General features: G+C 28.7%; 5 protein-coding genes and 3 pseudogenes across 7 annotated transcripts; 5 read left to right on the top strand and 3 right to left on the bottom strand.

Moving 5' to 3' along the window:
* Positions 1 to 1140: 1140 nt before the first annotated feature.
* Positions 1141 to 5306, top strand: LOC149882504 (uncharacterized). Its single transcript, XM_090065679.1, has 3 exons — positions 1141 to 1525; positions 4358 to 4573; positions 4779 to 5306. The coding sequence occupies exons 1-3, from the start codon at positions 1372 to 1374 to the stop codon at positions 4802 to 4804; spliced, it is 396 nt and encodes a 131-aa protein (XP_089921805.1). The 5' UTR covers positions 1141 to 1371; the 3' UTR covers positions 4805 to 5306.
* Positions 5307 to 5494: 188 nt separating this feature from the next.
* Positions 5495 to 11746, top strand: LOC145187137 (uncharacterized). 2 transcript variants are annotated; one of them, XM_090065673.1, is made up of 4 exons: positions 5495 to 7493; positions 8330 to 8534; positions 8794 to 8908; positions 9478 to 9600. In XM_090065673.1, the coding sequence occupies exons 1-2, from the start codon at positions 6632 to 6634 to the stop codon at positions 8335 to 8337; spliced, it is 870 nt and encodes a 289-aa protein (XP_089921799.1). In that variant the 5' UTR covers positions 5495 to 6631; the 3' UTR covers positions 8338 to 8534; positions 8794 to 8908; positions 9478 to 9600. The 2 variants fall into 2 exon arrangements, with proteins under 2 accessions (XP_089921799.1, XP_089921800.1); XM_090065674.1 differs by lacking the exon at positions 5495 to 7493 and adding an exon at positions 11369 to 11746 and having other exon boundaries at positions 8329 to 8534; positions 8794 to 8887; positions 9478 to 10081.
* Positions 11747 to 13217: 1471 nt separating this feature from the next.
* On the top strand, positions 13218 to 13940 carry LOC149882503 (uncharacterized). Its single transcript, XM_090100014.1, has one exon. It carries the CDS (start codon positions 13218 to 13220, stop codon positions 13938 to 13940), a length of 723 nt encoding a protein of 240 aa, XP_089956140.1.
* Positions 13941 to 14803: 863 nt separating this feature from the next.
* Positions 14804 to 34141, bottom strand: LOC149882501 (uncharacterized; annotated as a pseudogene).
* LOC149882502 (uncharacterized) lies at positions 18282 to 19015 on the top strand. Its single transcript, XM_090065678.1, has 2 exons — positions 18282 to 18356; positions 18551 to 19015. The coding sequence occupies exons 1-2, from the start codon at positions 18321 to 18323 to the stop codon at positions 19010 to 19012; spliced, it is 498 nt and encodes a 165-aa protein (XP_089921804.1). The 5' UTR covers positions 18282 to 18320; the 3' UTR covers positions 19013 to 19015.
* A 9884-nt stretch (positions 34142 to 44025) lies between the features above and the next one.
* On the bottom strand, positions 44026 to 47561 carry LOC149882500 (uncharacterized; annotated as a pseudogene). The gene is made up of 3 exons (XR_016444654.1): positions 47167 to 47561; positions 46772 to 46941; positions 44026 to 46552 (listed from the first exon to the last, which is right to left on the bottom strand). The product of XR_016444654.1 is annotated as an uncharacterized LOC149882500 (transcript).
* An 8056-nt stretch (positions 47562 to 55617) lies between these two features.
* LOC149882499 (uncharacterized) lies at positions 55618 to 56292 on the top strand. Its single transcript, XM_090100012.1, has one exon. The coding sequence runs from the start codon at positions 55618 to 55620 to the stop codon at positions 56290 to 56292; it is 675 nt and encodes a 224-aa protein (XP_089956138.1).
* A 726-nt stretch (positions 56293 to 57018) lies between these two features.
* On the bottom strand, positions 57019 to 58657 carry LOC149882498 (uncharacterized; annotated as a pseudogene).
* Positions 58658 to 60948: the final 2291 nt, after the last annotated feature.

Below are 60948 nucleotides of genomic sequence, written 5' to 3'. Positions count from 1 at the left end.
AAACTTGACTTTTTACTCTACCCAAAAAAATCAGCTGATTAGGAGCATTACTGTTATAACAGATAAGTGTTTCCTTATAACAATTTAAGAAAAGAAACTTGTGTTGGAGTTGGTCTGTCATTACAATGTTTTTTACAAGTTTTTTTACTTCTGGAAATTAAGGACAAAAAGAATAAAATAAGTAATCATATAGCATATAGCATATAGCAATCTATCAATATATCATATAGCATAATGAAACAATAAAATAATTTTTATTGCCCTTGGCAAAAATTTAATTAAAAGTAAGCTCATATAAAAAGGGTATGTCATCAGACAGACATAAACAACGTAAGTTTATATTTTGGAGTAGGTACAAACGGCGGGGCGGGGCGGATCAGCGGAGCGGATCATTCAAGTGACACGGCACTTTTAATAATTAAATTTCTGCTAACGAATTCAACCTGAACAAACATGTTGCTAAATTTTTGGCGCTACTCGACTTTCTCCCCCCCCCCTAATTTTATGATTGATTCTGATAGAGAATTTTATGCTGATTAAGAATCGTATAAAAACATGGGTCTCAAAATCAATGGAAAGTGCTCTAATTCGAAGTCAAAGTTGTAAAAAATCCCACTAAAAACCCTAATATTCGCCATTTTTTTTCAAAACGCTTTCATTTTTAACGAAAATTAATTACCGTTTTATTGCGCAATAAACAGACCTGGTTTCCATAAGCCTTATAATTATTTTTTTTAAAGTATTGTAACGAAAGTGTTATAACGAAATGAAATTAATAGAAGATTTCAAATAAAGGTTGAACGTAGAATGTGATAATGTAGAAAAATTGATGAATAATTATTATTGTATCGTACGCTGGTTTTTTTTATTAAAAAAAACGGTTTGAAGGTTACGTTTTCTAAACTTTACATGTGATAGAACAACAATGAACTGAGTTTCAAAAGTTCTTCTTTTAGGAAACTAAACTGTTAAATTCTTTTTTAAATTTTATTACAAAAGTACATTACTTGCAATATAGTTTATTCTCTAATAAATCAAAAAACGGTTATTTTCTTTGCCACAAAAAATTGTGCAAGATAAACATACTTTAACGAATTTTTTAACGTAAAAACCATGCTAATAATAATTTGCTTTTGTCAGCTAAAAGATCATTAACTTAATATTTTCAAAATGGCGAATATTAGGGTTTTTAGTGGGATTTTTTACAACTTTGACTTCGAATTAGAGCACTTTCCATTGATTTTGAGACCCATGTTTTTATACGATTCTTAATCAGCATAAAATTCTCTATCAGAATCAATCATAAAATTAGGGGGGGGGGGGGGAGAAAGTCGAGTAGCGCCAAATTTTTTTATGATGACTTTTTAGTAAATGGCTGTGCCTGTTTTGATAGGTAGCATAAAGCACCTTAAAATAGAGGTTATTGCAAATCTTATCGCCAAGAGCAATAATGAAGATAGAACAACTACACTCAACAATCCTAAGGCAGGCGAAGTTTATGTCAAACAAGTGAATCATGAAAAAGGTTAGGCAGCAATATTTCAGTGCACTTGTATAGTATTTGTATTTTTAAAATATATTTGTATACTAAAATAGTATAATGTAGTAAATAGCATAGTTTTTGGATTATACTAGTAAAAATCAATTACGATGCCTAAAGTAAAGTTAGACTTTAAAGAAGTTATACCTGTAATCTACAATGTAGACTGTAGCCTACATGTAGTCTACAAGACTGTATATAGCTTTGTTTCTTTTAATATATTTAAAGTAAAATCTAACATTACTTAGGCATAGTTTATCCTTTACTTAAGGCTATGCTATAGTAAAGCAAGATATCTTATTAATAAATATGTAAGGACTTCTAAATGTCATTTAATATTATATTGAATATTTTCAAGATGTCATTTAATATGCAACATTTTTTTGAAGCTAAAAATTGTCTTTCCTATTATAATTTATTTGAAGATTTATTTATTATTGTAAAATGGCTCCATAACAAACTTACATGCTTGTGTCTATTTTATATTATGTCAGTGTAAGACATGCTATAGAAAATAATCTGCAGGTTTTTAAATGACCTTTTTTATACATGCTGTTTAAAAGTATCTGTGTTATGATTTTAAAATGTGAGCACCAATGTGCTTTCATTGTACTTGCCTAAAAACAATCATAAATTATAACAATATAGTAACTGCTATATTATTAAAAATATTATTGTAATTTAGTAGTAGTATATAAAATGTGTATTATTATTATAATTATAATTATAGTTTATTAGTAGTATATATAGTTTAGTAGTAGTATATAAAATATGATTTAGTAGTAGTATATAAAGTGAGTTTCTAATTCACTCGCTGTTAACACATAGCTATGTGTTAACAGCGAGTGAATTAGAAACTCACTTTGACAACTCACTTTTGATAATATAGGTATATATTAATAAAAAGAATAAAAAATTTAAACAAAAACTTCTTAGAAGACTTAAGACCGAAAGTAATTTTTGTTTAAATTTTTTATACTTTTTATTAGTATTAAAAATTTTTATTACTATTAAAACTCATTAAGTTAATTTTTTTAATGCTAAATATTTGTCTAATTTGTTCTTGAAACTGTTTACATTTGTTGGCAATGTTGGGGTGTTAGCCAGGAATATATTTTATGATAAACAGAAATATATCTATAATCCAGGTTCAAAGCCCTCATGTAACCCAAACTTCTAGCCCTAAAATGGGTGAGACATATTTTCAAAGTTATAACTTTTCAAAACTTTTTTATAAAATTAAACTTATAATTTTGCAATCAAAATGAAATTATAATATTTTTTCTTTTTTTGATAGAGAATTATCTCTAACGCAGATAAGACTAAATTTTTTTCGGGGAATCCTTATCGCAAAAATCTAGATCTTCCTATATTTGTGAACAGTAATGTACTGAATGAGTCATCTACCCTTTGACTTCTAGGATCAAATCTTACTTCTGATCTTAACCATCTGCTAAGGTTGTATCTCTTTACCATGCTTGCTACTTTATTACTCCTGATTCTATTCTTTATCTCTGTAAATCTCTAGTAGTTATAGTACCAAAAAAACATAGAACTTACATCAATGAGGACCTCAAAGGTATTATTAATTAGTATGATTAGTCAACAAAAAGTTCAATAACATTGTTGGTTTAACAATAAACGCAGATTAATTACTACCTAGGTAGCAATAAATTTATGTTTATTGCTGATAATAAAGTTAGATTAAGGTATTAGTTAACTTTATTATCAATCTTAATTAATATATTGTCAATATCATTATTCAATTTATTTTAGATATTATTACATATATGTTCAACATAAATATTATTTATTAATATGTTATCGTTCTAACTATATTATCAATCTAAATTTATTACTATATCAATCTTAATCATTCCACTAATACATCAAACTTTGCCATGTTTAAATTGACTATTTGCTTGCTTAATCTTAAAATAAAAAAGATTTATGATAAATGCCCTGATGTTACTATGTAGCTTAACATGAGTGCAGTTTTTGCCCACATGCTATGCACATTTTGTGACATAAGGGCAGATTTGTAAGATGAGAACATTCTGTGTAACTTAATATTGTTACGCAGGCAAAATATTGTAACATAAGGGCAAAATTTGTAGCGCCAGAGCTAGGCAAATTGTAAAATGAGGCCAACTAAGATTACTACTACTACTATACTACTACTACTACTATTACCACTACCACTACCACTACCACTACCACTACCACTACCACTACTACTACTACTAAAAAAAAAAAAAGAGGTATTGAATTTTGGAAACTTTAAACCCATTGGGAATTCTACAGTATACTCGGTGCCATTTGGCTAATGATTAGGCTAGCTAACACCCTGAATATGTTCCATAAATTTTCTGTTTTGTTTATAAGGAATTTGTACCTTGGTATAAACTTGGTTTGTTCTCAGCTGTATTTTTTATTATTACCTCTGCATGTTTTGAACTTTGTTTGTTTGCTTATATTTTTGCTCTTTTTACTCAACAATTTTGGTTGTCCTGATTACTGTCACTTAATTTATATGATGTGAAGTTGTTCTCCATGTATAAAGCAATTTCAATAATTCCAGCAATTTCCACCTTTTTGCCTGCCATATCTATTTTTATTTTATACTGTGGAACCTACTAACTATACAATTGATGAGTTGTTAAATCATGCTCTTTTTAGTTCACACAAAAGTTTAAATTCTCCTTATTTGTTACCAAGTGATGTTGCATGTAAATATTGTGGTTGTTTATTGTATATGCAATGTATATGTGTGTGTATATATAAATATATATTATTATTATTATTTTTTTTTTTTAGACGATTGGCGGGCAGATGGGTATAGGTGTAAGCAAAATGGTTCCAGTAAAATTCCTCGGGCTTTGCCACTTTACACAAAGATCCATTTTACCACAGTTATACCAACAGGTATTTCAAATGATTTCCAGAAGTTTGTGTACTGTGACCTGAGTCGGACAGATCTTGTTGTTATCCATTACATCGGTAACCACAACCTTGCAGTTTTAGTTCCTCATGGTAAATATATCTTGCATTTTGATAATGGTTTTTGTTTTTCTTTTAAAAGTTTTACGTAAGTTTACTACTAAATAAAACCTACTTTAAATAAAATCTTTTAATAATATATTTAATTAAAATTCATGTTGTGTAGCCCCCTCTCTTTTTCATTCCAAACTTTGCTTTGAGTTTTTTTTACACTGTCAAGTAACATTTTGTTTTTAAGCAATAAACATTCACTCTGGCCGATGACAACAGTAGGCGGATTACCTGATATAAATCGGCGGATCACGTTTTTTTTTTGTAGAACAATCATTAAACTTTACAGAGTTTCACCAACTCTTCACATAAATAAGTGATAAAGCGTTAGAAGAAAAGTTAAATACAACTGAGAAAAGATGTAAACGCGAAGACTCGTAAATGATAAAGCGATAATAAGAAAAGTTAAAAACAACGATCAGAAAAGATACATACAAGATGACTCGTCCACTCTTCACATCAATAAATGATAAAGCAAAAAGAATTAAGTTAAAAACAACAACCGAGAAAAGACGTAAACATGAAGACTCATCAACCTGCCATATAAATAAATGAAAAGATATCGCAACTGGAAAACAAGCAAAAACTATAAAAGCTCAAAAAAAAGAAAGAATCTAGGAAGTTGGAGTTTTTGTTAGAAGAAGAGATTTAAAGAGGATTTTAAGAGAAAAGAATTTTTAAGAGATTTAAAGAGGATTTTTAAAAAGAAAAAGAATTTTGTGATAAGAAGAGTATTTTGATGAATAAGCAGTTTAATAAGCAGTTGAATAAAAGAATTTCAAGTAAGATTTTGTTTTTAAGCAATAAACATTCACTCTGGCCGATGACAACAGTAGGCGGATCACCTGATATAAATCGGCGGATCACGTTTTTTTTTTGTAGAACAATCATTAAGCTTTACAGAATTTCATTTAAACAATAAAAATATTAGGCGAATCACTTAATATAAATTGGCGGATCACTTTGTTTTTTGGTAGAACTATCATTAAAACTTATAGAGTTAAACTTAAGCAATCAAAATATTAGGCGTATCACTTCATAAAGTTTGGCGGATCTCTTGATATTATTTGGCGGATCACCTTGTTTTTTTGTAAAACAATCGTTAAAATTGAAGGAGTTTGATTCAAATAATCAAAATATTAGGCGGATCACTTGATATAAATTGGCGGATCACTTGATATAAATTGGTGGATCACCTTGTTTTTTTGTAAAACAATCGTTAAAATTGAAGGAGTTTGATTCAAATAATCAAAATATTAGGCGGATCACTTGATATAAGTTGGCGGATCACCTTGTTTTTTTGTAAAACAATCGTTAAAATTGAAGGAGTTCAATTCAAACAATCATAATATTAGGCGGATCACTTGATATAAATTGGCGGATCACTTGATACAAATTGGCGGATCACGTTGTTTTTTGAGTTCATAAAATTTATAAAATATTATAATCTTATATACTTTTTTTTGTCGTTTAATAAAATTGTAATATGCAAATTCCTTCTAAATACTATATCGTTAGTGAATTTAAACTATATCTGAATCGTTTTTTTTAATGAAATATAACTCGCTTTAGTACCGTTTAAATGATCCGCCCCGCCGTTTGTACCGTTTAAATGATCCGCCCCGCTGATCCGCTCCGCCCCGCCGTTTGTACCTACTCTCAAATGGAGCCTGTAATTATGATTACATACGCGAAACTGGGTTTTATTTTCCTCAAGCTACTGACACTTTGCCCGAGACAGTCATTCAAACAAATTGCAAAGAATATGCTATTAACAACTCAGATAATGAAGCTTCCAACTCTACTGCTCTGGATGATAACCCCAATATTTCTTATCTAATCGATAATGAAAATAGCGAGTTTGAAGTTTTATCCGATAGTGATTCAGATATAAGTAACAAGCATAATGCAGTAGATGAACTGGAGGGTGATTTAGCTTTTTGGTCTTCTCAACATAACATTACACAACGAGCATTTAGTTATTTAATTTGCATTGTGAGCAAGTTTGTTCCTGGTTTGTCAAAAAGCCCAAAAACAATAATGAGAACAGAAATTGCTAAGCGTGAAGTGAATGAAGGTTTTTGTTATTTTGGTATAAAGCAGGAGATACTCAATAAATTTCCAACTTTGTGTAGTGATAAGGAAATGGAAGTTTCAACAATATCTTTTCAAGTCAATATAGATGGCCTTCCATTATTTAAGAGTTCTAACACACAACTTTGGCCCATTCTTGGACTAATAGAACAGTTTGAAAATAAACTTCAACGAAATAGGGAACCATTTGTTATTGGACTATACTGTGGAAATAGTAAGCCAACGGATGTTAAAAAATTTTTAGAAGATTTTGTTAAAGAAGTAAAAGAGCTTCAGCTTAATGGTCTTATTATTAACAATGTGCATTACAAAGTAGAACTTTCTGCTCTTGTGTGTGACACCCCAGCTAGAGCTTTTGTTAAATGTATAAAGGGGCATAGTGCTTATCATGGGTGTGATAAATGTGAACAGCATGGTGTCTATGTTAGTCGTGTCACCTTTCCAGAAACAGGTGCAGTTCTTAGAACAGATAACTCTTTTGCCAGAATGACAGATCGTCATCATCATATTAGTGAAAGTCCACTTATAAATATTCCAATGAAAATGATATCACAAGTGCCTGCTGATTATATGCATTTAGTTTGTCTTGGGGTTATGCGAAAATTAGTATATTTATTTTTGAAAGTTCCTTTAAAGACTAGACTTGGTCCTCGTGTTGTCTGTGAGTTATCAGAAAAACACCTAAATTTAGGAAATTATATCCCATTTGAATTTGCACGTAAGCCTAGATTGTTCAAAGACTTTGAGCGTTGGAAGGCAACTGAATTTAGACAATTACTGTTGTACACTGGCATGGTCTGTTTTGAAGGTATACTACCAACTGCGTTATATGATAATTTTATGTTACTATCAGTTGGTATGAATATCCTGTTAAGTGAATATTTGTACAAAGAATATGTTGACTATGCTCACAATTTGCTATTGTTGTTTGTTAAACTTATATATATATATATATAATATATATATATATATATATATATATATATATATATATATATATATATATATATATATATATATATATATATATATATATATATATATATATGTATATAAATATATATATATATATATATATATATATATATATATATATATATATAATCAAAAACAAGCTATTTAAATAAAAAATCCATTTACAATTTATTAATAAATAAAATATGATGATCAAATAATACAAGCACACAAATAAATGTGTTACAAAATTTTTATAGGTTTCAAAGTAAGTTATTTATTTTACTTTTCCTTATAAATAATATTACCATTGTTATTACTTTTTCACTATTGATAATAATATTATTAATAACAATATTAATTTTCACTATAAATAATATTGTTATTTAATAACATTATTTGTTAAGTAATAATAATTGTACTATAATATTATTTATAAGAAAAAAGTAAATTTAATTTGAAACCTATAAAGAAAGAAGTTTTTTATATATGTTATTTATGTATCCTATACGATATTATAATTGATTTGTAATGTGGTTATTATTTTTAAGATTAAGAAGAATTGAACTTTAAGTTTTTAATAAATTTAACACATTTAAAATAAGAAAAGTTTAAATTATATATTTAGCTGAGTTGATTACAAAAGGCTTGAAGTTTATTTTGTGTTGGATTTATTGCTCTGCTTTGTAGATGGATAAAAATTGTTTTGCAATTGTTGCATAAGTTGACGAAAATGATGATGTTGCAATTGCACCAGGTGCATGGCTGATCAGTAAGGATATGTGTTATTGGCCTCCTTACACAAGCCAGCAAAGAAGCAATAAAGCTGCCAAAGAGGAAGAAACGCCAACTGATAATTGGAGAAAGCATTTATTCAGAATTTTAGGGACAAAAGGTAATGCACTTATATTGTAATTTAAAAAACAATTATATACTCTCTTTTTTATGATAGGATGTAAAGTTATTGTTTTAGGTTTTCTCTAAAAATGTATAATAAAACAGTATTCTACTTCTTAAATGATGTCTAACTATGTTTATAGTTTATCATTTATCTGATTAATTGTGCTTCCATTAAACTTGTGTCACAAATTTAAATCCAGTTACTTTAATATAGCGGTTTTAAGCTGTGTTATTAATTTTTCTACAATTTTCAGAATCTTATGGGAAGGCTCAATTTTGCCTTTCTAAAGCTACTGTCACATCAGATCTGCAGAGTGACGCTAAAAGTCAATGATTGCGCCCCAAAAAGTAAGCTACTATAATTTATATGTAAGTTTGGTACATACCATATTTTTAAAGTGAAATGTATTGCTTTGCTTGTTGCATAATATAGTGGCCATTGCTTGATGTTGTAGCAGTAAATTAGTTACATGATATTATGCAGGTTGGTTTATAATCCAATAAATATAAAAATTTTATCCATACATTAATTTGTTAGTTAAACAAATTTACTTGTTTGTAGCAAGCTATCAGGTTGATAAAACATAGCCAGGGCCAGGTTTATGACTGGTGCTGCATAAATATTGATGCGTCCTTGAAATATCTTTTTTTTTATTAAAATTCACATTATATAAGTATTTATTCCACCTTTCTTTTATATATATATATTTTTTTATTTGGCCTTAAGTAAAACAAATGTTTTACTATGTTATTATTTGTTGACTATGTATAAACTTATTTACTCAGTCAATGTTTAACCTTGAAATTGTTTTCATTGCAGTGTTATTATATCTTAAGGTATTATATGGCATTTCATAATGTATACTTTAGGGTATTTATAAGATACCATAAGATAGATTTCTTTGAGTCATGTTTTAACATATGACTTTTATGTTTAGAATACAAAAGTATCCTGCTGAAAATTATGATAGTGACTCTCAAGATTATTATGAACAATCACAATTTAAAAAACCTTATCTGCTACCACTTACTCCTATAGTCAATAAAGAATGGAACATGATTGAAAAAAGTGATCGAACAGCAAAAAAAACATTATCTCCTTCTCATGCACCAACACCTCCTCCATTTCCTGATGCCAATCAAACATTTATAAAAGCAGTTGTTTCAAAAGAAGAATTGTTAACTAGCCAGATTCAAAATAATTCCTCAAAGGACAGTAATAATAATGTTGATAGAAAACAGCTTGAGTCTGAGCTTGTTTGCAATGCTGAAACTGTTTCATTAGTTTCATCAACTACTGCCTTTTCATCAATGAATGCCACTTTGAACAAGATTATTCTTCTTCAGGTGGAACTTAAAGCTGCTGTGAATAATCTGCAGAAGCAAGTAAACAACAACACTGCCATGTTACAGACTCTTACACAAGGTGGTAAAGATGATGATTATATATTTGATTCTCTTGATTTACCGGTTTGTGACATCGAACCATTGCTGCAACTTGAGGATGCACTAAAACAGGATAAAATTGTTTTTGTTAAGCTTGTAAGCTTTAGAATTGTTTCAAACATGATTTTAATTATTTTTCCAAATTTAATAGTTTAAGTTTTTTTAATTTATATATAGTTAAAATTAAAGATTAATTTTCAAGCAGACCATTGACTTATGTCTTAACCTAACAACATAATTCAAATAATCATTTGAAAGCGATAATTTTTGTAAGAGGCTATTGATTTGTGTATATATTAGTGATTCTGAAATAGTAAAAATGCTATTTACAATTTTTTTCAAATTGTAAAGCCTAAGGACATAATCTTTGTCAATAAAGAGCCATACTGATTAAGTTGTCTAAAAAATGCTTATGAAAGTTTGAGAACTAATTGTAATGGTTATTAATATATGTAATTACATGAAAATTATCTTTTTACCTAACCAACTGGTAATTGGTTAGGTATTGAACTTTACTTTTTTTTTAAAGGATTTATTGGAAGAGCTAATCAAATATTTCTAAAGTCAAAATATCTTAATCACATCTGGAATTAATTTGTAGTATATTGCAAATGATTTTATAAGTTAATTTAAAAAAAAAACAACAGAATTGTTTTATTAAGAGTAACAGTTTTTTTTTAGGTAAAGGGAGTAGCAGCAAAAAGCGGGCAAAATCTAAAAGAAGCCACAAATTAGTTATTAAATATAAATATTTAAAAGCAATTTTATGCAATTGTTTTCTTTAATTAATTGTCATTTATTTAATTCTAATCGCTGTCATATACTAAAATCTTTAAATATGTTTGACGTTATTCAGAATATTTTGTGAAAATCTTAAAGATTATTTAGCTTCCTTGACTATTTATGGATGTGTTATGTATATTTCAAAAATGATAAATTGTCCTGTTATATATAATATATATATAACATTTATCAATTGAAATGGTAAATTTATATTAGGAAATCGTACATCCCTTCATTACTGCATGATTAGTTTTACTTGCATGAACTTGTTTAGAGTTTTCATTAAATCAGAATGAATATATAATAAAAGCCTATGAAATAGACTATAAATTTGTTTTTCTGTTGTATTTATACTACATTATTACTACATATCTGTTGTTTTTTTAAGTTGTAATTCGACCAAATAGTTGCTATTTGTTCGAAGTTTACTTACAAAAATTATGAAATAAAAATTTAAGCATGCAGAGTGTAAAATACAGCGTGTATAATACATTTTACGTATAGTATAACAAAACTATTAGTACGTACGTAAACAAAGGCTATATTATTTGTAAAATTTTTTGTAAAAACACTTTGTATATGACTGTTTCATGTTTTTAGAAGCAATACGAAGGAATTTGCCAACAAAAGATGCCACAGACAGCGAAATTCAAAAGGCATTTGTGGCCTTCTTGTCTAGAGCTCTCGACAGAAATGGAGGCAGAAAAGAAAGAGCCGAAAGAAAGTCCATTCAGAAAGCCAGTTCAACAGAAAGTCGTGGTAATTAGAACCATACCGTCCAATCATTAACATCGAAGCCTTTACCGCGATTATCATTACCACGATTTGAGCGCTCTAATTCTAACAAATATGACAAAGATTAATGTGCTTAGGGTGTCTTACATTATCTGTTTTATATGTTTGGTATGTTAATTGTATATTTGGCATTATTTTAAGCTTTACAAGTTTTTCTATTATTAATGATATATGAGCATATAATTTTTGTTTCTTTTTTTTTTGGAATTTCTTTAACTTTTAAAATAAAATACCTAAAAAGTACATAATTAGGAAAACATTCATACATTGTTGAATTATTTATTAACTACTTTTAACTATTTTTTATTGTTAACTTACTTTATTAAAAAAAAATTTAAAATAGACATTGTAAATATAAATATAATAATTAGGTAATATTTTTATATAATTTTTTTTATAATTATATATTTAGGTATATATAATTTAAGTAATTAAGTATATATATAATTATGAAAAATTGAATAATTTGGTAAACGCATATTGTGGGCCTTTAATGGACCCACGTTGCAACATGCGCTGGTTGCCAGCCTTGGCCCTGAATTGAACCAGCACTGGCTTACGGATACCGGGCCATTGCAAAACCAATGGGCAACCCGGCGCTGGCACAGCACTGGCGTGCCAGGCCTGGTACAGCGTGGCAGCCAAGCCTGGTTCGCTATTGGACCAAATAGTGTCTGCTTATTGGGTATGAGCTTTTACCTTCCATGAACTTTTGCTTTTACTTTGCAATAAGAAAGTTAAACTTGCTGATTGAGGTTTCGGTGAACCCGCAAGCATGTACTTGAACTTGTTGCTAGTTAATTACATCATGAAACAAATTAATTTTTTTAGGAACGGTCACGGCGATCTTCTATTTGACTTATCAGTAAATTTTTCGAGATCGTCCGTGTTTTATCATTCGGTCTTATTTTTATAAGATTTTTCATTCCGTACTTTCAAGGCCTTCTCAAACAGGCCACAACAGCTCATTTTCCGTAAAATTAGCGAAGGCCGACTTTTTTACGGTTAAAATTACTTTTTTTCTTGCTTTTGTAAACAAACTTCAGAAACAAATAAAGAGCTCTATTAGGACAAAACATTTTGATTGAATTTTGGAAGCAAATATTTGTAGGAGTTTTTTTTACGTTTATAAATAAGTTAATTACAATAAAAACTTAAAGAGTTTAGCTAAAAATGACTAAATCATTTTTATAACTATATGTTTATTTTAGCTGTTTAACACTTGTAATACAAATAATAAATATTTTGATAAAAACAAACAAATATGTTAACTTTATTAAAACTATGTGGCGCTAATTTACTTTTTTACCCCCCCCCCCCGCCTATTTTTATTTTTGGTTATGATAGAGAATTTAATCTTGATTCAGAATCGTATAAAAACCTGAAAACAAAAGGAAAGTTCTCTAATTTGATGTTGAAGTGTCAAAAAAATCAACCAAAAATGCTAATATTCGCCATCTTTTTTTATAACTCTTTAAAATTTCACTATTTAATTACGCCGCCTGGTCTCTGTAGTTTGAAAGTAATTAAAATTCTCATGAAAATTCAGAAAGTATTCATGAAAATTCCGATGCAAAAAATTTGCAAAAAACAAATTGTAATTATAAAAGACTCTCCATAAGAAATGTTTCTTTATTTCTGTTTTATAATTGAAATGGCGAATGCTAGACGACCGACTATTATTGAGTTTGATAGCCTTAATTTACCGGAAATTGGTCGCAGGTTTAAAAACAATAATAACGAGTGTATCCGTTGGTGCAGGGAGTTTGGTTTACTTGCTATCAATATGATCTGTCCTCCATGTAACATCCAGTGCAACGAACAAACTAGTCATAATGTCGATGGAAAGATTTGGAGATGCATGCAAAAACAATGCAAAAAGAAAATAAGTATTCGTGTTGGAAGTTTTTTTGAAAGATCTCAATTGGAACTTTGGCAAATAATAAGGAGCGCCGGAAGCGCCGGAAAAAGTCGTGGCTTTTCATTAGAAGACATTCAAAAGGATTTAGAAATTGGTAGAAATAAAACTGTTGTTGATTGGAATCAATTTTGTAGAGACATTGCCGTTACTTATTTCCTTAACAACCGTGTGCAATTAGGAGGACCAGGTTCAATAGTGGAAATAGATGAATCACTTTTTTCAAGAAGGAAATACAACCGAGGTAGAATTGTAGAAGATCAATGGATTTTTGGTGCGTACAATATAGCGACTAAAGAAGGGTTACTCATTCCAGTAGCGCACCGCGATGCTGCAACCTTACTACCCATCATTGTACAATGCATTCGTCCTGAAACTGAAATATGGAGCGATATGTGGGCTGCATACCGAGGTTTAGCAGCGCAAGGTTTTCAACATGGTATATTAATATATTTTTAAAAAAATCTATATAATCTGAAAATAAAAAAAAAAGTTATTGAAATTCGAAGTTTTTTCAAGGAAAAAATACTAAAATAAAAAGAAAATGCATAACAAATTTCTCCATAAAATGTTTTAGCGAAATAAAAACCGGGCTATAAAGTTTTTTTAATGAATAAATTCATTTTTACGGCATTAATTATTAACTTAGAAGTGTTTCAAAAAAGATGGCGAATATTAGCGTTTTTGGTTGATTTTTTTGACACTTCAACATCAAATTAGAGAGCTTTCCTTTGGTTTTCAGGTGTATGTTTTTATACGATTCTTAATCAGCATAAAATTCTCTATCATAATCAAAAATAAAAATAGGGGGGGTAGAAAAGTAAATTTGCGCCAAACTATGTTGCCTTTTTTTAACTCAAAGTATTTTATTTTGAAGTTGAAAGTTTTGCTTGTTTTATTAAACATTCCTTCCCAAAATCTTCAGTGTGTTTTTTACAATAATGGTTAAAAAAAATGTCTGCTAAAATGCAGCAAACTTTTTTAACACTTCGAACAAGCAATTGAAATTTACTATTGCAGTTAATAAAAATGTCAATTAATCCTCTCTTGCGCAGCAATGGTGAAACTTTGTTCACAAGTGTCACTTCAAATATAAAAAAACAATAAATAACAATGTAGACTAATTTGTCAGAAGGTTCTCTTAGTCTTTCCCTGTTCAAAGAACTAATCAAAGTTCCATATTCTTGAGACATATCAAAGGTGTCTTTTCTTCTAAAATTGAATGTAATTCTGGAAGTTTGTAAGCAATAAAACCTGCAATATATAAAAGCCCTTGTTTGCATTCATTTGGCAACTGAACCTCACAATTTTCACATATCAAACTACACATCAAGTTCACAGTTATCACAATGGTGGTGAGCAGGAAGAAATATTGTAAAATCTGCTTTCTCGTCTATCAAATTACAAGTTTTGTCGATTCTAAATTTTTGAATAACATTTTGCACAATTATCAGATATGTGCCACCTGACCCTTGTTGATATTTCCTAAACTGTTTTTCTAGTGCATCTGTTGCATTTGTCCTAGCAATACATAAGATACACTGCAATTGAACAAATACTTGGCACAACTTGCTAATCTTTTAGAAGTTTTTTGCAAAGCACTCACAGTATCCATTGTTAACTTTTTCTCTCTTAATTTTGAATTTACGCATTTCAAATTTTCAGCAAAATAAGAAATATAGTTCTCTAAGAAATCTATTTGCAAATCATTGACTGAAGTAAAAGGCTTTCTTTGAATATCATTTAATCTAATATATAGGCCTTTTGCTTTACTGTTGACAATAAGCTATCACTTGAAAACTGTTTCAATAAAAAGTGCAGTATCTTTAGCTTCAGGAATTTTTACACATAATGCTGCAACTGTTTCATCACAAAAAACTTTGAAAACTGATCCAAAATTTTGTCATTTAATTGGTTTTGGTGACTAAAATAACTTGCTCGCTAAGAATCTGTTTCATTATCAATAACATAACTAACAGCATACTCCAGTTGAGAATAATATTTAATAATTCCTTTGTTTAAAAAAGAAAATAAATATCTCCAGAATCTTCTAAAGTTATATATATTGAAAACTTAGGTACTGGTCCACCATGTTCATATGATATTAAAAATATATTTTTTTCTTTTTCAACAAAATAAAGTTTTTCTTCACAGTTATTTATCATTGACTTCAAATTTTTTATAATTGAATTAAATTGAATAGCTTCCATTTTCTCAAAGTTTTCGAACTCATCAGGTAAACTATTTCTTTCAGAGCACATTAACCCAGTGACATCTCGTTTTCTAGACGCTATTGGAATATAAGACACTGGTATACCTTTAAACGCTGATGGAGGATGCACTGGAACAAAGCTACCACCTTTGACTTTTTTTAATTCTGCATCTTTAGGCTAGTGCTGAGCTCAAACTTGCTTATAATCTGTTAACACCAAGTTTGCATTTGGAAGTTTTTTAATCCATAACTCGCGATCCTCGGATTCACAGACAAAGACATAACAATTTTATCTTCACCATTTTTTAAAACGCATTAAAACATTGGCTGACCATTTCCTAACTCTAAAACATTGCAAAAACAATCAAACTGATCACTTTCATTTATAATTTTCCGGAGTGCACTGTAGCCTTTATTGCATTTATAAGACCCAGAATAAAGTTCTTCAATAGATACTCCAATATTTACTACACTATCGCATGATAACTTTTTCATCTAAACAAGAAGAACTATTAACAACTATTAGTTAATTAATTCCAGTTATACTATTACAGCTTGAAGAACCATAACTTTATTTTCTATTCACTTACTTTGAAATTATAGAAAATAATTTCATTTTTGTAAACTTCGTTTGCGATTTGAGACTGATCATTTTCTGGGGATATCAGAAATTTACTTCAGATTAAAGAAAGAAACAGTAAAAGCACCTAGTTTTATAAAACGAAACAAAATACAGAAAGAAATTATTTTGTTATTTATTTGAACAAAATTCAGAGACGCAATTATTTCTTTAAAGTTAAATAATTTTGCAGACCTGGAATCTCGTGACGCATTCGGTTAAAAGTTCTAAAAAAAGACTGATTTTTTAAATAGTAAATTCTACATGACAAAAATAACAAACCTTTCTCTTTCTACTTTTCTTAATAAAACAGGTATTTTTCCTAATTGTCAAAAAAAAAATGAAAATTCCTATGTTCCTTTGTGTGTATTTTTAAATGCCCCCGAACGTCGGTTATCTGCCCCCGAACGTCGATAATCCTAAAAGTGAATTTTATTTGCATGGTTTCGTCAAAACAACATTTTTTTTTTTTTGAAAACAAAAGAGCAACGTTCTGACTGTATAACGCACAAGTTTTTGTTTACAAGGTTAGGTGAATTCGCATTTAATAAAACATTTTAAATAGGTTACATGGAGTTGTTTCACTATTTGGTAATTTCCAGATCCACGCATATTAGGAAAATCTATATACGAAAGATCGCCGTGGGAAAACCAGGCAACGCTTGGTACTATGCTTTCATCAAACGTTGGAAAACAAAGACGAAGCAAGAGAACTGCATTTAAAATTGAAACACTCAGAGCAGCTTCTTGCACTGAAGATAAAGATCGTTTTTAAATTAGGAATTTTGTTTCAAAATGCTAACTTAGTTTACTAAATTAATTTAAAACTTACATTTCAAATTTTAATTTAAATTTTAATAAAAATCTGAAATCATTATTTCTAATTTACTTGTCAAAAACATTTGTAGTTTGAATTCCTGATTTAATTTCTAATACAATATTCAAATTTAATTTGCTAACTTAAACATCTAAGTTAAATTTTTACCTGAAACTACTTATTCGAATTTCTAATTTAAGTGTCCATTTTAGATTTCTAACTTAAATTTCTTCATTAGTTTTCTAGTTTATATTTCAAAACTTATTTACTATATTACGAATCTAAATTAAGATTCGAAAAGAAATTAAGATTCTTAATTAAATTTCTAACGTAATTTTCTTATTGAATATTTACATAAAATTTCAAATTGAAATTTCTAATTTACATTCTTCTTTAAATTTCTGCTGCAAACTTTTTCTATTAAACTTTTTCTCTCAACTGCTTCTTTAAATTTCACTTTTAAATTTACTTTTTATACTTCCACTTCATGTTTCTAATTAAAAAATTTTTGTTTTATAAAATTTTTGATTTATATTATGGTTTAATAAATTCTAGTTTAAGCTGCTAATTTATATTTTAAATTAGAAAATCTAAGCTAGACAATTATATTAAATTATTAGATAATGAATTTAAATTTCTCGTAAAAAGTTTCAATTTTTGTTTTCTATTTTCAATATTTCTTATGAAATTTTCTTCTAAAAAATTATTTTTGTATGAAATGTGCTCTTCAAAAGTTTTCTGTAAACTCTTTTATAAACAAATTTAAAGAAATGCGCTATTACTGAAGTTAAGCGCGGTAAAATATTTTAATATTTTTGGTTTTAGCGCTCTCGCTTGCATAGGCTGAAAGTTCTTAAAATAATTATAAAAACCAAAGTAGATAAATTTCAAAGTAGTTATTTTTTAAATACGTTTTTGTTTAATGTTTTTTTTTTTTTGTTTTTATTGTTGATATTTAATTATTTTATCATTTACATTGTTAATATTTACTTATTATATTATTAATTGTGTAAAGAAGTTTAAATTTTTATATTTTATGATTGTATAATTTTAGAACGGCATATCACGTTGAACGAAATCCCATCAAGGGCTGTTAATCGTGCAAGTGTAGCAGGAAGTAATTTTTCTTCTTGCTCTTATATCGGAAAATAATTGGTTAACGTTTTGGACCAAGAAGGGGAAAGAAGATTAATGCTTGGATTAGGAGATAAGAAGTACAGAAAAATAGTATGTATTTCTTTTAAACCAAAAACAAAAGGTTTCTAGGCTTTCTAATCAACTTATTTACAATTTACATGCGACTTAAGACGGTTTAAAATAATAATAGCTGAACCAAAAAAAAACGATGTTCACTCGCTATTTCAATCTCTCGTATAATTAAATCAAATTAATAAGTAGAGAATTTTTTGTTATATTTTTAGGCAATGGAGAGTAGCAGAAAGAGAAAGCAGCAAGTAAAACAACGGTATAAAGAATTAGAAGGTACAACTAATGATGAGATTAATAAAGATGTTTGTGAGGACTCCTTGAGTGATACTGATTTTGATCCTGGAGAGTGGTTTAAAAGAAAACCTTCACAACAAAAAGTCACTGCTGAAATTCCTATAGATGTTTTTGCTGGTAATGTAGCTCTTATGGCTACAATCAGTGATATTTCTCCAAGTGTTTTGCATAAAGTTACAGGTGCAATTTTAACTCAATCAGGGGCTGATCTGACAGATTTCAAATGTAGCAAGTCTACAGCAGTTAGAAAAATGAAAAATGCAAATCATATTATATGTATGGTATTAAAAGAAGATGTTCAACAAGCAATGAATGAATCCCCGTACCCTTGCAAAGTGCATTTTGATGGCAAAACATTAATTGAACTAAACAAAGGATGAAGAATTAAAACTGATAGAATGGCTGTACTCGTAAATATTGAAGGTGAGACACACTTGCTTGGAGTACTTCCTTTACCATCATCCTCTGGTGAAGATCAGTGCAATGGTGTAATGGACCTTCTTAAGGAGTATAACCTTGAATCCAAAGTAGGAGGAATATGTTTCGATACAACTGCAAGTAACACTGGGTCAAAGAAAGGTTCTTTAATTAGAATAACAATATAGACAAATATCTTTTACTTATTGCATGCAGACATCATGTATGTAAATTAAGAATGGTTCATTTTTGTAATTCTGTTTCAGATGAACATTCCACAGAACCAGATAATCCCATTTTTAAAAAATTAAAAACAAATTTTGAAAATCCAGATTTTAATTACAATCAAACAGAACTGATAAAGTTTGATTGGAAAGTAGTAATGGGAACTACTCTTGAGAAAGCTGCGCAAGAGTCTTTGAACTTTTGCCGAGAATATATAACAAAGGGAAAAGAAAATAAAGATTTTATTAGAGATGATAGAAAGGAGCTTGCAGATCTCGTCGTATTTTACCTTTCTTCTTCTTCTTCATTAACACTAAGAAAATCTGGAGCAGTTCATCATGCTAGGTTCTTATCCAAAGCACTTTACTACCTAAAGCTACAGCTTCTTTCCAGCCATCTTGAGTTTGTAAATCAGAAAAATAAACTCAAGACAGAAATCAGGCTAATAAGTGAATTTACAGTTGTTTTTTTTATGCCAAATGGTATTTACAGGCTAATAACGCTATTATAGCTCCCTTTCTTGATATAAAAGCAATACACCAAATGCAACAGTACCGAAGACTTTGTAACAAACAAGATGCTGTCGATGCAGTTTTAAACTCTCTTTACAAACATAGTTGGTATTTAGATTCAACAATAATTCCTTTTGCTCTGTTGGATGATAATATGTCGAATGAGGAGAAAGTAAATCTTGCAAAAGCAATGATAACTTTTAAAATGCCGATTTCAGCATGGTACGGTACTAAAAACTAATCAAAAATAGATATAAAAGATAAAAAAAAAAAGGGAAACAAAGTTAGTGAACATCCTTTTTCACTTACTCTGTTGGTTGATGAATTTTCATATCGTATGTTTGATAGAATTGGATTAGAGGAACAAAGGATAAAAGATTGACTTTCGTTTCCCCCTGAGCTTTGATTTACTCATCCTGCTTTTTAAAGCTTTCAGAATTATGCCAAATCTTTAATTGTAGTAAATGATAATTCAGAAAGATCTGTTGGAATGATGCAGCAATTTATTCACCAATACAGTAATGAGGAAAATAAACAGAACACATTGCTAACTGTTGAAAAAGTTCGCTGTGCTTTCAGAACACCTGGAAGACGTTCAAACAAACTTTCTAAAAGTAAATTTGCAGAAAGCTTATCTTCACTTGAGAGGAAGAAAAGTGGTGAAAACGATTATAAACACAACTGAATTTCTTTGCTTTTGAAACTTAATCCAATACCATAAAACAATTATCAAATATTGTAATTTTTTCAAATCTAAATACAAAAAAATAATTTTTTTTTAAAAAAAACTACCAAACCATGTATTTTTTCTAAAATATATAGGTAAATTTTTTTTAAAAAAAACTACCAAACCATGTATTTTTTCTAAAATATATAGGTAACTTTTTTAAAAAAAAAACTACCAAACCATGTATTTATTCTAAAATATATAGGTAATTTTTTTTAATAAAAAACTACCAAACCATGTATTTTTTCTAAAATATATAGGTAAATTTTTTTTAAAAAAAACTACCAAACCATGTATTTTTTCTAAAATATATAGGTAATTTTTTTTAAAAAAAAACTACCAAACCATGCATTTTTTCTAAAAAATATAGGTAATTTTTTTTAAAAAAAAACTACCAAACCATGTATTTTTTCTAAAATATATAGGTAATTTTTTTTAAAAAAAAAACTACCAAACCATGTATTTTTTCTAAAATATATAGGTAATTTTTTTTAAAAAAAAACTACCAAACCATGTATTTTTTCTAAAATATATAGATAAAAACTAACATTCCAGAAAAAATTTCAAGAATTCTTTATGTAACTTTCCCTCTGGACCTGAAAAATCGGCTGTTTTTGATGGTTTTTGAGAATTTTTTTTCTAAAATAGTGCTTAGGCGGTAAGGATAGAGTGGACCTGTTGAGCTGAAATTTTTTGGGAGTTGTTTTTTTTAACATTTGCCCCCAATCTAGATTGTATGGTATTTTAGATTTGAAAATATCCTCAAATTGACTACCCCTAATATATATATATATATATATATATATATATATATATATATATATATATATATATATATATATATATATATATATATATATATATATATATTTATATTTATATATATCGAGAAAATGCTTTAGGAAAAACCTTAATTATATTCGCAACGTAAAAACTCAGCAGCGAGAAAAGGGGCATTATTACAATGGGCTCACTGAAAAAACCTTTGAAGACAAATGGTATAAGAATAGTAACTCTTTTCCTTATGAAAGTAAAGCAAACTCCACTGTTTCTAAACTTGGATGGGAGTGTAAAAGTAAAGGTTTAGAACCCATCCTTAAGTGGAACATTCTCGATCAGGCAGAATCATTTAGCCCTAGCGGCAATTACTGTAATTTGTGCTTGACCGAAAAGTACCACAATATTACTTCGAAACTAGACTTGCTCAAAAAACGAACCAAACTAATATCAAAGTGCCACCATGAAAGCAAATTTTTAATAAAAAACTTTAATGCCATCATAGCAGACACTCCATAGCACATTTTTCGTATTTTTGTCGTTCCGTCTTTTTACTGTTTATAACATCTGATGATCGCTATTGCGTGAAACTTTATGTAATCTAATATAAACCAAGCTAGTTATTTAGTTTATATAATAACAATAATAATAATAATAATAATAATGTAAATAATGTAAATAATGTAAATAATGTATATATTTATGTATATATATATATATATATATATATATATATATATATATATATATATATATATATATATATATATATATATATATATATAACGTCAAAAAGAAGCTCAAAAGTGTTGCAATAAGCTATTTTTAATAGATTCAGCTGATATCATTAAATCAATACCAGTAGTTTTTATAAATGATATATTTAGTTAGTGTTTTTATAGTGAGTTATTTATTAAATTTGTTAACAATCGCCAAATTTATTGTTAATAATATCAAAAGTGTATTTTTGTCTATCAATATTTTTAAAAGCATAAAATACATAAATTTAAACGACATAGAAAAGATATATCAATATTCTGTTGGACATTTTAAAATCGTTTCACAAATAAACATCAAACTTGTTGAGTTATGGGGAAAGTGAACCCTAAACTGCCTTTGATACATGAGAGAAGTTAAGGAAAAAATTTGAGACACTTTTAAAAAGAGTTTTGTGTACTGAAAACAAAAAATCAAAAGGGAACAAATTCAGTATTTCTTGTTTGGAAAAGAATTTTGATTAATTGTTTAATTCATCTACATGTAAATGAGAACTGCCTTTGGCTAAATGTAATGATAGGTATTATAAAAACTTATTCCTCAAGTTTTGATTTTTTAAAAAATTATTTGTCATCTTAACTTACTTTTAGACAATTTTTTGCATAATTTATTTTAACATGTAAGTAATATTTAAAAATTTAAATATAATATTTCTGCAGGCTGTTTAGATATGTTAAAGATTGAAAGAAAAAACATTTTATGTATTTGTGATGAAGAAAGAACGGTATTCAACAACATGAGTTTTAGATTATAATAAAATTTACTTGATGATTACCAAATATGGATCGTTTTTTTACTTTAGCTCTTTGGTCTTTTAAGTACTCCGTTTCCAGTGAATGAAACGGAGTACTTAAAAGACCAAAGAGCTAAAGAAGGTGAAAAAGGATCATTTCAAATTGCCAGAGTTGATCAAAAAGAAAAATTAAACATACTGAGAAACCAATTAAATTGGACATTGAAAAACAAGAATTTTGTAGTGAATGTCTTAACAAATCAAATTTAGAGGTCGGTATAAATATAAGTATTTAAATTCATTACTTTTGTTTTCATTTTAATTTTATATCAATTTTTTTGTTTTGCTTTTGCGTTTCTTTTAAGTAATTTTTAAATATTTTAAAAGAAGCATCTTCTTATTCTTAGGTATTATAGTATTTTGTACTTATACTTAAGTACTCATCCTCTAGTGGTTTAAAATCCGTATAAGGTCAGCAGAATTTATGGTGTAAGTAATTTTTTAAATTTAACTATTATTAAATCCATTTCATTTTTGTTTAGTGTGATAATTTATCATCTGATGACGATGTTTGTGATGATGGGAGTAAAAATGTTGAAAACAGCCATGGTTTAGAGTTCAATGGAGAAATACCAAATTCATACAATTACAAACCCTTGCCTAATTTTGCAAAAGCAGCCATACGTGATGGAATTTGTAATAATGCTGCTGCTCATTTAGCTAAAGAATTACTCATTGATTACAGCATAGTAAGAGTTACTGGTAGAGCTAATATTATTACAGAAAAAAAATTTTTAATGAAAAGTTTCGAATGGCATCGAACACAAAAACAACTTGGCATCGAACATAAAAAAAAGATTTTTAAATTAAAAGTTATTGGAGCTGATGATAAAAAAGATAAAGAAACGCTTATTCACAAAGTTAGTTACAATTTGGAAGGTGAACCATAAATAATATTAGGAATCGAAAAAATTACATTTAGACGGATGTCATCCACCAAATTGAATTACCATTTAGACAAGTAATTACTATATTTGATGGAAAAACAAATGATCCAAAAAAGTTTAAAGGCATTATTTGTTCAACTGTTTAGAAGATTCCTTACATAAACTCCCTATAACAAATTTTTCTACAACTAAGTCAGAAATTCAATAATTTGTAGATGAACCTGTTATTTCTGATTTAAGTAATGATCAAACTCTCAATCAGTTGAATGTGCTGTAAAGTCTGTTACCGAAGCCTCAAAACTAGTTAACGGTCTAAAAAAAAGGCACAACTTTATTCATACTAAAGAACAGAGTACAAAAGGAAATTACAGAATTGTTAGCAAAACTAACTATTTTATTCCAAAAAATTAAAAACTATAAGTTAGAGATATTTATTTAAAATGCTGTATTGATTTTGGTTTGCCGGGATCTACGCCGAGAAAATATGGAGGAAGGGGCTGATTTGTAAAGAGCATTGATTTCTCGGGGGAAATTTTTTGTTTTTCTTAATAAAAAAAAGAAAGTTAAAGTTTTTAATGTGCCATCTTTCTTTGGTTTGGGGTGCTTTAAACAATATTTAGGAATGGTGCCACAAATCCTAACGCGGCCTTTACAGTAATAGCCACTAGGTTTAAATGATTCTGCGTGATCGAGGATGCTCCACGTAAGGATGGGTTCTAAACCTTTACTTTTACACTCCCAAACAAAATTTAGAAAGTTCAATGAAGTTAACTTTACTCTCATAAGCAAAAGAATTCCTATGCTTATACCATCTGTCTATAAAGGTTTTTTCTGTGAGCTCAATATAATATTGGCCCTTTTCTTGCTGCTGAGTTTTTACGTTGCAAATGTAAAAAAGGTTTTTCTTAAGGCATTTTTCATTTAGTGGGGATGCAGCAGCTTTTCGGCAATTGCATGATTTGCTATTATTGTCAGTAGTATTAGATACTATTCTTTTGTTTTGAGCAGAAATATTTTTCTTAATACTTGGGTGGCGGCTGTAACTAACTTTTATGTGGTTCCGGTTAAAAAGTTTGTGAAGTATATGGTCTTTAGAGAAGCACTTACCAATTAAATTTAAAAATATATTTGCTACGTTTGTTCCAACGTATGTATTTATGTATGTAGAGAGAAAGAGAAAATTTGTTTATAGTCCGCAAGCAGCTGCTTTGTGGACTTACTGAAACCTCTCCAGGGAAGACCCAGTAGCACGTCAACCCTGAGTTTGCCTCCCCTTCGAGGATGGGCGGAAAAAAAGAAAAGTATCAGTTTAATACAAGCACACCAGCCTAGCCAGCCCACTCAATCTTAGCCATTAGGCCGAGAAGCGTTGTATGTATGTATGTATGTATGTATGTATGTATGTATGTATGTATGTATGTATGTATGTATGTATGTATGTATGTATGTATGTATGTATGTATGTATGTATGTATGTATGTATGTATGTATGTATGTATGTATGTATGTATGTATGTATGTATGTATGTATGTATGTATGTATGTATGTATGTATGTATGTATGTATGTATGTATGTATGTATGTATGTATGTATGTATGTATGTATGTATGTATGTATGTATGTATGTATGTATGTATGTATGTATGTATGTATGTATGTATGTATGTATGTATGTATGTATGTATGTATGTATGTATGTATGTATGTATGTATGTATGTATGTATGTATGTATGTATGTATGTATGTATGTATGTATGTATGTATGTATGTATGTATGTATGTATGTACATGCTTGTAAACGTCTTTTTAGGACGTCAGAAGACGTCTTAAGAACTTTTAGACATTTTAGTTAAGACGACTTATAGTGTTTCATTTTAGACCACGACTTTAAGACGTCTTAAATTAGTTCTTAAAAAGAATTCTTTTTGGGTGGGTCACAATGTTTTCTTGAAATTAGTTGAAATATATTCATTTGACCAATATAAAAATTTTTTGAAATAGAGCATTAAAAGAAAGTTTATTTTATGATGCTGTTTTCGATGTTACTGATGGTCTCCTAGTTAATTTAAATTTTGCAAAAGTGCATTGAATTTTGTTTTAAGCATAATGAAAATAATTTATTTAAAAATGCATGCCCGCTTGATGACGCAACCACTTATAACACATAGTATCACCTTTTTCATGAGGCAAATGCCAATAAACAATAAAGTTCCTTTTTGAATCCAAAATCTGGTTTAATTAATGTAGCTTAACTTTTTTTGGTCTGTTAACAATAAGATTGATTATTATACTTTATGTCTCAGAAAAAAAAAGTATGGAAGTTTAAATAACCGAAAGCATGAAAATGATATCTTTTCAGTGAAAAATAAATTCATGAAAGTCTTCAAAATAATAACTGTGAGCTCATAAATGCAGTCACTTGTAGGAGAGAGTGATATAGAGTTGAGGAGAAGCTTGAGCTGAAACTTAATATTGTGATGGCGGTGATTTTGTTAATTAATTATATTTATTTAGAAATTTTGTTTTTTCTTGATTTATAGACTGATGCAGAATTGTGAAGCCGGTAGCTAGACAGAGGCAGTATAAGAATTGAGCAAATATAGAATATGATGTAGGTTTTTCAGTGTGTAACGTAGATATGGTAGAAGCGCGGTTGGAGCATCAGACTTTTCAATAAAAATTGTTAAGGCATAAAGCAATAATGATAATTATAATATTGCCTTAACAATAATAAAAATACTTACTACTGGTTTTTCTTCTCTAAAGACTCTCTTTAAAGTTTCTAAAAGTTCTACTCATAAAATCCTCTTTAAAATCTCTTAAAACTCTTTTCTTGTAAAATCCTCATTAAAATTTCTTAAACATTTTTCTCTTAAAATCATCTTTAAATCTCTTGAAATTCTCTTCTCATTCTATCCATCTCCTACTCTCTCTCTTCTCCTTCTTCTCTTCTTCCTTTTCTCCTCCTTTGTTGAGCTTATTATAGTTTTTAGTTGTTTACGGTTGCGTATCTTATTCATCATTTATTAACATGACAGATTGTATGTCTCCTTGTGACGACTTTTCATAGTTGTTATTTTTACTTAATTCTTATTGCTTTATCATTTATTTATATGACTGGTTGATGGGTCATCTTGCGTACGTTTATTCTGATCGTTGTTTTTGTTTTTTTTAACTTAGTTCTCCCTCCTCACAATATTTAAAAAATAGAAGGAAAAAAGTTTAATCCTGTCTAACTTCGAATCACATTTCTTTTTTTTGGGTGCTATATAATTAGTTCCTAGGTTTTAGGAAGGGCACGAGACATGTACAGCCATTCACTAAAGTTTAATTGAGATTTTTCTCATTTTATAATTTAACAGAAAAAGCTTTTTGCTTATTTTTGTTCTTTGGATTATGTTTGTATTGATAAATTTGCACAAAGCAAAACAATTGTACACATGAATGAACTTTCGTAAATTTATTTAGTCTATTCATCTGCGCCAATTAATCGATAACAAAAAATATTAGATCAAGCGAAATTATCACACATTTTTGACAAATGAAAACTAATTACTATAAAATATTACCGCATTTAAAAATAAAATTTCTAAAAATATATTCTTAACTAATAAGATGCTTAACTAAATAATTTATTTTTACATCTTTAAACCAAAGCTTTATAAAGTAAATAAGTAAAAGATGTTAAATAGTGCTGATGTCCATTTTTGTGCCATCTTCGTCACAAAAAGTACAAGTTGTTTGAGTTTATAAAGTAGCCACGCCAATACCTCTGGAACTTTGGCATTTTCAACGTTTATTAAAGAAGTTTTTGTTAACACATAAATCAAGAAATATAATAACACACCAGTTATCAGGAAAACTTTATTTATGAAGGGAGCAGTCTTACTGACACCGAATGTCGTTTTTAAAAGTCAAAAACTTGAAAACAAGAGATTCCACTATCATTTTGGTGTTCTCATTTTTATGTAAAGATAATTGTACGCTAATTTAAATACTTTAAGTTATCATACATTCTTTATCGGATAAAATTAACGTGTTGATAATTTCTAAAGATTTTAAAGTCCTAATTACAAATATTTGATTGATTGACTATGCTTTTAATTATGTGAATCATATGACAATTAAATCAATAAATAATAAATCAACCATTCATTGTACTTAATGCTATAAATTGGTTCACTTCGGTACACATTTTAGAGTTGCATATTAGAGGCGTGTGAACGCGCTGCCCATTTTGTTCTGGGCTTTATTTAAACAAGAAATAAAATGTTGATGTTGTTGTTGATATAGATGACATATATGAAAAATAGCATAAAGCAAAAATATCGTTTGTGATAGTTATTCGTAACTTTTATGAAATTATTTCTATCATCAGAAATCATGAACACACGCCGTTTCTAAAAATTCATCTATTTTTTTTTCATAGAAGAAGAGATTGTTTCTATAAATATAGAAAGAGCATTGAAATATTTTCTCAGCAGCTGCAGCATTGCTGGTCAAGAGCATTTCCTTTAATCTAATAGAAATTGTTACCGACAACTGACCACACAGAGCTTAGCTTTACATAAAGATGAAAGTAATTGATGAATGTCCATTCTATGAAGAGATTCCGAATGATTTGAATAGGGATATATTCACTGTGATTTCCTTAACAATCAGCTTACTTATATTGATATCTAACATTTTGTTAATCATTGGCATACTTAAATCAAGAATAAGAAAGAAAAGAACACCAAATGAAGTACTTGTGTTACTTTTGGCTTGTAGTGATATTACGGTTGCATTAATTCATATACCACTTCGAGTAGCTTTTGTTCAAAAGAGAAACGAGCTTGGTTGCGGTACTAGGCTTGCGATCGGGTTTTGGACGATATTTTCGTTATCTTTCTCATGTACTAATGTGTCAACAATATCGATAGAGCGCTTTTTCGTTGTTTTGAAAAACAACAAATGGTGCGGTAGATTTTTTAAATGGACTTACTTAATACCGATCATCGTTTTCAACTTCATGTTCTCATTTGGGCTAGGTATTTCGTTTGCGTACCAAATTTACGCTGATTTTTTAAACTTTTTCTTCCCATCATGTTTAAGTGCTAATTTGCTTCTCATCCTTGCCGTCAACACAGCACTATTAATTGGTACAAGGAAAGTGCTCAGATGTAATGACATTCAAGTTGAAAGAAACATGGTTATAGAAAAGCAACTTTCCATAACAATGGCGATAATATCATTTTCTATTATTTTGGCATACATTCCTTTGGTAACTTCCTATTTCTATTTACAAACGAGAATTCTCAGCCAAGATTGGAAGCCTTTTCTAACAATAGGTAAATATATACAATGGGCACTGCTAATATTTGAACTAAACTCAGCATCTAACGCTTTAATATACGTGGGTAGAAGCAGCAGAATCCGTAAGATGTATACTTCGTATATTTCCAACTTTGTCGCAAGCATATCGAAAAAAGTAAATACAAGTTCTTCGAATAGAGCTTAAAAACGAATGATTTGTTAATAGTTAATAATTTGTTAATAGCTCTTAAATATATATATTTTTTTTCTGCAATAATGTACTGATCAACCAATAATGATATAATCAACCTTTGGTATAGTTGTGTTTTCTAAACTTTCTTTACCAAATTAAATTTTTAATTTTGAAGAACTTACATCTATTCAAATTCTATTATTTAATTAACAGAATACATTTTTTTTTTTTTTTTGAAAAATTTAACGAATTCGTTGGTTAATCTCAATTTAGTGAAGTACAACAATTATTGCTTTCTCCTGATTAACGTTATAAACTGAACAAACGTTTCATATATATGCTCTTTTTTAGCCATGGAACTTACATATCAGTCAAATTTTATGTACAAATTAGGTTTCCGGATTATAAAAATTCAGCCGACATTTTTTTTTACAGTATCAAAGCTTATATGTCATTATTAAAAATGAGCTCGTCCTTCAGATACGAGGAAAGATGACACCTATTAAACAAAAAACAAAAAAAGTGTGCAAAATACATACACTTAAAATTAATTCAAAGAACAAATTTCAGAGGTTTCCATTTTCTTGCCTTTTCTGTGCAAAATCACCTTAACAATGCCTTTTTTCTGCAGAATCCTAAACGTCATTCTTGAAACTAATGGTGGGAATAGATTCTTGCGGTTTTAAATAGAGATTTATTGAATGATCACCGCCTATGAAAGAAATCCCCCAAAACGGATCATCAAATAAATTATTTTAGTCACTTCTCAATGCAAATCTTATTAAGATCCCCATGATATTAACAAGGCAAAGATATGTAGACTACATCCTTTTTCACGTTTATACCCACCCACATGCCGTGATATGGAGTCTTGACAATCCAGAGTTCTTAAAAGCTTCAAGTTCTATAAAAACATTACTTCAAACAATCACAATTTCATCTATGCTTCAACAAAGACAAAAGAGTCGGGGATTTCGTTCAAACTACTAAAAACGGTCAAATCTCTGTAAAAAACTCTGTAAATTTCTGAGTTCATACCATGTAGGACTTTTTGATGGTAATAAATCGCGAGGTTAGAATTAGAAAGTTTTTGATTTTTTTCTTAAAGTAAAAATTATTTAAAATTTTAGCTTCAATTTTTAAAGAAATAATAACTGATACTTTACGTAATTTATGTTTAAACAAATGATTTAGAAAAAAAATTCTAAAATATAACGTATTTTAAAAGTAATCATTAATTTCTAAAATTAATAACTCATTTTTTCCCAACTTTTAAAATAGGAGATGGAACAAAATAATTCTAACCTCGCGAAATGTCAAAAACATATCAATAACGTTGATGCTCATTAATAGTTTACAGAAAGTAGGTCTGCTTTTCTAGTTGTTGGAGCAATCTATACTCGATGAAAATTTATTCCTGCTTTAAGGCATACTTTGGGGCTGATCTGGGAGCTGATTTTGGTGAAATGTTAATCAATTTAAAAATTCATATCTAGTCATATGATACGCAAGAGTATTTCACCATATTAATGAGTTTAGTTGTCGAAATCTGTTTTGGTTTACTATAGTAAGCGGAAAATATAATGAAGCTTTAGAAATTTATTATCATGTTGATAAAATACTAAGTGATAATTTCGGTATTAATCATCCATTAACATTAAAATAGTATTGCAATCACTACAAAACAATAAAAATAGTATTGCAATCACTTTGAAAAAAATGGGAAAATATAATGAAGCTTTAGAAATTTATTTTCAAGTTGATAAAATACGAAAGGATATTTTAGGTATCAATCATCCATCAACATTGATTACAAAAAATAATTTGGCAAACTACTTTAATGAAATGGGAAAGTATAATGAAGCTTTAGATACTTTTTATCAAGTTGATAAAATCCAAAATGATTTTTTCTTTGTAGAGGTATTGTGTTATTCTATTTCATCTTACAAAACTGTTAAAAATATCTATACCAGATAGTTGGTAAAGAAATCTAGTAATAATATGCATATGTAGAAGCATTTAAAACAATATTTCCATTTAGTTAAAATACGTGTCGCACTTTAAATGTGGTATTAATAATCAAACTTTGAATCAAAGTTTGAAAAGTAAATACCAGTTAAAATAATTTTTTGGAAAAATTTTTCTTGCTAAATTTAATTTTTTTTTAAACAAATACATTTTGATTAAATTTACTTAAATTCTAGTGTATATGTAAATAATCCTAATATCTAATGAAAACTTAACATGTTTAAAAAACAATATTGTTCCAACCAAAATGAAATTAAGTTATTTGAAACTGCATGGCCCTTTGATGACGCAATCACTTATAACGCATAATATCATCCTTTTCATAATGCAAATGCCAAATAATAATATAGTTCGTTTTTGAATCCAAAATGTGACTTAGTTAATGTAGCTTAATTTTTATTATCTGTTATTTATCTGTTAACAAAAAGATTGATTATTATGCTTTACGTCTCGGAAAGAAAAAAGTATGGAAGTTTAAATAACAGAAAGCTTGGAAATGATATCAGTTCAGTAAAAAATAAGTTCATGAAAGTCTTTAAGAACTGTAAGCTCATACATGTAGCCATTTGTTAGAGAGAGTAGTACAGAGTTGAGTAGAAGCTTGAGTTGAAACTTAATATTAATAAACTTAATATAACAAAGAGAAGGAAAAATGCATATTTTTTTGTTTTGGTGACATCTGCAGCGTTGCACAAAAGTTTAATGGAGATTTTTCTCATTTTACAACTTAACTAAAAAAAAAAAAATTACGCTTAAGTTTATCTTTTGTTTTTTGAATTATACTTGTATTGATAAAATAGCGGAAAGCAAAATATTCGCACGCATGAATCAACTTTCGTAAGTTTAATTTAAAATCAACATAACAATCACGGCGATCTTCTATTTGACTTATTTAGTAAATTTTTCGAGATCGTCCGTGTTTTATCATTCGGTCTTATTTTTATAAGATTTTTCATTCCGTAATTTCAAGGCTTTCATAAACAGGCCGTAAAATTGGCGAAGGCCGACTTTTTTACGGTTAAAACTATTTTTTATCCTTGCTTTTGTAAACAAGCTTCAGAATCAAATAAAGAGCTTTAGAAGGATAGAAGAAAAAAAAAAAATTTTCATTAAAGTTCAGAAGAAAATATTGTGGGAACTTTTTTTTCGTTTATAAATAAGTTAATTACAATAAAAGTTTAAAGAGTTTAGCTAAAAATGACTAAATCTCATTTTCATAAAACTATATGTTTATTTTAGTTGTTTAACACATGTGATACAAATAATAATTTTTTTGATAAAAACAAACAAATATGTTAACTTTATTTTATTAAAACTATTTTGACTTTTTTAATTCAAAGTATTTTATTTTGAAGTTGAAAGTTTTGCTTGTTTTATTAAAGATTCCTTCCCAAAATCTTCAGTGTATTTTTTACAATAATTGTTTTAAAGATTTTTTGCCAAAATGCAGCAAACTTTTTTAACACTTTGAACAAGCAATTGAACTTTACTATTGCAGTTAATAAAATAGTCAATTAATCCTCTCTTGCGCAGCAATGGTGAAACTTTGTTCACAAGTGTCACTTCAAATATAAAAAAACAATAAATAACAATGTAGACTAAATTGTCAGAAGGTTCTTTTAGTCTTCCCCTGTTTAAAGAACTAATCAAAGTTCCATATTCTTGAAACATATCAAAGGTGTCTGTTTCTTCTAAAATTGAATGTAATTCCGGAAGTTTGTAAGCAATAAAACCTGCAAAATATAAAAGCCCTTGTTTGCATTCATTTGGCAACTGAACCTCACAATTTTCACATATCAAACTACACATCAAGTTCACAGTTACCACAGTGGTGGTGAGCAGGAGGAAATATTGTAAAATCTGCTTGCTCATGTAGCAACTTTCCAGTTTTGTCGATTCTAAATTTTTGAATAACACTTTGCACAGTCATCAGATGTGCCACCTGACTCTTGCTGATATTTCCTAAACTGTTTTTCTAGTGCATCTGATTGCATTTGTCCTAGCAATACATAAGATACACTGCAATTGAACAAATACTTGGCACAACTTGCTAATCTAGAAGTTTTTTGCAATAAGAAATATAGTTCTCTAAGAAATCTATATGCCATTGACTGAAGTAATAGACTTTCTTTGAATATCATTTAATCTAATATCTTGACCTTTACTGTTGACAATAAGCCATCAGTTGACAACTGTTTTAATAAAAAGTGCAGTATCTTTAGCTTCAGGAATTTTTACACATAATGCTGCAACTGTTTCATCACAAAAAACTTTGAAAACTGATCCAAAATTTTGTCATTTAATTGGTTTTGGTGACTAAAATAACTTGCTCGCTAAGAATCTGTTTCATTATCAATAACATAACTAACAGCATACTCCAGTTGAGAATAATATTTAATAATTCCTTTGTTTAAAAAAGAAAATAAATATCTCCAGAATCTTCTAAAGTTATATATATTGAAAACTTAGGTACTGGTCCACCATGTTCATATAATGTTAAAGATATATTTTTTTCTTTTTCAACAAAATAAAATTTTTCTTCACAGTTATTTATCATTGACTTCAAATTTTTTACAATTGAATTAAATTGAATAGCTTCCATTTTCTCAAAGTTTTCGAACTCATCAGGTAAACTATTTCTTTCAGAGCACATTAACCCAGTGACATCTCGTTTTCTAGACGCTATTGGAATATAAGACACTGGTATACCTTTAAACGCTGATGGAGGATGCACTGGAACAAAGCTACCACCTTTGACTTTTTTTAATTCTGCATCTTTAGGCTAGTGCTAAGCACAAATTCGCTTATAACCTGTAAACACAAAGTTTGCATTTGGAAGTTTTTTAATCCATAACTTGCGATCCTCGGATTCACAGACAAAGACATACCAATTTTATCTTCACCATTTTTTAAAACGCATCAAACATTGGCTAACCATTTCCTGACTCTAGATACTCCAATATTTACTACACTATCCCATGATAACTTTTTCATCTAAACGAGAAGAACTATTAACAACTATTAGTTAATTAATTCCAGTTATACTATTACAGCTCGAAGAACTATAACCTTATTTTATCTTCACTTACTTTGAAATTATAGAAAATAATTTCATTTTTGTAAACTTCGTTTACGATTTGAGTCTGATTGCATTTCTGGCGATATCAAAAATTTACTTTATATTAAAGAAAGAAACAGTAAAAGCACCTAGTTTTATAAAACGAAACAAAATACAGAAAGAAATTATTTTGTTATTTATTTAAACAAAATACAGACACGCAATTATTTCTTTAAAGTTAAATAATTTTGCAGACCTGGAATCTTGCGACGCATTCGGTTAAAAGTTCTAAAAAAAGACTGATTTTTTAAATAGTAAATTCTACATGACAAAAATAACAAACTTTTCGCTTTCTACTTTTCTTAATAAAACAGGTATTTTTCCTAATTGTCAAAAAAAAATTAAAATCCCTTTGTTCTTTTGTGTGTATTTTTAAATGCCCCCGAACTTCGATTATCTGCCCCCGAACGTCGGTAATCTTAAAAGTGCATTTTATTTGTATGATTTTGTCAAAACAGCATTTTTTTTTTTTTGAAAACAAAAGAACAACGTTCTGACTGTATAGCGCACAAGTTTATGTTTACAAAGTAAGGTGAATTTGCATTGTATATAACATTATAAATAGGCTACATGGAGTTGTTTCACTATTTGGTAATTTCCAGGTCCACGGATATTAGGAAAATCTATATACGAAAGATCGCCGTGAATTTAACATAAAATACTCAATCAAGCCTAATAGTTATGCATTTTTGTCAATTGAAAACTAACTGACTTAAAATATAAACGCCTGCATTGATAAAACTTCTAAAAGTATAAATCTAACTTAAAAGTTAATTCAACATCTTTAAACTGAAGTTTAGTTAGCAAAAGATGATTTAACAAGTAAAAGGTGCTAGAGTCACATTTGAATCTATCGATAACGCGGTTGTCTGGCAGAAGCAAGAAGATACATTTTTCAGCTAGGTGGGCCTACAGCACATTCAGCACATGTAAAATGGAATGGTTCATCACATAAATGTACAGTTTGTTGCTTTGTTCCCCTAGCACAACAATACCAACCTAATCAAACATATCTCTTAGGGATCGGCACTCAATTATTAAACTATTAAACTTACTCAACTGAGAATTTAAAGCAGATTTTTGGACAAGAAATAATAAAAAATGACACAGAGATGTGCATTATAATGGTTGAATCAATACAGAAAAATGCGTTTCTTTGCTATCGTACAAATTAACATTAACTATATAGCTATTGATTATTCTTTCAAAAAAAAAACTTGGTAAAGTTTTTATTTTAACTTTTAACATCTTGATTAAACTTTTAAGCATTACCATGATCATTGAAAAAGTGGAGTAGGAGCGAAATTTATAATTCACTTTTTAAAATAAATGGTATGTAAGCACGCTTTTTAAATAATCAGAAAACTAAAACGAGGATTAGTTAATAACAGAGGCATATTGATGAAGCATTAGTAACCTTGTTTACAAATTTTTTTGATACATTCCGGATAGTCTTTCAGATTTCTTATTAGGTTGCCTGTCAGACATTCACTTAGATAAGTGTTACTTTTAGAATGATATTATTTTGATTTGGTTTAAATATTGTTGAATAAAACATGATACATGTTTACTTTCGACATATCAGCCTAAGTTCGTCTTAGAAGTTGCATCGAAAAATATAAGGTAGCATTTTTCAACGCTGCATGTTTTTGATTTAAACAATTATTTGATTGATGTAACTAACAGAGAAATGTAATTGTGTTCTGTCGCTAGTTTTTGTCTACCCAACCTTTTTTGATTTTGTTAAGAAGCTGAAAAACATAAATAACGATTTTCATTTGCTATCGCAAGACAAATGTTGTAAGTTACAAATATGTAAATAACGCGGCATTGGAACATTAAAAAAGATCGGGACTCATGATTAAGTGAAAAGATATGACGCTTTGAAAAAATATCAGCGTAATGGAAATTTATAGAATAACAACTTTAAAGATCAAACATTAATGATCTTTGATTAACATTTTTTAAGGATCAAGTTTTTAGATCTCAATAACAGATAAAACATTATTATTATATAACATCATAGAAAGTAAGCTTTAAAGATAAAACTTTAATTATTACCCATTCTAAAAGAAAATCATAACATTGTAAGCACCACCAGCAAAGCTTTTGTCTTAAACTAACCCAATAGTAGCAATATCGTAGCACTTTGTGTGATGAAATAAAGTTTAAATCATTAGATAAATGTTATCTTTATTCGAGCAGAAAGTTTTTTATTTTTAGCAGTTATCTTATCTTACTCTATTTATATCAATAATAATATTCCTAAAATACTCTTTTCTTTGAGAGAAAATTATCTTTTAATAAAAAATATCAATTTTGAAGCAAAAGAATGATGATGTTAGGAGATGATCACATAATAACTAATAACAAAGGATCGGACTAAAAATGAGAGTAGATTTCTATGTAGCAGAGATGAATTATGGAGTACTTTTAGTCAAGTCAGTTTTTTTCTAATTATGCAAAAAAGCTAACGAACAAAAATCACAAAAATAGATGCCATTAAATGTCAAATGTTAAAAGCTACAAACATATAAATAACGCTGCATCAGAAGATTAAAAACAAGTAAGACTCATAAATGTAAAAATTTGGAGCTTTGAAAAGAAAGTTTATGCGTTTGCTTCAAACTCTTTCGCACAAATTTGATGCAGAACTAATATGAATATCCATATTCATATTAGTTCTGCATCAATATTTGATGCAGGACTAATATGAATTCCAGCTACTTCGTTGAGGCAGGAATACCCTAAAAAATAAAAGTAATTCCGCTATACTTTGCCAGCTTTTTCTGAAAGAGGGCAAAAAAAGTATGTAGCAAGAAATTTTTGTTGTGACATGAAATATTGCAACTACTAATTTGCAAGCCGTTTCTGAAAGAAATAACAATCGTTTACATTGATATTTAAATAAATCGTTGTAGATGACACATGAGGTATGCTTTCGGAAAAAAATTTAAAAGTATTTAACAGAAACTATTTGCTTTTTAAAGTTTTCTTCTGCTAAAAATTTAGCAGAAGAAAGGAAAATCTATATGAAAGGCATTAACTATTTATATAAGTTTTTCTCAAAAATAAAGTTCTGAAAAAGTATTTAAGTTAATATATATGTGCACATAAAAATTTTTGTTGATATTGTTGCGAATTTTATACTATAACTTTTCATTTTTATTTTGAATGATAAACGCAACATAAATGATTCACTTATAAACAAAAAGCAAAAATTATCATGTAAACAGTGCAGGTATCAACATTTGTGCCATTTATGTCACAAAAGTTCAATTTGTTTGAGTTTCATAAGGTAACCATACCAATACTTCAGGAACTGTGGTTTGTTAGATTTGTTAGGTCTTGTTGACACATAAAACCAAGAAGTGTATCTTTTCTTAATTACACACCAGTTATCAAGTTAACATATTTCATGAAAGGTGCAGTCTTACTGGTAGTGAATGTCGTTTTTAAAAGTCAAAAACTTTAAAATAGGAGGTTCTATTATCATTTTGGTGTTCTCGTTTTTATGTAAAGATAATTGTACGCTAATTTAAATACTTTAAGTTATCATACATTCTTTATCGGATAAAATTAACGTGTTGATAATTTCTAAAGATTTTAAAGTCCTAATTACAAATATTTGATTGATTGACTATGCTTTTAATTATGTGAATCATATGACAATTAAATCAATAAATATTAAATCAACCATTCATTGTACTTAATGCTATAAATTGCTGGTTCTAATTACAAATATGTGATCGATTGCCTAAACTTTTAATTATGTGAATCATACGGACAAGTAAATCATTAAATAATACATCAACCATTCATAATACTTAATGATTTAAACTTCTGATTCACTTCGGTACAAATATATAGTTGCATGAATACGCTGAAACAAAATTTAAACTCTATAAAAATACAGAAGTGACTGTTTTTCATGACGTAAAACGCGCGACAGTGTTGTGTGAACGTACTCCCCTAACTAAATCGATACTTAAACTATTGGTATTGATGTTAACATAATTGACATATATAGCATATTCAACATATATGATAACTATTTGTAAGTTTTAAGTTACGCTGAAGCTATTTCTATTATCTGATATCAAGAGCAAATGATAATTGAAAAATGTTTTCTTTTTTTATTAAAAGAAGAGGTTGTTTCTGTAAATACATAGAGGGAACTTAAACATTTTCTCAGCAGCTGCAAAATTGTTGGACATAATCATTTTCTTTGATCAAAAAGAATATGTTAACAAAATCTCACTAGGTAAACAGAACATTAAACAAAGATGACAGCAAATGAATTGCGTCCACGTTATGAAGAAATTCCGAATGATTTTTATAGTAATATATTCACCGCGATTTCTTTAGTAATTAGCTTACTTATATTGACATCGTTAATCATTGGGATAATTAAATCAAGAATAAGAAGGAAAACGACAGCAAATGAAATACTTGTATTACATTTAGCATGAAGTGATATTGCGGTTGGATTAACTCATATACCACTTTAATTAGCTTTTTTACAATAGGAAGAGAGCTTAGTTGTAGTACTAGGAATGTGATCGGGTTTCGGACATAATTTCCGTTATCTTTTTCATGCACTAATGTGTCAACAATATAGATTTTGTGAGGGCGGCGATTTTATGTGTTTTATTTATTTGTGTATGTGTTTGTGCGAGTATGAGTAGGTTGATGGTAAAGGATATTAGGGAGTTATGGGTCAAGGGTTATGTGAAAGGGGTATATGGAAAATTGAGATCGATATTATGTAATGTATTTCAATAAACGTTCTATTAGTGTGTAATGGTTAGCACTCTTTTATTCATTAAGTTACAAAATACAAACAACGGTCTCTTACTCTACTTTTAGTGTTCAATATTTATTTTATCAATAATTCCTCTTTAGCTCTTCTACCTTTAAACAAATATATTTCTTCTTACTTTTTCTTTATTGAAAACGAGGAAACTTCTGCTTACTATTCTTCCATCGTTTTTCCTTCTGACTTCTATTTATTTCTTTACTTCCTCAGTTTTATCAACAATTTCAATTCTTCAATAATAAAACTCTTTCTCTAAAAATTCTTCTTAAAAATCCTTCTTAAATATTCAGACTTCTCTTCGTTTTTTTTTTATATATGGACCTTTTTCTCCTTCTTTTTTGTTTACTAAATAAACTGTCTCTCTCTCTCTCTCTCTCTCTCTCTCTCTCTCTCTTTGTTTATTCAGAAGTCATTTTGCTCCTTCATTTCATGAGAAGTCCTTTGTTACTGGTGAACAGTAAAATTTAGGATTTTTTTTTGAAACGCTCTAACTTTGCAGTGGATCAATATTTTTTGATAAAATAAAAAACAACTCTTAGATTTATAATCAAATAACTTATTTTTGAAGTTGCAATAGACTTGTTTCACCGTTTCATCTTACAAAATTAGGCTTTTGATACACCCCTCCACACATATTCTGTGCAGCATTTATATCTACTTTCTTCAAACAATACTTGATCCGTTGTTATAATTCATCAACTGAGCTAGTTTCTCAATTGTTCTTATAAACCATTCCCTTCAAAATTGACCAAAAGTTCTTAGCTGGACGAAGTTGAGGCAATGCAGGAGGATTATCGGCTTTTTGTACTAAAGTGATGTTTTTTGAGATCAAGTAGCTTGCCACTGATGTAGCATAATGGGCCAAAGCCAAGTCAGGCCAAAACTCAAAATTACCCTCAGGATGATGTTTTATAATAAAAGGCATCAGTCTTTTGATAATGCACTCTTTCAAATACATATTTTGTTTGACAGCAAGGCCCAAAGGAACAAAATAGGGTTTTGAGATGCCTCGAGAATTACTAGCCGTACCAGCATTTTCTTTTCAATCTTTGCTTTGGACTTGTATTTCGCACCTCAGGAAACTACTTTTGGATTGCTTGAAGAACTCAAACGTTGGGTATTGGCAACGTTTGAGTTCTTATCAGAGTGAGAAAATGTGAAGTATGATTCATCATCAATTATGAAATCACACCCATAAAATTTTCTACATTATCTGCCAGAACATGTTTGTAACTTGAACACTTGCTCAGGAGTACGGGCTGAAATAGTCTGTTTTTTTCGGTAAACAATATTTATGTGTGGCTGAATTGTATACACAACGTGAGATTGGCTGCACTTGAGCTTTCGAGCAATTTGCCGGGTGGAAATGCCGGTTTTTGTCATTATTTTAGCTTTTCGACCGGAACCAACAACAAGAGGTTTTGATTTGCTTTTTTCCCACATTGAAATGTATCTGTAAATGCTTGCTCTTGGGTGATTTTCTTTCAAAAAATGATCCAAGACGACTTTTCTACCTTCCTTGAAATGCAAATCATAATACCTGTACACACGATCAATCAAACTTTCACGCTTTATTTTGATTTAGATTACAAAATAGCAAGAAAATTTTCATAAAACTTTGCCAGCAGCAACAGAGAGTGGGCTCTAAAATAGAAACAAATGAATTAGTGCACAAAATATTCAAAAATAAAAACCGTTAAAAAAAATCTCAAATTTTACTGTTCACCCGTTAACTTAATTAATGAGCTTTTGTAGTTTGCATTATTATTTGTTTCGTTGCTATATCTATTTATCATAATTTACCTGACAGGTAAATAAGTCTATGCGTGCTCGTCTTATCTTAATCGTTATTTTAAATTTTTTCTTCATTTCGTCTTATTGGGTTATCGTTTATTAATATGACAGGGTGAATAAGTCTCTCTATGTACGTCTTTTCGCTGTTTTTAACTTTTCTCCCTCTTCACAATAGAGCGCTTTCTCGTTGCTTTGAAAGACAACAAATGCTGTTGTAGATTTTTTAAATGAACTTACTTAATACCGATCATCATTTTCAACTTCACGTTCTTGTGGGAATTACTTATTTTGTATGGATACCAACATCACAGTAAAGCTTCAAACTTTTTCTTCCCATCAAGTTTAAGTGCTAATTTATTGTTTACACTTGCGTTCAACACGGCACTATTGATTGTTATAAGAAATTTACTCAGATGAAAGGCCATTCAATTTGCAAGAAACATGATTGTAGAAAAGAAACTTTCAATAGCTATGACGATAATATCATTTTCACTCATTGTGGCATACATTCCTTTGGTAGGTTCCTTTTACTATATACAAACAAATGTTGTTATTCGCACTTGGAAGTCTTTCTTTGCAAGTTTATGTTATGGAGATACAAACGAGTCGGTTTAATTTCCACTGTGAGTTTCTTATACTGATATAAATGTTTCAACTCTTTATATATTGGCAGTGTACATTCACCACAAAATGAGTGCAAAAATAAAAGAATGCCATGGTATCAATAAAAAATTGATAATAAATTAAAAAACATATACCAAGCTATTGTTATAAATGAACAAAATTTGAAACCACGATAAAAAGCGGTTTTCTGTTTTTTTACTTTTATCACTCTTTTCTCGATAATTTCGGAAACCGCACGTTTCTGCAACTCATTCTTATACATGTTTTTAATAAACACCTAGGCTACAATACTACATTAAATGTAAAGCGTGGGGAAGCGTGGGTAACTACCAAAAGTCTCAGTGAACTTGAAGAATATTTTTTTTTTTCATTTATTTTTAGTTCAAATAATTACTCCTAAACTGAACCATATAAGTAAAAATGTATAACTTTCTTAAAATCTCCATAACATGAGCTTTTCAAAAATGTATAATACTTTATACTTATTCCTAGAAAGTTTTATAGAAAATTCACTTTTAAAGTGATGAAGCGAACAGGTTTGAAATGAACATCCGCAAAAGTAATAAACAATAAGGCTTCAAATCTTTTATTTTTACGTAAAATTATGTGAAATTCCTGCATTATAGTAATGATTGACTATTAAACTATTAAATAAAATTGAAATATAATGACAGTAGCGACATTAGTAAAAAACATTTATGATATGCTGTTGCTCTACAATTTTCCACCGTGCGGCGGTTATTTTTTACTGTTTTTCTCCCACTTGCTAAGATTTATGAGATTTTTAAAAATTATTTAATATGCGGATGTAACGAAAACACAATTACTCTATCTGTTTTAAGCGTTCAAATTTTAAGGAGTCTTAAGCATTCAAATGTCCATAGAGCGAGGTAATAATTCTTGGGTTGAAGAAGAACTGAAGGTTGGAACATGCCAACCCAGATGGACTAAAGAAATAATTAATGGTATTCATAGTGAAAAATCTTTTGGTGGAGATGAAATGAATGATATTGTTGAGAGAAATGTAGGTTGCCATCTGGTATTGGCTGGTCCAATGATAGATGGCTACCTAAAAGAAATCGGTAAAGCATTTATTCGTAAACTAGCAAAAGGAAAGACGACTGGTTTAGCTCCTTCAGTTTCATTGTTTATTCCATGGGGAGTTATGAAAAATAAAGTAACTCTGATGAAAGCGTATGGTTGTGCTTGTAGCATGATACAGACACACAATAACAAAAACAAAAAACTCCTAATGAAAATAACAACCATAGAAACAGCTAAAAAAGTTTTTGATCCTTGTCGATTTGATGGAACAAATTTTTTAGCAAAAAGGATGTTTCACAAAGTTAATCAGGAAGGAAATAAAAAAAAACGCTTAGCATTTAATGGTAGCGCAGAGATTGTAATAACTGAAAACACTCCAATTCAATTTGAATACTCACACATCACATAATATATAAGATTAAGCTTTTACATTCAAAGATACACTGCAGATTATTTTGTTGTTGATACTTCATTACAAACGTTAATGAATCAATAGTTTGTGAACTTTAAATATAATATATATATATATATACTATATATATATATATATATATATATATATATATATATATATATATATATATATATATATATATATATATATATATATATATATATATATATATATATATATATATATATATATATATTAAAACTTTAAAATCAACTTAATATATTAATATTAAGTTGATTTTAAATTAAAATGTTTATAAGACAAAGCAGCCATGTATTACAAAAAGTTGTAAAATAAATGTTTTAAATATATGACAAGATAAGGTTATCAACTAGTTTGTTTTTAATTTGTAAATCCATAGACACTCCAACTTCATTAAAACAAACTTTTAACATCTCTAGTTTATTTTTAATAACTTATAGCATTAAAATTGAAACATCTCTAGATTTTTTTAATAAACATATTACATCTCTAGTTTATTTGTAATATGTAAATAACTTAACTAAAAAAGTTAGTTATTTACTATTGTTAGTAAAAATGACCATCTTTTTTATTTCAAATCAATCCGATTAAATCGAATGCTGATCTCTTGGAAGGGGCATTTGATATTGAATGTAACAAACAGAACCATAATATACATATAACTAGTTGTTGCCCCGTAAACTACAGGTCTGGTAGGTCTAATCAGTAAAATCACATGTTATATGCGCTGTAGAAAATCCCTTGTTCCACTGCTGGTAGCTTAAACAGTAACTTAGGCCTAAATATTTGAAGAAAAAAAAAAAGCTAAGGCCTAAATATTTGAACTCAAGGGGCAATTGTATTTAATATACATTGATATATAATAGCTTATGGGTGTGCTAACACCATGTCAGAGGTAAAAACAGAATAAAAATATACATATAATGATCGCATACCTATTTGTATATATAGGTTTATCTATTTAGTTAAAAAACCCTCTAATCTTCTAATTAACTCTGCTTTGTTTCCACTAGTACTTTTACTGCGTAGTCTTAATTCATCCTTTAATTGTTTTAAAGAAAGTTCTCTAGGAATAATATCAATAATTTGATTTTGTGCGTGTGATGTTAAGTGTTGTAAAAGTTTGTTATTGTCACCAAATCGTTCAATGCAAACTTGACATTGGTATGGTTTTAAAATAGCCAAAATGTCTTCAGTTAATTCACCTTTTTCGACGCATTGCATCAATGGAACTGCAAATATGCAACAATCACAAAGTTGCTCTGTTACAAGTTGTCGTGAACAATAGCATATTGATTCACTATCTAAGTTAGCTGGTACTCTTGATTTGTAGTGTGAGTGATAAGATATGTTCATAGGAAAATGATAAGGAAGATAAAAGTTTCTCACAAAACTAGATCTCATCAGCTGATGCCATTTACCTTGTTCGTCACAAGAAACTGATCGATTACTGTTATTTTTCAGTTGTTGCTTTAAAGAAGAATGTTTTGATTCTTTTCCCTGCATTGATAAAACTCCATAACCAACATTATATTTTGTATATATGTATATTTATCATTATATTTTGTATATCCATTGCATGATATGGTACAACATATCCCATTGTCCATACAGTACTTTGGCAGCTTTCCGGAAAAAACAATGAAAACAAATTAAAATACCTGCTGCAATACTTAGCAACATCTGCTGAATAATTTTCTGATGTAATATTATACTTGTTAATCAAAACCCCAGCATCACGCAAAGATTCACATACTTTAGCTAATGCAACTCTTTTAAGTTTTTGAATATTGCTTTCGCCGGCAATCTGTAAAATGTCAACAAGGCGAAAACTATATTGGGCTAAAGAAACCACTTGAGCTCCTATTAGCCTTGTTTCTAATTTTTTCATTTGTTTACTTTCATTTTGATAATGTTCTCTAATATTCTTTGCTAGAAACTTTAAACCGCATCCTAACTCATCTGCTTCTTTAGGAGGGTTACTTAAGGTACTTATAAATTGCTCAAAAACTCCACGACGCACTGATTCTTTATAAATTAAGTCAAGAACGTGTTGCCAATTATTTATCTCTAAATGAAGTGGTTCTGGACGAATGGAATCAGCAAATTTTCCAATACGTGGTTCCCCAAGTTGTCGAATTCCGTTTTCTGCCATAAAATTTAACTTTTTATTGTGTTTTGCTGATTCTGAAGCAATCACATTTTGTGTGTTCTCAAACTCTTTTAGCATCGCTAATTCCTTAATTCGTGATTCCATGGTAGGTACCTGCCATGTGGCCTCGGCACCTCCAATGGTTTTATTACGTTGTGTTAATTCACTCTTATGCACGTTTGCAAAAGGTGAAGGATATGTTGCACTTGTAGGTAACACATTTGCAGCAAAACACAACCATGAAATATCAGCTGATGGCACAAATTCAAAACTTGTTTTGATGTTGTTGATGTTGAGTACATTGCCTTCAATTAATTCCATTTCTTCTGAATGTTGCTTCCACAATAACTCGCATACTTTATCTTTTTCACTAGCTGTTATCATATGTAGTGGATAAATAAACTCCCTACTGCAGATACGTTTACCAAAATTCCACATTGATAAAGTCCTGATTGTCATAGTTTTTTCTTTAGACTCTGGAGCTCCATCATCGGAAAATTCAACAACAAAATGGTTAATGTTTCCATTAAACCAAACACGTTTTTCGTTTAAAGTTTTAACTTTTAAATTTAAATCAGCTATCATTGTCACTAATGCTGTCACTGTTCTTGATACTCCACTATAACCTGGAATTTGATGGATTTCACCGATGTCCAATGACTTTACAAACTTTTCAACAGTTTCATTTGAAACATTTGACATGTTCAATTCAAAGTTGACATCGCCATATTGAACTGAATTTACAGAAGAAATATTTGAAATATCAGAAAATGTGGATTTCTGTACTTTGCATATCATGTTGTATTTACGTCGAGATAAATAAGTGGCATATTTTAAAGCAACTGCTTTGTATACCAGCTTTACTTTTAATATAATTGTTTGAAATTGATCCATGTAAATTTTCAAGGAAATTTCGTCTTTTGTAATTCACAAATAACTGCTCCATTAATTTTACTGGGGTAATACTACATAAAAGATCCCACACACCATAAATAGCTCCATAGCTGCCTCCATGAATAAACTCCATAATGTTTTGTGACTCAGCTCGTCTTCGATATTTTGTTGAACATGCTGCATCATTAATCATAAAGTCAGTTGTAGGGTTATTTGACCGTTCAGTTCTTGCATATTGCTTTTGTTCAATCAGTAATTTTACTTTTTCATACTGGGCGTTTAAAGCATTTAACTCATTTTCAATTTCTGCCTGTTCAGATATGGCAGCATCAATACTTTGTTGAATAGCTTCTTTATCTTTTTTTAGGGTAACAATATCATCATTCAATTGATTTGTCTGTGATACTACAAAAAAGAACAGAAAGTTGTTTAAAAAATTATAGAACTACAGGGCGTTAGCTAACACCCTCAACTAATAAAATATTTATGTATATATAATATATATACATAAATATATATATTATATATAAAATAAATGTATATGTATTATCAGTTAGATAAGAAAAAGTCTATATAATTTTCACTAACTGTACTATTTGTCAATATAATGAGAAAATTACTAACCTTTAGCTGCATTCAGTTGGGAAAAGACTTTAATATTTTGTAACAAGTTATCTGAAAACAATTGTTGCTGAACAGGTGAAGTGTTCCAAAATGACTCACTAAAGGTACGTTTAGTGTCACATTTTGATTTATGGTTTGCCAATTTAGAGCAGGTTTTTCTTTTTCCACATCTTTAAAAAATAAACACGCTAAGTAAACAAAACTATGAGTGTAATGCAATTTACTCTAATTTCATAATTTAATTATTTTATATCATAGGTGACTATATATATATATATTTGTTATGTGTATACCTAAGTATACACATAACATATAATAGTAAGTATACACACTATATATGACATTTATCACATATATAATGATTTTTATATTTATTGAGTAGAAGAATAAAGTACCTTTTAAATGTTATATTTTCAGACATTATTGAAGATAGATAACAATAATCACTCTCAAAAAACGTGTTACAATCTGTACCACCTGTTTCAATCTGTCTTGGCTGCTGTTGCCACAATCTCCCCATGTTACAATCTTTTTGTTCCACCAAAAAAAATTCAACAATGAATGACGTAATGATAATAACTAAGCTTTAGTCAAAATCATATAATAAGAATCAGAATATAACTTATAGTCTGAATCTTACTATATGCTTTTAAGATTTCCCTACTTATAGTATCCCTTATATTATAATATGGTATAACTTAATATCACTTAAAGTAAATTTTATTTAAAACATGTTACCCCATAAACATAAATCATTAATGTCACTCTTTGTCAATCTCAAAAGGAAAGATACCTTACAATTATTGTGTAAATGTTAGGGTATTTAATAAACTTTGTAATAATATAAATACTTAATAAATATATAAAACAATAAATATATAAAACCAATATATTTATTAAATACCTTAACTCTGTTTATAAATTTAAAATAAAATAACCTTAAAAAATAAGGTTATTATAAGGTTATTTTATTTTTCTATATATATATATATATATATATATATATATATATATATATATATATATATATATATATATATATATATATATATATATATATATATATATATATATATATTATATATATATAATAAATTTAGTATTTAGTTAAAAACAGTTAAAATTTATATTATAAATATTAACTGTTTCTAAATCTGAAAATATTTAGTTTAATAAAACAATTATCATCGAATTGTGCAAAAGTTATTTATTTATTATTTAAATAAGTAATTTTTTCTAATAACAAAATCACTTTCCCTACCCTACAACATAACCTTATTATTTTTATTTTTACGCATCGAATCATATAATAACACCGAAAATAATATATCTGAAATTCATAATGGTTTCTAGGTCATCGATAAAACAACTAACTAACAAACTCTTAGATAGCCTTCATCCATGATTAGTCATATGATCTGATAATTCCCGCATAGATTCCTAATATGTAGATCTACAATTCCAGTTTACAACATATATCTTCTTTTAAGGGATGCCGTAAATAAATTTGTATTTTGTAAAAAAACAGACATTTTGATGGTTATTTTGCTTCAAACTACTATATAACTCTAAATTAGACATATAGTTGTAAACTGGAATTTAAGATCAACTAGAAAACTATCTTTAAAAAAAATAATATTGATAGCTAATAACGTCGTCATGTAGTCTATCAAGCTTATTATTTTCAGTTTTAGTACTAGTAGATATTGAATTTCAATATCTATATAACTTTTAACTAGCAGACTTTATAAAAAAACAAATGATATATGTTCGAACTTTATTTTCTATTTAACGAAGTATACTAACAATACTATTATATAACCCTATTTTAATGCTAAAGATTATACTCTTTTGTAATTTTTCGAAAAAAATTATCATTTGCGGACGTTTTGGATCAAGTTTCGATAAAATATTGTATTTTTTTGAAAAAGCATTTGGGAGAAAAACAGTAAAAAATAACCGCCGTGTAATGTGTTTTTGAACAAGCAAGCCTCAGAATAATGAACGGCTAAAAAAAACTTTTAAAAGCATTTTGAATGAAAAAGTTTCATTAAGCTCTCTCTCTGCTCTGGCATTGAACTCCGTTTGATTGTTGTATGTTCTACAGATCATGGTATTGGCAATCTTCAAAAAGCTTCTTGTTAGCTGAAATAATTGTTTCTAAAGTTATTTAGTAGTTTTATCCACTTGGTAGATGGTTCATTTTCAGAGTTTTTTTTATCTTTAATCAAACGTTTGTCCAAACTTTTTTTCAAAATAATATAACATGTTTCATTATTTTTCAGTTTTTGGTATCACGACCATTATGTTTAAATTTATTTTTTTGATTTCCATAATGTATATAACCAAATGAAATAACTTTCGGTTGTTGATAGACATTTGCAAAAGATATAAATCTTAATATAAAATCAAAACTTTATTTAGTGGATGATTTATGCCCACAGAAACATGATTTGGATATCCCTAATCTTCATATTTCTACTTGCGTTTATTATTTAGTGTGAACGAGACATTAAAATAACATGAATTGAATCTATCTACATACAACTACACTTGGATTATTTAATTTTTGTTACTTTTTTTTTTGATTAATAAAGAAATAAGTTTTAATTACAACTTTTGTTGTTTAATTTTTTTGTCATAAATTTAATTTTCCTTAAAATTATAATCAAAATATTATAATTAATCATTGCGCATGCTTACGTGATTAGTTTCCCATCCTTTTCCCTTTCCCATAGCTAAAACGGATGAGTGGAAACTCACCTTTACTTTAAGTGAGCTTTAACTCCACTGGTGCTGCCTTGAAATATCTTTTCCCCTTTTTATTATTATCTTTGACAAATATGTTGTATTTATCGAATAACATAACCGTTGAATTATATATATTTGATTGTAAACAAAAAAATTTTTTTGTGCTTATTTTAAAACACTTTTTTGTGATGCAAGCTGAATAAGCTATATAGTATCTCAATATTTTTGGGCTCAGATTTTATTTTGGGCTCAGGTTTTAAATGCAAAACTTTTATTTAAAAGTATTATTATTCCAATATTCTACTGTATGCAAGACAAAAATTGGTTATCTCAAAAAATATTGGAAATACTCAAAAAATACACAAATTTAAGCCTGGTGAATAAAGGACCAAGGGGTTGAATGAAACCAGACCTTGACAAAAATTTTTATTTGAGCTTTTTATATTTTGCTATACTTATTTTAGTCATTTGTATCAATTATTCTCACAGGTCCAATTATTAAGGTCTCGAAGGGTGGAAACAAAATATTACTATACTTTGTTTAAGGTTAGAAAGCTTTTTTTTATAAAAACTGATGTGTGTAATATAAGTAAGATTCTGCACAAAAAAAAACAATTATAGTTTTTGTGTGCACAACTCCAGTTGATCGGAGAGCTTAACTTAAAAGCATTTTTAATCAAAGCAATAAAAAAAAAAAATGACTTAAGGGGAAAAGATATTTCAAGGCAGCACCAGTGGAGTTAAAGCTCACTTAAAGTAAAGGTGAGTTTCCACTCATCCGTTTTAGCTATGGGAAAGGGAAAAGGTTGGGAAACTAATCACGTGAGCATGCGCAATAATTAATTATAATATTTTGATTATAATTTTAAGGGAAATTAAACTTATGACAAAAAAATTAAACAACAAAAGTTGTAATTTTATTATTAAAAAACTAAACCGATATCATAAAAAATTTGTACTCGTGTAAACTTTCTGGACACACTGTATTTAACACTCTGCATGTTTGTAAATGTTTATCAATTTTTGGTTATAAACGGTTATAAATGCATGCATTAAAACTTAACGCTTTAAGGTTTAATGGACACATTTATAATCGTCTTTTTTTTTTTAACTCTTTGATGTTAAATTTTTTTGTGCAGATGTTAAAAAATTTAAATATTTTTTATGTTTAATAGAAAAATTAAATAAAATAAAAAACACACAAAAAAGGCAGAAAACATGTAAGAAGAATATTGCTTCAAACTTAGAAGTTATCACAATGTTTATCAGCTTCCGAGAAACATTCTCTGTAAGAATCTGCTCACAGTTTGAAGTCAGCTGAAACCCTATAAACGTAGGGATTATTTCTTCAGAATAACTAAATTAGACATGATGGCCATTGAAGTAAATGCAACACAAAAAAATCATCAATATATTTTGATAGTAAGTTTGATGTCATTTGGAAACAAACTTTTCGATTGTACTTTTTACCCTTTTAATAAACCTCTATTAAACTTCATGAAAAACGCCGAGTACCATTACAAGATAGTTCCGGATTCCAGCATCCAAAAAATTTTGTGGTACCCATGTGTTAGTACTTGATGGTCACAGCTCGCACGATGGATACCATGTCGCTGTACTTAGTATTAAAAAAAACTTGAAGCACATATGCTTTCCGGCTCAATCGTTGCACATTATTCAACCGTTAGATGTTGGAGCCTATTGCTATTATAAAAAGGTTTGGCGCCAAATATTAAATGAATATCACACCAACTCATTATGCAGCTATTTATCTTAAAAAGCTTTCGTTCAGCTCCAATCAAAACTCTTTTTTTCCGGGAAATGTTTTGCGCGTCTTTAAATTAATGCAGGGTTTCAAAACACGGGGTTATTTCCGCTAAAGTTAATGTTGACAAATCTAAATTGCAACTTGCCATAATATTTCAACTAATAAAAACCGCTCAATCTGTTTACAACAGTTCACTCTTCTCAACTACGTGAGTCCACCGAATCCATGAATTCAACTTATCCATTCTGAGTAAGACTTATAGAATTTCAAAAAAAAGATAACTTGATTTTTATCGCTACGAAAAATAATCAGCATATTAGGAGGTATATCTAGCAATATCTTTTATTTGTTTTAGTTTACATTGACACTATCTCAAACTTCAATCATAGTACATATCAATATCAAACATTTAAGCGTCAACTTGGGTTTTCCAAAGATGAGCATCAAGAATAGTAACTAAAGTTTACTAAAAATATCACTTCTCTCTTTAGATTCCATTATTCAACAGAAAATGTTATTGCGGTTAATTTGCATCAAGTTTAAGGGTCCGCGTCTCGGAATCGTTTTCTCGAAATGAACCGGGACTAGCGTAGCGAGACGAGAAATTTCCCAGAAAAAAATAACGAGTCAAAGAAAAAGATTGTCTCGGAATTAAGTTATAAATCGGGACAATAATTTTGTCCCGGAATTTGAAAATTGTATCCCAGATATTACAAAACGTTACGAGATAGATTAATTATACGAACTAGTATCTAACTCGCACTTCTGCAGTAAAGAAAATATTTTTGCCAACCAAGTTTATTGTGCCAGCCAGAACTGACGCACAGTGATTCAAAACAACAAAAAAAAATGACAATAAGCTAAAAAAAATCTTCCACCGATTTCCAAAGAGATATTTTTTTTCAGTTAATTAACACTTTCACTTTTAGAATATAAAGGGATTGCTGCGGTCACCTGCGGTATAGGGAATTATTGAAGAAATGCAAATGTCAAAGAACCCATAAAAACCTTGTCAACTGTCAGTTTTTAACAGAAGTGTACTATATCAAAACAAATAAAAATGGCGGAAATCAAGGCTTTTACGGACTCATTGACATTTTTACTTTTTGAGTTTGGGTTTTTTTACTTGTATGACTTGTTTTAACATATCAAATATAGTTTCAAGAAACACATTTATGTCATCATATGCTAATTAGATGACATTGTTAAAATGTTTGTTTTTTAGTAATGATTTATTAATCAAGAAGTACTTGATATTTGAAATAGCATACCTTAACTTCAGTATTTCCTGTAATATACAAGTAACATTATTTACTTAAGCATTATAGGAAACGCAATCTGATAATTGCCAAAGAAGTATTAATATAAAATGCAAAACAGTGTAAAGTGAAAAATAATATAAAGTACTCAAAAATGTTTCTGACATATATTAATGATTTTAAAAACAACAACAACAACAAAAAGATGTAATCTTCTCCCGAATATACTCGAATTAGGAGTCAATAAATTACGATTATGGAAGGATTTATTTAACGAAATCAAATAAAACTGAAGAAATTAGCAAAAAATAAATAATTAAAGGCCACTTTAGATATATTTATTTCAGAAGTGAACAAAAAAACTAAAACAATATGGTAGAAATTATGATTCTTTTATAGAGAAAAAAATACCAATGGCTTCAAGAAATTCTTATTACCAATAAAATTTGCCATTTTAATTCTGGAAAACCACATAAACAATGGGTGGTCCTTGGAGAGCAAAGCAAAAGAGGAAAAGTAAGTTAACTAGGCGTTGAACATCATGCTCTATTGTAAGTCTCTGCAAGAATTACACTTTTTAAAAAAAGTCAAATGTTCTATAGATCAAAAAAGTTAAAGATGCTTTGGATAAAACCTTTCCTTTAAATATGAGTGTATAGCAAACTCTTGCATTAGAAGTGAATACTGACATCAGCGATAAACAATATTAAATGATAAGAAACTTAGCCCTTGGACACATATTTATCCCCTTCTTGCACGATGTTTTAGCGGAAAAAGCTAAATAAGGTAAGTATGGGTATTAAATACCCAAGTATGGGTAAGTATGGGTATTAAATACCCATACTTACCTTTGTCGAATGCGCGGTAAAGAAATGCTGATTTTTTTTTGCTGCCAGTGATAAAACCAGATAATTCTAATATTTTAATGTCGAAAAAAAGTTTCACAATTTATTTTTTCCCTAACTTTGGATTAGTGGGCCTTATTACCCGCCGGGCCTTAATACCCATACTTACCTTACTACTCTAAAAATATTTTTTAAGTTCTGATTTCAGATGCTGCCATATATTTTGCTAAAGCTGTGTTTATATATAACTGTGATGGTATAGCAATATCAATAACAGCAGCTGATATAAATAAATGGTAATTGTGCCAGAAATTCATTATTTAAATTTTACATTAAAGTTTAACAAGTATGTCTCGTTATGTCTCGTAGTGCCATGTTAAAAAGGTGTAAATTCCGGGAAATTATAAAGCTCTTATATTGTCCGGGACTACTCGTTTCGTCTCGGTATCGTCCCGGATTTCGACTGAAAGTTGAAAATTGTCTCGATTTCATATTTCAAAATTTGTCTCGAAAGCTTTTAGGATCGTCTCGTCTCATCTCTAATTAAAAAAATAGCGAGACGCAGACGCTTATTGAAATTAGAAAAAGAAATATCTGAACTACATATTTCAAAACACCTAATGTTGTGGATAAATTTTTTAACCAAAATTTTTATCAACAATCTTTTTGCGCCACTAATCGCTCTTAAAAATCAGACTTTTTTTTTTTCGCTTCACTTTCTGTATGGAGTTTTAAAAAAATACGAAAAACTCTGTGTAAGATATGACCCGACAAAAAATCAGATCTTTTTCTCCTGGAGGAATCTAACATGATGCATCGCACTGAAAGCCTCCACAAAAGGTGACTTAGGAAGCTTTGTCTTTTTATTCTTAATGACTATGGAACTCTAAAATAAAATATGTGTAATAAAACGACAATTACTGGATAGTAAAAGAAAATCAGTTTAGAGATAAATTACTTTTGTTATAATTTGAAATATGATTTCAGGTATAAGAGAATGTCCAAAGTTTCATCGTTCAAAGAGTGTCAATTTTTTGAAAATATTTGTAAATATTTATTTTTTTAAAAGCTTTTTTACACTACGGCAATTAACACATTACTGTCTGGTCATTCAAAAACGGTGGAAGATGTTTTCAAACAGCTGAACGACTTTGATTGTAAGATCCGTATGCGATAAATTTATTCTTAGTTCAACATTTGATCTAATAATCAATTAGAATAATAAATTATCCAATAATCAATCCAAAAAAATGTTACACGCTTATGAGCTTTTACCTTCCATGAACTTTTGCTTTTACTTTGCAATAAGAAAGTTAAACTTGCTGATTGAGGTTTCGGTGAACCCGCAAGCATGTACTTGAACTTGTTGCTAGTTAATTACATCATGAAACAAACTAATTTATTTACGAACGGTCACGGCGATCTTCTATTTGACTTATTAGTAAATTTTTCGAGATCGTCCGTGTTTTATCATTCGGTCTTATTTTTATAAGATTTTTCATTCCGTACTTTCAAGTCCTTCTCAAACAGGCCACAACAGCTCATTTTCCGTAAAATTAGCGAAGGCCGACTTTTCTACGGTTAAAATTACTTTTTATCCTTGCTTTTGTAAACAAACTTCAGAAACAAATAAAGAGCTTTATTAGGACAAAACTTTTTGATTAAATTTCGGAAGCAAATATAGTAGAAACTTTTTTTACATTTATAAATAAGTTAATTACAATAAAAATTTAAAGAGTTTAGCTAAAAATGACTAAATCATTTTTATAACTATATGTTTATTTTAGCTGTTTAACACTTGTAATACAAATAATAAATTTTTTGATAAAAACAAACAAATATGTTAACTTTATTAAAACTATGTGGCGCTAATTTACTTTTCTACCCCCTTATTTTTATTTTTGATTATGATAGAGAATTTAATCTTGATTCAGAATCGTATAAAAACCTGAAAACAAAAGGAAAGTTCTCTAATTTAATGTTGAAGTGTCAAAAAAATCAACCAAAAAAGCTAATATTCGCCATCTTCTTTTATAATTCTTTAAAATTTCACTATTTAATTACGCCGCCTGGTTTCTGTAGTTTGAAAGTAATTAAAATTCTCATGAAAATTCAGAAAGTATTCATGAAAATTCCGATGCAAAAAATTTGCAAATAACAAAATGTAATTATAAAAGACTCTCTCCATAAGAAATGTTTCTTTATTTCTGTTTTAAAATTGAAATGGCGAGTGCTAGACGACCGACTATTATTGAGTTTGATAGCCTTAATTTACCGGAAATTGGTTCGAGGTTTAAAAACAATAATAACGAGTGTATCCGTTGGTGCAGGGAGTTTGGTTTACTTGCTATCAATATGATCTGTCCTCCATGTAACATCCAGTGCAACGAACAAACTAGTCATAATGTCGATGGAAAGATTTGGAGATGCATGCAAAAACAATGCAAAAAGAAAATAAGTATTCGTGTTGGAAGTTTTTTTGAAAGATCTCAATTGAAACTTTGGCAAATAATAGGTAGCGCCGGAAGCGCCGGAAAAAGTCGTGGCCTTTCATTAGAAGACATTCAAAAGGATTTAGAAATTGGTAGCAATAAAACTGTTGTTGATTGGAATCAATTTTGTAGAGACATTGCCGTTACTTATTTCCTTAACAACTGTGTGCAATTAGGAGGACCAGGTTCAATAGTGGAAATAGATGAATCACTTTTTTCAAGAAGGAAATACAACCGAGGTAGAATTGTAGAAGATCAATGGATTTTTGGTGCGTACGATATAGCGACTAAAGAAGGGTTACTCATTCCTGTAGCGCACCGCGATGCTGCAACCTTACTACCCATCGTTGTACAATGGATTCGTCCTGGAACTGAAATATGGAGCGATATATGGGCAGCATACTGAGGTTTAGCAGCGCAAGGTTTTCAACATGGTACAGTAAACCATGCTTTACATTTTGTTGATCCCGCAACAAATGTTACAACAAACAGAGTTGAGGCAATGTGGCAAAGAAGCAAAGCCAAATTTAAAGCTATGTTTGGGCCCACAAATCGAGAAATGATTCCCGATTATTTGTCAGAATTTATGTGGGCGCAACGTTTTAAAGAACATTCTTATTTTCACTTTTGGAACCAAGTTGTAGATGAATATCCCGTTTGAATAATATTTTTGTATATAGTAACATTTGTTTATCTAAATCATTAATATGTTTTTAAAAAAATCTATATAATCTGAAAATAAGAAAAAAAGTTATTGAAATTCGAAGTTTTTTCAAGAAAAAAATACTAAAATAAAAAGAAAATGCATAACAAATTTCTCCATAAAATGTTGTAGCGAAATAAAAACCGGGCTATAAAGTTTTTTTAATGAATAAATTCATTTTTACGGCATTAATTATTAACTTAGAAGTGTTTCAAAAAAGATGGCGAATATTAGCGTTTTTGGTTGATTTTTTTGACACTTCAACATCAAATTAGAGAACTTTCCTTTGGTTTTCAGGTGTTTGTTTTTATACGATTCTTAATCAGGATAAAATTCTCTATCATAATCAAAAATAAAAATGGGGGGGGGGGGGGGGTAGAAAAGTAAATTTGCGCCAAACTATGTTGACTTTTTTTAACTCAAAGTATTTTATTTTGAAGTTGAAAGTTTTGCTTGTTTTATTAAACATTCCTTCCCAAAATCTTCAGTGTGTTTTTTACAATAATTGTTAAAAAAAATGTCTGCTAAAATGCAGCAAACTTTTTTAAAACTTCGAACAAGCAATTGAAATTTACTATTGCAGCTAATAAAAATGTCAATTAATCCTCTCTTGCACAGCAATGGTGAAACTTTATTCACAAGTGTCACTTCAAATATAAAAAAACAATAAATAACAAAGTAGACTAATTTGTCAGAAGGTTCTCTTAGTCTTTCCCTGTTCAAAGAACTAATCAAAGTTCCATATTCTTGAGACATATCAAAGGTGTCTTTTCTTCTAAAATTGAATGTAATTCTGGAAGTTTGTAAGCAATAAAACCTGCAATATATAAAAGCCCTTGTTTGCATTCATTTGGCAACTGAACCTCACAATTTTCACATATTGACATATCAAACTACACATCAAGTTCAAAGTTATCACAATGGTGGTGAGCAGGAAGAAATATTTTAAAATCTGCTTTCTCGTCTATCAAATTACAAGTTTTGTCGATTCTAAATTTTTGAATAACATTTTGCACAGTTATCAGATATGTGCCACCTGACCCTTGTTGATATTTCCTAAACTGTTTTTCTAGTGCATCTGATTGCATTTGTCCAAGCAATACATAAGATACACCGCAATTCAACAAATACTTGGCACAGCTTGCTAATCTTTTAGAAGTTTTTTGCAAAGCACTCACAGTATCCATTGTTAACTTTTTCTCTCTTAATTTTGAATTTACGCATTTCAAATTTTCAGCAAAATAAGAAATATAGTTCTCTAAGAAATCTATTTGCTAATCATTGACTGAAGTAAAAGGCTTTCTTTGAATATCATTTAATTTAATATATAGACCTTTTGCTTTACTGTTGACAATAAGCTATCACTTGAAAACTGTTTCAATAAAAAGTGCAGTATCTTTAGCTTCAGGAATTTTTACGCGTAATGCTGCAACTGTTTCATTACAAAAAACTTTGAGACCTGATCCAAAATTTTGTCGTTCAATTGGTTTTGGTGACTTGATGCCTAATATAACTTGCTCGCTTAGAATCTGTTTCATTATTAATAACATAACTAACAGCATTCTCCAGTTGAGAATAATATTTAATAATTCCTTTGTTTAAAAAAGAAAATAAATACCTCCAGAATCTTCTAAAGTTATATATATTGAAAACTTAGGTACTGGTCCACCATGTTCATATGATATTAAAAATATATTTTTTTCTTTTTCAACAAAATAAAATTTTTCTTCACAGTTATTTATCATTGACTTCAAACTTTTTACAATTGAATTAAATTAAAAAGCTTCCATTTTTTTAAAGTTTTCGAACTCATCAGGTAAACTATTTCTTTCAGAGCACATTAACCCAGTGACATCTCGTTTTCTAGACGCTATTGGAATACAAGACACTGGTATACCTTTAAACACTGATGGAGGATGCACTGGAACAAAACTACTACCTTTGACTTTTTTTAATTCTGCATCTTTAGGCTAGTGCTGAGCACAAATTCGCTTATAATCTGTTAGCACCAAGTTTGCATTTGGAAGTTTTTTAATCTATAACTTGCGATCCTCGGATTCACAGACAAAGACATACCAATTTTATCTTCACCATTTTTTAAAACGTATTCAAACATTGGTTGACCATTATCTGACTCTAAAACATTGCAAAAACAATCAAACTGATCACTTTCAGTTATAATTTTCCGGAGTGCACTGTAGCCTTTATTGCATTTATAAGACACTGAATAAAATTCTTCAACAGATACTCCAATATTCACTACACTATCCCATGATAACTTTTTCATCTAAACAAGAAGAACTATTAACAACTATTAGTTAATTAATTCCAGTTATACTATTACAGCTTGAAGAACCATAACCTTATTTTCTCTTCACTTACTTTGAAATTATAGAAAATAATTTCATTTTTGTAAACTTCGTTTGCGATTTGAGTCTGATCATTTTCTGGCGATATCAGAAATTTAATTCAGATTAAAGAAAGAAACAGTAAAAACACCAAGCTTTATAAAACGAAACAAAATACAGAAAGAAATTATTTTGTTATTTGTTTGAACAAAATACAGAGATGCAATTATTTCTTTAAAGTTAAATAATTTTGCAGACCTGGAATCTCGTGACGCATTCGGTTAAAAGTTCTAAAAAAAGACTGATTTTTTAAATAGTAAATTCTCCATAACAAAAATAACAAACCTTTCTCTTTCTACTTTTCTTAATAAAACAGGTATTTTTCCTAATTGTCAAAAATAAAATCAAAATTCCTTTGTTCCTTAGTGTGTATTTTTAAATGCCCCCGAACGTCGGTAAAATGCCCCCGAACATCGATAGTCTTAAAAGTGAATTTTATTTGCATGGTTTCGTCAAAACAACATTTTTTTTTTTTGAAAATAAAAGAACAACGTTCTGACTGTATAACGCACAATTTTTTGTTTACAAAGTAAGGTGAATTCGCATTGTATAAAACATTTTAAATAGGTTACATGGAGTTGTTTCACTATTTGGTAATTTCCAGATCCACGCATATTAGGAAAATCTATATACGAAAGATCGCCGTGGGTAAACCAGGCAACGCTTGGTACTATGCTTTCATCAAACGTTTGAAAACAAAGACGAAGCAAGAGAACTGCATTTAAAATTGAAACACTCAGAGCAGCTTCTTGCACTGAAGATAAACGTCATTTTTAAATTAGGAATTTTGTTTCAAAATGCTAACTTAGTTTACTAAATTAATTTAAAACTTACATTATTAATTTAAATTTTAATAAAAATCTGAAATCATTATTTCTAATTTACTTGTCAAAAACATTTGCAGTTTGAATTCCTGATTTAATTTCTAATACAATATTCAAATTTAATTTGCTAACTTAAACATCTAAGTTAAATTTTTACCTGAAACTACTTATTCGAATTTCTAATTTAAGTGTCCATTTTAGATTTCTAATTTAAATTTTTTCATTAGTTTTCTAGTTTATATTTTAAAACTTATTTACTATATTACGATTCTAAATTAAGATTCGAAAAGAAATTAAGAATCTAATTAAATTTCTAACTTAATTTTCTTATTGAATATTTACATAAAATTTCAACTTGAAATTCCTAATTTACATCTTTTCTTCTTTAAATTTCTGCTGTAAATTTTTTCTATTAAACTTTTTCTCTCAACTTTTCTCTTTAAATTTCACTTTTAAATTTACTTTTTATACTTCCACTTCATGTTTTTTCAAAATTTTTGTTTTATAAAAGTTTTGATTTATGTTATGGTTTAATAAGTTATAGTTTAAGCTGCTAATTTATATTTTAAATTAGAAAATCTAAGCTAGACAATTATATTAAATTATTAGATAAATAATTTAAATTTCTCGTAAAAAGTTTCAATTTTTATTTTCTATTTTCAATATTTCTTATGAAATTTTCTTCTTAAAAATTATTTTTGTATGAAATGTGTTCTTCAAAAATTTTCTGTAAACTCTTTTATAAACAAATTTAAAGAAATGCGCTAATACTGAAGTTAAGCGCGGTAAAATATTTTAACATTTTTGGTTTTAGCGCTCTCGCTCGCAGAGGCTGAAAGTTCTTAAAATAATTATAAAAACCAAAGTAGATAAATTTCAAAGTAGTTATTTTTTAAATACGTTTTTGTTTAATATTTTTGTTTTTTGTTTTTATTGTTGATATTTAATTATATTATCATTTACATTGTTAATATTTACTTATTACATTATTAATTGTGTAAAGAAGTTCAAATTTTTATATTTCATGATTGTATAATTTTAGTTTGTTTTAGAGAAATTTCTTATTACAATTATAGAATATAGGATACCACAATTATTGTTCTTGCTAAGTATATTTTTAAAAAATA

The sequence above is a fragment of the Hydra viridissima genome, unplaced genomic scaffold (assembly GCF_058129835.1).
Source record: "Hydra viridissima isolate aposymbiotic clone 2 unplaced genomic scaffold, HvirCarnegie_v1 scaffold_10, whole genome shotgun sequence".
NCBI lineage: Eukaryota > Metazoa > Cnidaria > Hydrozoa > Anthoathecata > Hydridae > Hydra > Hydra viridissima.
The sequence above is the reverse complement of the archived record's forward strand: the minus strand, read 5'-3'. Positions and strand labels throughout refer to the sequence as shown.

What these genes read in the sequence shown, in the direction of transcription:
- LOC149882504 (XM_090065679.1), top strand. Translation starts at nt 1,372, where the DNA reads ATGGCTGTGCCTGTTTTGATAGGTAGCATAAAGCACCTTAAAATAGAG. An exon ending in ACAAGTGAATCATGAAAAAG is followed by an intron (nt 1,526 to 4,357) that starts GTTAGGCAGCAA and finishes TTTTTTTTTTAG; the next exon opens with ACGATTGGCGGGCAGATGGG. An exon ending in TGCAGTTTTAGTTCCTCATG is followed by an intron (nt 4,574 to 4,778) that starts GTAAATATATCT and finishes TTTGTTTTTAAG; the next exon opens with CAATAAACATTCACTCTGGC.
- LOC145187137 (XM_090065673.1), top strand. Translation starts at nt 6,632, where the DNA reads ATGAGAACAGAAATTGCTAAGCGTGAAGTGAATGAAGGTTTTTGTTAT.
- LOC149882503 (XM_090100014.1), top strand. Translation starts at nt 13,218, where the DNA reads ATGGCGAATGCTAGACGACCGACTATTATTGAGTTTGATAGCCTTAAT.
- LOC149882502 (XM_090065678.1), top strand. Translation starts at nt 18,321, where the DNA reads ATGCTTGGATTAGGAGATAAGAAGTACAGAAAAATA. An exon ending in ATAAGAAGTACAGAAAAATA is followed by an intron (nt 18,357 to 18,550) that starts GTATGTATTTCT and finishes TTATATTTTTAG; the next exon opens with GCAATGGAGAGTAGCAGAAA.
- LOC149882499 (XM_090100012.1), top strand. Translation starts at nt 55,618, where the DNA reads ATGGCGAGTGCTAGACGACCGACTATTATTGAGTTTGATAGCCTTAAT.